Source organism: Coffea arabica, chromosome 10c (genome assembly GCF_036785885.1).
Source record: "Coffea arabica cultivar ET-39 chromosome 10c, Coffea Arabica ET-39 HiFi, whole genome shotgun sequence".
NCBI lineage: Eukaryota > Viridiplantae > Streptophyta > Magnoliopsida > Gentianales > Rubiaceae > Coffea > Coffea arabica.
The window spans coordinates 49,712,593-49,773,540 of NC_092329.1; the positions used below are offsets into that span (position 1 = coordinate 49,712,593).

A 60,948-nucleotide genomic window follows, 5' to 3' on the forward strand; every position below is an offset into this window, starting at 1 on the left:
TCTGGAATTTTGTTGACGATTCTTGGTAGAGTGATGTGGTCTTGTACTGGTAAGGCTTGGGGAAAAAGAAAGCAAAACAAAAACGTACGAAATTGGCTCAAAAAGTCCAGCAGCAAGTTCCGGTACTATGGCCTTGTTCATGGCCATGTACGAAGAGCAAGCCACGCGCGAGTGGCTGAATTTTTATTTTTATTTTTTTTGCAATTCCTTATTTCCATTTTCTTTCTTTTCCTTTCTTTTTCTAATTTTTCTGCAAAACAAATGAATAATTATCAAATGGGATAAAAATGATTTTTTCCCTTAGAAGAATAGAAATAAATAAAAATAAAATAAAAATAATAAAATGACTTATCAAAATTTTGATTTCTACAACTGGCATAATATTGTTCACCATTGGTAAGTTCCACTAAATTGATCGGCAATATTACCAAAGCAAAAAATAAGAGTGAGAACAAATCTTATTGGATTTTTCTACCCATCCCTCTTAAATAATAGCTTAGATAAGTTTTTTTTTGGGCAAGATTGTTCATTAAGTCAGAATTTGCTTTGGATCATAATTTTTGCTATGGCAATATTAATAGCCATTCAATTGGATTAATTAGCCTTAAGAAAAAAGCTTAAAATTTTGTTACCTTATTAAACTTGCATTAGCAAAACTTGTCTTTTGCAAAAAACTTGATAATTACATATAAAAATACAGTAAATCTTGTATACACTGACAAAGTATACACTATCATTGTTGGATGCACGACACATGCAAAATTTGGGTTTCAAATTCAGATTATGTGTTATGTATCAAATGGTAAAAGTGTATACACTGTCAGTATATAAAAGATTAATTCATAAAAAATCTAGTGATTAAGGCACACTTGACACACTTGATGTGTTCACAACTAATAAAAATATTTGTAAGAATTATTTTCCTTCCCTCAATGAAGCTGGAGAGAAAATAATGCACTTCTTTAAAATTGATCAATGGTCAATAACTAGACAATTGGAGAAGTTTGAATATTGTGGAGTTATGAATATTGTTTAGAAGTTTGATTAGTTTATAGATGACACAAATAAGTGTATGCAAATAAGTGTCAATGGCCCAAATACATCAATCCTATTGGCAAATGTTTATCTCAAAGGAGATGTTTGCATAGACTAGTGTGGCTAGGGTATGCTTCTCTTTGAATTCTGGCAAGGTAAAAGATTGAAATGTTAGGCTTTGTTTGGATTGCTTGTTTCTGTCGGAAAATATTGTCGTTTTCCGTGATCACATTTTCCTATCATCTTTTTCCCTCACATATATCAAATCGCTACAGTAATTTTTCCATGAAAAATGACGGAAAATGCAATCCAAACACAACCTTACATTGCACCAAACACGCCAGTCTTGTTGTGTTTAGAGTTGTCTCTAAGATGAAAAGCCATGGGGAAAAAATGGCCTACATGAAGGTATTTGATAAATCAGGAACAACAGGTAGGTGCTCTTCCTTGGCTAATATTTGGCGAGTACAATACTAATAAAAGCTCTAACAAGAGTTAGGATTTCTTGACAAATTATGTTGCTATGGATAACCTTATTAAGTGTTTATAACTTTTTTCTTGTGAACATGAAGACTAGCTAGAACATGTTAATGGAAGTGCTGAATAATTAAAGCATACCAGCCCAAAAGGTGCCTAAAATAATTATACAAACCAAATCCAGAAATCTAATATGATACACAAGTAAACTGTATAAAGGTCAGACGTTAACAGCAAATCACATAATTTACCACAATAATCAAAGATTGAAATTTCCAAAAGCCAGTTGGTGCGCTCAGTTGTATCAAAAGTTTTAAAAAACCTATACAACATTCCACATTCCCAAAAAATCCCTATCCATACATTTGAAATTCAAATATCCCTTTGACTGCAACTCATTTTTATATAGTATAAGGATTTTGAATAATTTTAGCACCGTTATGTTGCCAAAAAGCCAGTCTCAAAAGGGCAATTTTGCAAAAATTTATGGTGCAGTCGGTGGTGGACGAAGAGCCTTAGAGTCGGATTAGGGACTCCTACAATCACAATTTTGATTGTAGTGTGTGATAAATGGTGAAGATGGGTTTGATTTGAAAGTAAACGGATAAGACTAATTGTAGGATTTTTTAAGAAGGGGCAAAATTATTGTGTTTTTACACATTGTTGTGTCACAATCTAATTGCAGAACCCCTCAACCATTAGAGTTCCCGGTACTGAAATCCTTAAACGACAAAGAAATATCATTTGCCATAGAAATATTTTTGATATGTAAATTGCAATTTGGAATAATGTCCAATGTTTGCTAATCATATCCTTTTCATAATTTGGGTTGTGCTGAATTACATCACGGGCCTCCGCGTGACTAGAGCATCCACAGGCACGTGGATGGCTCAAATTAATTGTCGAACTTTTCAACGATTAAATCTGTTTCGGCACACTTTGAACCCTGAAACTATAGATGTAATCTTGTTCTATTCGTAAGTTCCAATTTTAGACACTTTATTATATAAATTAGATATCCATCCCATAAAATTATCAAGATTAATAGAATAGTAAGCAAATGATACTCAAATTAAAGAACTAAAGTGAGATGAATTTCATGCTTTAGGGGATAAAGTATTTAAAATTGAAATTTAAGAACTAAAGTCAAATCAATTTAACACTTTAGAGGGTAAAGTATCCAAGATAAAGCTTAAGGACTAAGGTAGAAGTGCGTCCATAATTTAAGATCCAAAGTGAAATTTAGCCTTTGTTTCATCCCCTCAATGCAATTTTCGATAATTAACCACACCACTGTGTTACGAATCGCCAGCCTTCCCTTTCCCCTCATTCCTACCCTCCATCTTGACGAAAGATTTAGGATCTTCCTAAAAATAAACTAAAATTTCCTAAATTCTCACCAGCACTGGGTAACTGCTGGTAGGCGCCCATTATTTTATGTCTCTTTTAACTAGTGTAGCTCCAACAGGGCATTTGACTTTTTTTTTTTTTTTTGGTTCAATTAGAAATTATGGCCCTGTTTGGCACTCGAGTTTTTTGCCAAGTTTATCTGTTACAAGTTTTTAAAAACCTTTACCTACAGTAATTTCAAAAACTTTTTAAAAATTTTAAACTATACATTTCAAAATATTCAAAAATTTACACACTTCAAAAATTTTTTAAAAAACTTTTACAGTAAACTACAGTAAAGTTTTAAACAAACACCCAAAAAACTCACTTGCCAAACGGGGCCTATATATATTTGCCGGAGAAACGTTAACTGTTGAGACTTCAAAAATATTTGTTCAGTTTAAGTGGAGACCGCAATGGGTCGGATATCCTAACAAATCTCTCTTATCAAATCTTAACCCGTATATCTAAGTATTTTAATAAACTCTATCGGAAAACCCTACGGAATTTACTTCCCATTATCAAATACACTTACTCATGGGTTTGGATTATCCATCGAATACCCTCTACCCATTAAACTAAATAGTTCAAAAAAAAAAAGAAAAATTAACTTTTATTATACTAAAATCAATACATATATCATATTAAATTAACACACAGCTTTGAGTTTTTAAACTTGAATAAAACCATAGAGCTCCCGTGAGAAAACTCCAACATTTAATGAACGGTTAAATTAACATTCTTCTATTTTTAATCATAATTATCTTTATTTATGTTGGGTTAGAGTTATATGTTATTGGGTTATAAAATTAAGAAACATGTTATCGGACTATTGAATTGGAACTTAGGAATACATATGCACATACATACATACATACATATATACATATATACATACATACATAAAAGCATACTTACATATATACATATACATATATATATGTATCAGAGCTCCGTCTGGTATTAGAGCTCTGATACCAGACGGGACGAGAGGTTAGCTGCTTAAACTAAGAAAGTAAATAGAATAAATTAAATAGAAAGCATAAGAGTTAGGAAATGAGTCGCAGTTGGACTGCCACTAGTTAGATTGTTAGTTTAGGCGGTAAAACCGGCCATGAATAGTTAGTGTCGCGCCCCATTTTTGAAAAAGAAAAATAAAAGAATGAGTTTTTAGAAAAATGAATTTTTGATTTTAAAAGAAAATGAAAAACATGGGTCTAAATGGGACTTGGAAATGCGACGATTTGACCCAAAAATATAGTTTAAAAAGGGTTTTTTAAATGAAAAATGGAGTCGCCACTTGGTATTGAGTTGAGGTGTACCAAGTCACCTAAAAATGAATTTTTAAAGAAAAATAGGAAAAAGTAGTAAGAAACCCCTTTTAAACGACTCCTAGTCCACGTAAACCAACAAAAAAGGTTCGGGAGTCACATTTGACGAAGGGGAAGGCAAGGATAAAAATCCAAGGCACCCCTTCGACCTAGCCAAGGCTAGTTGCGGGATTTAGTCAAAGATTTTCTTATTTTAACCTAAATATTTACCACATTTGGATGGACTATATGGACGCAATAACCTAGACCTAGGAGGGTGTCGGGGTTGAAATGTATCTTCGAAGCTTATTTGGTACCACTCACATTAGTTGTGACGCCCAATAAGGACTCTTCAAAGAAATCACGAATAATGCAAGTCATGAGACTCGAAAGAAAGAAAAGGTAAAGGAAAAAAATAATAATATACAAATGTGTATGACCTAAAGGAATGCGTCATAATGGGTGCGGGGAATTTATACTCGTGACTTCAATGTCCCCTTTAACAGAGGGAATACGAGCGTGCTAAGACTTGAAAAAACCAAACTCGTCCATATCCCATACGCAAGGGTTTATCACTAGTCTAATCAAGCAAAATGCACTAATCTACCCCCTAATTTCCTAAATGAGATGCAAATCTAAATGTTATATATACATAGGGATAAGGAATATTTTATTAGGGGAAATATTATTTGAAAATGATAAAGATCCTAAAAAATGGAAAAATATGCATGAAGTGGAATGTAATCATACAAACATGACCTAGCGAGGGAGGCTCCTAAGGGTCTAGCATTGGACTAGCCCATATCTATGAATTCCTACTAGCATTGGACTAGTGGAAACGGAACAATGAACCACAACTAGCGTTGGACTAGTGTGGTGACGGGAAAGGAGGCCACAACTAGCGTTGGACTAGTGTGGTGACGTGCATTCATCATACACATGTATATAAGTAATGTGCAGAATTAAAACAAATAGACACGTGAGCACGTAATTCACATAACACATAAGCATGCATATCTAGATGCCAAAACCTAAGAAAGCGATTAAACGCATAGCACCTAAGCATGCAAAACAAACTAATGAACCTATCACATTTGCTAACTAAAACAAAATGGGAAGGGAGAAAATGGACAAAATTGCTCTCCAAGCCCTATCTATTACAAGCCAAGAGGTGTACACATACCCCATAAAAGAATAAATGAAAGCAAAAGTAAATGAAATAAATGAAAGGAACTAAGGAAAGGCTAGAAAAGCAAAGTAGACATGCAATTTTCACTTAGCACGTTGGATCACATAGGGGAGAGACAAAAAAGATAAAAGAAGTTATATCCCTTGAATTGGGGCTCCAATGGAGTAAAACCACTTATTTACCCTCCAAAATAATAAAAAAGGGTCAAGGCATCTCAAATAATCACATAAATATGAAATTGAACCATTAAAATGCATTCAAATGCCTAAACAATCTATTTGGGCCATAGTAGCATTAGTTAGAAACCAAGGAGTCAAAGTACAATTATTTGAAAGATTTTCATGCCAAACCATGCAAATGCTTCAGGCAAACTACCGAACCAAGCTTTCTTTGTTTCTGCAATATACTGAGTTCCTCAAGTGAAATCCTAATGCAACTAACATCTCAGCCGATCAAACAAAGCCTCGACATTAAACCCAAAGCAAATACAAAATTCAACAAGCCAGTAACTTAATCATGAAGTTATGCAAAATCTGGAAATGCAGACAAAGATTCGGAAACTTCATTATCCTTTGCTGCAAAGGTTACGAAGCATTTTACTTCCTCATAGCTGACTTCTATTTCTACAATTTTCGCAGCTTATTGGCAACCCGAAAAAAACTTAAACAAGGCTTCAACATCCAATGCTTCAAAGTAAGTAATACAACCCGTAACTTCGATATCCAACAAACAAGAAAACTTAGAAAAGAAATCATGCAAATTCTTGAAACCCTTTCACTCAAAAATGATTCAGTAACCTGCTTGTTCGGCCATCTGCACCTTTCTTTATGATTTCTATAACACAAACATTCTAACATGATTAACAAAACATCAACCAACCCACCTAGTTTTGGTAAACAGAATTTTTGAACAAGGAAAATGCAAGTAACCAATGCAGAAATGGAGACGCAGATCATCAACTTTGAACCAGCAAAATAGAAATGGAACTACACATTAGAACAAAGGGAAACTTGGAGCCAAAGAAGCAAATCTTGAAAGTAATTCATGCAAAGCACATTTCTACAATCTGTTCATACAAGGCTACGGTGAGAATTTCTGCAACATAAACCTGCGACTTTCTCTAGTTCCCTATTAATTCGAACATATCACTCACAAACATCAGCTTTTTGAATCAAACCATCGCAAGACACACTCCTAATCATTACTCAAACCAAATATTACCCTGTGGTTGCAAGATCAAATCAGAAAATCTGGTGAGCAGTTGCAGCAAAAATGCAGTGGTTTTCAAAGGGTAGCAGTAGTTTTCAAAATAACAAAACAAAAATGCAGCGAAAATGTTTAACTCTTGTTTGGAATGCCGAACCAGAACATTCAAGAAAACATGCTAAAAATCAGATCCTGAAACAGACAAGATGCCAAACAGGGTGTGAATTAAACACTCGACAGAGAAAGATCACATGCAAAGCTGGAAATTTTTTTTGTACTTCCCACAACACTTTGTCTTTGACTTCGGCATAGGTAGAAAGACGGCCATGAATACTCGCTGAAGACCCAAACTCTAACTCTTAAAGACATCAGGTTCTAAACCAGAGAATGAATATCAAAACAAAGTTAATATTTCAGATTCCAACAAGAAAGCAATCCTCTTCATTGATTTGACATCAATTAGCATTTCCGTTCTTTCCAATTAGCAAAACCAGAGACTTAGTTTCAAATGCAATCATTCCCAGCAAACAACAAAAATTCACCCACGAAACATTCTATCTCCTGAGATTAATTCGGAATGGAACAAAAAAATAGCAAATGTAAAACCAATTTATCAGAATTTCTCAAAGGCAAGGAAATGAAATTTCTAACTTATCCTGTTTCTTCACACGCAAAAAAAAAAAAAAAAAAGATGCGGACGAATTAGCTTTCAATTAGAAAACTCAGTTGGCCATTTCATTGAACAGATCAAGGGCATAAAAATTTCGCTAATCCTTTATTCAATTGAAACTAAAACTGGTCCAAAATTTATCAGCAACCCAAGAAATACATTCCAATCGACTGACAGAGCATGTGTATTCCAACACTTTAAACAAACAGCAGTAAAATCACAATGAACAAAGTCACGGCAGCCGTGCTCTGAGAGCTTCTAAAGCCTATGATTGAAGAAAAAAATGGAGTTCAAAGGAAAAGGGTAAGCTCACAGTGCTTTTTCCTCTGTGAAAATTCGCAGGTGGGGTTGAACAATTTCGGTGGTGACAGATTCCGGTTGCTCTGTTTTTCTTGCCCTTGTTCGTTCTTCATTTCCTCCCCGAACAGGTCCCTCATCTGGGCCAGTGACATTGGTAATTTCTGGAGCCGACCGCAAATTGCAGCTCCTCCGTTCAGCCTTTCCTTTTCCTTGCCCAAAAGCTTTTCCCTCTGATTTTTCTTTTTGCTTGTTTTTCTTCTCTGTTTTTCCCGTGAAGCAAAGAGGCGGTAGGGGTGGATTCTATTGCTACTAGGGTTTTGAGGGTTTGGAGGATGACGGAATCGGGTTTCGATTTGAACTTGAAACCTCCTCTCCTTGCCCCACTCGCTCTCTGTTTTCGCCGAAGCCCTTCCCCTGTTTTCCTTGTTCTCTGTTTTCTTCGCCGTCCGCCGCCCCTTTCCTGCTCTCTCGGCTCTTTTTCCCTTTGTTCAGTTTTTCTTTCCAGCCGCAACTTCATCGACCTTCTCTCATTCCACCAGCCGGCAAAACCCCCCCTTTTTGCTGTTGCTCGATTTTTCTCCCTTTCTCTTTTTCCATCCGCGGCGGCCCCTCCTGTTTTCCCTTACTTTTTGTTCTCCTTTCCCTCAGCTCCCCCTCTCTGTTTTTTCGTCCGATGCCATCTCCACACCCTTCCTAACCGAAGCCCTCCGTTTCTTTTTTCTGTTTTCATTGCCTCAGCCCAAAAACTCTTTCTCATCCGCGGCCTTCTTTTTTCTTTATCTTGGGCCCCCTTTTTCTCAAACCCTTCTTGGTTTCTTCCTTTTTCCCCTTTTTGGCCCTCAAAAATGTGTAACACCTAATTTTTCTTTTTTTTTCTGCAATTTAATATGAAGCCAAAATAAAAATAAAATAAATAACAAAAAACACTAATAAAAAAAACAATAAAATAAATAAATAAATAAATAAAATGAAATTAAAACCCTAAAATTGAAATAATAAAGTTAAAATGAAATTAATTAAACAAATAAAGTTAGAAATTCAAAAATTTGGTGTCTACAGTTTGCCCCTCTTTGTCTGAGTTTTGGAAAAACTTGAGACAAAGAAATAGACACCAAATACTTACCTGCATTATTTGGCTGCGAATGATTCCAACGATTGCCGCTCTTGAAACGAGGACTGGCCTCTTTATCAAAATGTTGAAATGGGATTGACCCAAACAGAAATTTAAACGGGACTGACGCGAACAGAAATTTAAAACGGGACTGATTCGAACAGGAATTTAAACAGGAATTTAAACGGGACTGACCCGAACAGGAATTTAAACGGGACTGACCCGAACAGGAATTTTAAAACGGGACTGATCCGAACAGGAATTTAAAACGGGAACTGACCCGAATAAAATGAAAATCATGGGACTGGCCCGAATAAAATGAAAATCATGGGACTGGCCCGAATGAAAATCATGGGACTGGCCCGAATAAAATGAAAATCATGGGACTGGCCCGAATAAAACGAAAATCATGGGACTGACCCGAACAGAAATTTTAAAACGGGTGAATTGAAGTGAAATGCAGTGTTGGTGGGATTGACCCATGTTTATTGGTGATGCAAATGAAAGAAGTGAAATGAAGTGTTAATGGGACTAACCCATGTTTATTAGTGATGCAAATGAAATGCTCACTAGTGGGATTGACCCAAGGCTTGTGGCAGGGTAAAATAAAATGCGCACTAGTGGGACTGACCCAACGGCTAGTGGCGGTGCAAAATGAAAGGCTCACTAGTGGGACTGACCCATCGGCTAGTGGCGGTGCAAAACAAAATGCTCACTGGCGGAACTAACCACACGCTCCAGTGGCTGTGAAAATGAAATGCTCACTGGCGGGACTAAGCACACGCTCCAGTGGCTGTGAAAATAAAATGCTCACTGGTGGGACTAACCACACGCTCCAGTGGCTGTGAAAATAAAATGCTCTGACAATCGGACAGTGGGATCAAACCCGAGCTTGCCGTGATGAACTTGATTTGATTTTTGATTTTTGATTTTTTGATTTTTGATTGATTTTTTTTTTTGACTTTTGATTTTTGATTTTTTTGATTTTTTGATTTTTGATTGATTTTTTTGACTTTTGATTTTTGATTTTTGATTTTTTTTTTGTTTTTTTTTTGATTGATTTTTTTTTTTTAAGGAGAATCTTTTCAACAAAAATTTGCCCCAGTGTAGGGTCTTTTCCTTCTTTCTTCTTCTTCTCTTTTCAGTATCGGCCTTCCACATCATTGGATGCTTTTCATATGTTCAGCCAAGAATACCTGCACAGGGGGATGACAAAAATGCAACTACTACTCATGAAAAGAGCAGCGTGATTAATTTGAAATTTTCGAACGTATTTACAAAAATTTGCCCCAGTTTGGGCTTATTTTGTGAAATGTCACAAATAAAAGAATTTGCCCCAATTTTGGTCCCTTTAGTTGCAAAAATCTGTTTGGACGACTCTCCATTTATTTGAACAAAATAAGAAACTGTGTGTCCTACCATACAATGTGAAGAAAGTTAAATGTCTTGCTCAAACTCATACAGAAAATTTCATGATGAATTTCTCAAAATAACACCAAATTACAGAAGATTTCTTCCCCACTTTAGCATCAATGTTTAGGATAATGGGTCACCACTCCTTGTTAACTCATCTTTCAGGACCAATGAAGTGGGTGTTATTTCTGCTTTTGAGATGGAAGTGGCTAAAGGGAATGGGAGGTCAAGATTTGTCTTTTCGTGCCCCAATTGTATGTAATTCATTCGATATCACATCTTAATGAAAGCAAAGAATTTGTCACCCTTGTTTCTCAAGAAAACTTAGTCAACATGTAAGCTTTTTAAGCATGCAACGTATGGGTAGAAACGATAGCTAAAACATGAAAACTGGTTATACCCTTAATATCACAAATGATTGATGGATTTCTTATGAGCATAATCCTTTCTTTGGGTTGTCATGAAGGGTAAGTCAGCGATGGACTTTATGAGCTTGTAATGTGGCTTGAAAACGATAGTTGAAAAATAAGACTTTCAAGGCCATTGCACTGAAAATCGCTCTTTTCCCAAAATTGCCCCTATTCTGAACTCAAAAGATTTCAGACTTTGTTTGGATTTTCTCATCATTCACCAGGGACTTCAACGTCGAATTTTTCTGCATTTTCTTTTCTTGCTTTGCTTTCGCTTCTTTTCTTTTCCCTCGAGCTGATGGGTTTTCACATGGTGAGTAGCGTCAAACTCATACTCAAGCAATTCGGAAATACAGCTAAAATTTTCCGGCATCAGAAATTTTCTTGACAGGGCCATTGCAAAGAACAGAAGTCAGGACTTTCGGCTTTTGTAATGGGGTCTGGTGGGGTGTTTAGAAAAGTTAAGGCTTGAAGGCAGATTTCAAGAGTGGTTTAAGTACTCTGAGATCGCATTGTTGTGCCAACCCTATTTTAGGGTTAAATCAAGACTTGCCCCAGAGTTTATGCTCAATTGAGGCTTTTTCTCTTTCATTTTCTTTCTTCTTTTGATTTTTCGGCCTTCTGCCATTCTTTTGAACTTTCACAAAATTTGCCCCAGTTTACTTTTGAACTGAGATTCTCTTTTCTCTTTTCTTTTGATTTTGCGGCATTATCACTTTTCACTTCTTGAAACTTTTTTTTCCACTCAAACTTGCCCCAGTGTGGGGTTTGCGATTCTCAAGGGTTGCCAAACGAAGTATTTTATTCTGAAGGCTCAAAAGGGATAACTAGGGATAGAATGTATGATTGGAAAAGAAGATGGCCTGACTTTTGTTCCGTCCCTTACAATAACTCTGAAAGGAAACTTTCGTTGATGCGGAATTTTTGCATGCATCTGAATCAATTAACCGAGGATGACTTCTGTTCGTCCATATCCGTGAAACATAGAGAATCCACCGGACAACTCTTCTTTCTTTTTCTCTTTCTCTCTTTTTTCAAAATTGAAGCCCAAGTAAAAATCGAATCTCCCCAATCTCCTTCCCCCAATATGGGGTGCGATCATAGGTGCTTTGAAAAGAACCACCAATTTTAGCTCAAACGAGGATGCAAGGGGTAAAACAGTGTTTAGGTTGTAGAAACGATGGCCAAAGCATCATTCTTACACCTCATGACAACCAAAGTAATGAAATGCTCATTGAGAATCCATTTCCTTTTGATTTTTGAAAATTTCCCAATGTAGGGTAGTGATCATTAAGACTCTTATTTGAAACAAAATTATTCTTTTAAAGGCTCAAAAGGGAGAGCAAATGATAAAACCTGTATGGGTAAAGAAACGAACGCTCGAAGTATCATCCCAAATTTCCAAAACAAACAAGAATAATGTGCATTTTTGCTTTCACTGAGATGTGAATTGAATATAATTAGACACAGTGGACATTTTCCAAGCAAAGATTGCCCCAATTTGTAATTTATCAGTCAATGTGACTGATTTTATTTTGAGATTAATAGGAATGGACAAAAATATGAATTGTACAGTGAAGGAGAAAAGGTATCTGACTGGGTCTTTTGGAGTTACCGTTCACCTTTTACTCTGAGCACTCTTGTGTAACTCGGGTCACCAATCAAGTGTACGTAAGGAATTTAGAAAGCCTACACTTGTGAATTTCAGGCTACAGGTTGAAAAAATCTCAATTTGGTCTTATTTTTCAAAATTGATCATGAAATCTCTAATGAGTAAGAATAAAGAATGAAATGTACATATACACAAGACAATAATTGTCCAAAATTTTATTACTGAAAAAGTTTGAAACAAAAATTCCTGTTCAATTACGATACAAATGAGCAGAGAGAAACTTGTAAAGAGCTCCACATATACACTTTTTGTCTCCTTTTCTTTTGGAACAAAATGTATTAACAAATCAAATATACAAAATTTTTCTTTTGAAAAACAATTACAACATCTCTCAGAGGCTTTAGCGTAGAGTTTCCAGATAGATCATTTATGTTTTCATTGTAGGATCTGCCCAAAAATCACACAATACTTACAATTTTGACACTTTATTAGATCGAAAGTGCCATCAGATATAGAAAAATACTTTCCCTTTATTGAAGTATTTTTATGAATGCAGGGAAGGGGGAAAACAAAAGAAAAATATCCTGAATTAGCAAGCAAAATTATAAAATCGGTATGCATGTCCTATGGGGGAACCCTTTTATGCCAAGGGTAGACCTAGCATGAAAATGCAATCCTCTAGGGTAGGCACTATACCATACCTGATGGATCTGATCAACTCATTGAGTGAAAAATAACTTAAAAAAATTTGGTCAATTGGACTGATGAGACACTTTGTCAAAATGAGGTCAACGCCCGAATGGATTGATCACTTTTGATCGATACAAGAATTTGCAAAAACGCATGGGTTTTGACCTTGACGAACTTCCTATCGAAGAGACTGGAACCCGTTTTGACAAAATTTCCTCAGTAAAGCGCGGGTCAAAACCCCAACTGATCAAATGTCTGGATGCAATGGATGATTTTCTCAAAAATCATCTAGGTTTCCCAAGTTGAAATTGACATCGAAACCCTAATTGGTCTAATGGGTTGAATGACATTGACCATTTATTTAAAATCGACCAGATTATCCTAAAAAGGGAAACTAGTCAAATGAATTGAGTGGAATTTAAAATTTACTCAAAATTAACCGAATCATCCTAAAAAGAAATTGGTCAAATGAAATTGAGAATTTTATTCAAAATGGACCGGATCATCCTAAAAAATTGAAATTGGTCAAATGAATTGAATGAAATCGAGAATTTATTCAAAATTGACCAGATCGCCCTAAAAGGGTAAATTGGTCCAATGAATCAGACGAAATTGATGATTTATCGAAAATCGACAAAATTGCCCTAACTAATCAAATGAATTGAATAAAATTGGTGATTTATTCAAAAATCGACTAGATTACCCTAAAATGGATAAACTAGTCAAATGAATTCAAAATTGACTAGGTTGCCCTAAAAATGAACAAATTGATAAAATGGACTGGATGAAATTGAGGAATCAAATGATCCGATGGACTGAATGGCTTGATGCATTAGTCTATGAGCCTTCTAAAATCAAATTTTGGCCTTAGTTTATTTATCGTCTCATCAGTGAGGAAATATTGGTAAATGTTCCAATTAATGTCCTTTTGCAAGGGATTTTTACCAACTTTGATAAAATGGCCAAAAAGTGATTATTAGACGCTCATATTCCAAAAAATCGCTCTTATGAAGACGATCGGATCCTATTTTACCTTGTGCGCTACCCTTTGGATGGTACAAAAATGTAAACGTGCAAGTCTTCTTGGATTAAGTATCCGAGACTCAAGGTGGCTTATTCCTAACCACGGGATTCCCTATGTGGCATTCCCTTCTAAGGTGGATGCATGATGCCAATTTATTAAAGCAACAAAACAAGCAATGCAAATGAAATGTGACCTAAGGAACCCTTTATTTGCCAGGGTAGGCCTAAAATGACATGCCATTATTAATTTACAAATGAAATATACCAAAATTTCTAAACGTGCAATAGCCTATCTATAAGGGTAGGTCCTAAAAGAGGGTCATGTCAGACCTTCTTATTTCCTAACGTTTGTGAATGTAAAAGATAGAAAACAAGGAAACGTCAGTCCAAACACATATTCACATAACACGTTGGACAATAAAATGATAAAAAATAACAAAGATAATCAAGGAAAGAGGGGTAGGATCCCTCCCCTCGTGAATAGTGTTCCTAATGTAGGGTAAGGTCGACTCTACCCTAGGCAATTCTAATATGGATGCATGAGGTTAGGGTTCGCTAATGCATCTAGACTCGATAAACTCAGGTCCCCGAGCCTTCAGACTCATGGCCAAGGGTCATCAATTCCAAGGCCCTTTGTCGGTGGCTCGAGCGATTCCCCAAACACCGCTACGCACACGTCGTGTCACGGCTGCGTGTTTGGGTGAATCTAAAAAATTCTCAACCTTCGACTAAAAGCTAAAGGTTATTAACCCAAAGCTAAAAGCGGAAGATTGAGTGACCCATTGGATCATGCTACGCACCCGTCGTGTCGCGATCACATGTCCAAGTGGGTCGCCTAATCCTACAAGGGAGGAGTGGCGTGACAAGCCACTAAAAGAAAATAAATAAGGGATAAGAGATAAAGCGTATGCACGTATGCTTTGTGTTTCATGAGGAGGGGAAGGATCAAGAACCATCATGAGGCTCTAAGGTTTTTCCCCCACCCAAATGCAATGCAAAACGCGCAACACATAAAACCATTCATTCATCAAAGCAATCATACGCAAATGTGCGGTCGTGAGTTGATACGCGCGAATATGCAAAAATCCTAAAAAAGGAAAAAATGCAACCCTAAAACACCTAAATGTGATATATGAAAAGATTAAAAGAAAAAAAAGGTTGACTAAATCGAATGCTCGGACCCTCACATGTCCCCAGTGGAGTCGCCAACTGTCGCGCCCCATTTTTGAAAAAGAAAAATAAAAGAATGAGTTTTTAGAAAAATGAATTTTTGATTTTAAAAGAAAATGAAAAACATGGGTCTAAATGGGACTTGGAAATGCGACGATTTGACCCAAAAATATAGTTTAAAAAGGGTTTTTAAAATGAAAAATGGAGTCGCCACTTGGTATTGAGTTGAGGTGTACCAAGTCACCTAAAAATGAATTTTTAAAGAAAAATAGGAAAAAGTAGTAAGAAACCCCTTTTAAACGACTCCTAGTCCACGTAAACCAACGAAAAAGGTTCGGGAGTCACATTTGACGAAGGGGAAGGCAAGGATAAAAATCCAAGACACCCCTTCGACCTAGCCAAGGCTAGTTGCGGGATTTAGTCAAAGATTTTCTTATTTTAACCTAAATATTTACCACATTTGGATGGACTATATGGACGCAATAACCTAGACCTAGGAGGGTGTCGGGGTTGAAATGTATCTTCGAAGCTTATTTGGTACCACTCACATTAGTTGTGACGCCCAATAAGGACTCTTCAAAGAAATCACGAATAATGCAAGTCATGAGACTCGAAAGAAAGAAAAGGTAAAGGAAAAAAATAATAATATACAAATGTGTATGACCTAAAGGAATGCGTCATAATGGGTGCGGGGAATTTATACTCGTGACTTCAATGTCCCCTTTAACAGAGGGAATACGAACGTGCTAAAACTTGAAAAAACCAAACTCGTCCATATCCCATACGCAAGGGTTTATCACTAGTCTAATCAAGCAAAATGCACTAATCTACCCCCTAATTTCCTAAATGAGATGCAAATCTAAATGTTATATATACATAGGGATAAGGAATATTTTATTAGGGGAAATATTATTTGAAAATGATAAAGATCCTAAAAAATGGAAAAATATGCATGAAGTGGAATGTAATCATACAAACATGACCTAGCGAGGGAGGCTCCTAAGGGTCTAGCATTGGACTAGCCCATATCTATGAATTCCTACTAGCATTGGACTAGTGGAAACGGAACAATGAACCACAACTAGCGTTGGACTAGTGTGGTGACGGGAAAGGAGGCCACAACTAGCGTTGGACTAGTGTGGTCACGTGCATTCATCATACACATGTATATAAGTAATGTGCAGAATTAAAACAAATAGACACGTGAGCACGTAATTCACATAACACATAAGCATGCATATCTAGATGCCAAAACCTAAGAAAGCGATTAAACGCATAGCACCTAAGCATGCAAAACAAACTAATGAACCTATCACATTTGCTAACTAAAACAAAATGGGAAGGGAGAAAATGGACAAAATTGCTCTCCAAGCCCTATCTATTACAAGCCAAGAGGTGTACACATACCCCATAAAAGAATAAATGAAAGCAAAAGTAAATGAAATAAATGAAAGGAACTAAGGAAAGGCTAGGAAAGCAAAGTAGACATGCAATTTTCACTTAGCACGTTGGATCACATAGGGGAGAGACAAAAAAGATAAAAGAAGTTATATCCCTTGAATTGGGGCTCCAATGGAGTAAAACCACTTATTTACCCTCCAAAATAATAAAAAAGGGTCAAGGCATCTCAAATAATCACATAAATATGAAATTGAACCATTAAAATGCATTCAAATGCCTAAACAATCTATTTGGGCCATAGTAGCATTAGTTAGAAACCAAGGAGTCAAAGTACAATTATTTGAAAGATTTTCATGCCAAACCATGCAAATGCTTCAGGCAAACTACCGAACCAAGCTTTCTTTGTTTCTGCAATATACTGAGTTCCTCAAGTGAAATCCTAATGCAACTAACATCTCAGCCGATCAAACAAAGCCTCGACATTAAACCCAAAGCAAATACAAAATTCAACAAGCCAGTAACTTAATCATGAAGTTATGCAAAATCTGGAAATGCAGACAAAGATTCGGAAACTTCATTATCCTTTGCTGCAAAGGTTACGAAGCATTTTACTTCCTCATAGCTGACTTCTATTTCTACAATTTTCGCAGCTTATTGGCAACCCGAAAAAAACTTAAACAAGGCTTCAACATCCAATGCTTCAAAGTAAGTAATACAACCCGTAACTTCGATATCCAACAAACAAGAAAACTTAGAAAAGAAATCATGCAAATTCTTGAAACCCTTTCACTCAAAAATGATTCAGTAACCTGCTTGTTCGGCCATCTGCACCTTTCTTTATGATTTCTATAACACAAACATTCTAACATGATTAACAAAACATCAACCAACCCACCTAGTTTTGGTAAACAGAATTTTTGAACAAGGAAAATGCAAGTAACCAATGCAGAAATGGAGACGCAGATCATCAACTTTGAACCAGCAAAATAGAAATGGAACTACACATTAGAACAAAGGGAAACTTGGAGCCAAAGAAGCAAATCTTGAAAGTAATTCATGCAAAGCACATTTCTACAATCTGTTCATACAAGGCTACGGTGAGAATTTCTGCAACATAAACCTGCGACTTTCTCTAGTTCCCTATTAATTCGAACATATCACTCACAAACATCAGCTTTTTGAATCAAACCATCGCAAGACACACTCCTAATCATTACTCAAACCAAATATTACCCTGTGGTTGCAAGATCAAATCAGAAAATCTGGTGAGCAGTTGCAGCAAAAATGCAGTGGTTTTCAAAGGGTAGCAGTAGTTTTCAAAATAACAAAACAAAAATGCAGCGAAAATGTTTAACTCTTGTTTGGAATGCCGAACCAGAACATTCAAGAAAACATGCTAAAAATCAGATCCTGAAACAGACAAGATGCCAAACAGGGTGTGAATTAAACACTCGACAGAGAAAGATCACATGCAAAGCTGGAAATTTTTTTTGTACTTCCCACAACACTTTGTCTTTGACTTCGGCATAGGTAGAAAGACGGCCATGAATACTCGCTGAAGACCCAAACTCTAACTCTTAAAGACATCAGGTTCTAAACCAGAGAATGAATATCAAAACAAAGTTAATATTTCAGATTCCAACAAGAAAGCAATCCTCTTCATTGATTTGACATCAATTAGCATTTCCGTTCTTTCCAATTAGCAAAACCAGAGACTTAGTTTCAAATGCAATCATTCCCAGCAAACAACAAAAATTCACCCACGAAACATTCTATCTCCTGAGATTAATTCGGAATGGAACAAAAAAATAGCAAATGTAAAACCAATTTATCAGAATTTCTCAAAGGCAAGGAAATGAAATTTCTAACTTATCCTGTTTCTTCACACGCAAAAAAAAAAAAAAAAAAAGATGCGGACGAATTAGCTTTCAATTAGAAAACTCAGTTGGCCATTTCATTGAACAGATCAAGGGCATAAAAATTTCGCTAATCCTTTATTCAATTGAAACTAAAACTGGTCCAAAATTTATCAGCAACCCAAGAAATACATTCCAATCGACTGACAGAGCATGTGTATTCCAACACTTTAAACAAACAGCAGTAAAATCACAATGAACAAAGTCACGGCAGCCGTGCTCTGAGAGCTTCTAAAGCCTATGATTGAAGAAAAAAAATGGAGTTCAAAGGAAAAGGGTAAGCTCACAGTGCTTTTTCCTCTGTGAAAATTCGCAGGTGGGGTTGAACAATTCCGGTGGTGACAGATTCCGGTTGCTCTGTTTTTCTTGCCCTTGTTCGTTCTTCATTTCCTCCCCGAACAGGTCCCTCATCTGGGCCAGTGACATTGGTAATTTCTGGAGCCGACCGCAAATTGCAGCTCCTCCGTTCAGCCTTTCCTTTTCCTTGCCCAAAAGCTTTTCCCTCTGATTTTTCTTTTTGCTTGTTTTTCTTCTCTGTTTTTCCCGTGAAGCAAAGAGGCGGTAGGGGTGGATTCTATTGCTACTAGGGTTTTGAGGGTTTGGAGGATGACGGAATCGGGTTTCGATTTGAACCTGAAACCTTCTCTCCTTGCCCCACTCGCTCTCTGTTTTCGCCGAAGCCCTTCCCCTGTTTTCCTTGTTCTCTGTTTTCTTCGCCGTCCGCCACCCCTTTCCTGCTCTCTCGGCTCTTTTTCCCTTTGTTCAGTTTTTCTTTCTAGCCGCAACTTCATCGACCTTCTCTCATTCCACCAGCCGGCAAAACCCCCCCTTTTTGCTGTTGCTCGATTTTTCTCCCTTTCTCTTTTTCCATCCGCGGCGGCCCCTCCTGTTTTCCCTTACTTTTTGTTCTCCTTTCCCTCAGCTCCCCCTCTCTGTTTTTTCGTCCGATGCCATCTCCACACCCTTCCTAACCGAAGCCCTCCGTTTCTTTGTTCTGTTTTCATTGCCTCAGCCCAAAAATTCTTTCTCATCCGCGGCCTTCTTTTTCTTTATCTTGGGCCCCCTTTTTCTCAAACCCTTCTTGGTTTCTTCCTTTTTCCCCTTTTTGGCCCTAAAAAATGTGTAACACCTAATTTTTCTTTTTTTTTTCTGCAATTTAATATGAAGCCAAAATAAAAATAAAATAAATAACAAAAAACACTAATAAAAAAACAATAAAATAAATAAATAAATAAATAAAATGAAATTAAAACCCTAAAATTGAAATAATAAAGTTAAAATGAAATTAATTAAACAAATAAAGTTAGAAATTCAAAAATTTGGTGTCTACAGTTAGTATAATAAAAATAAATAAAAGAAGGATAAGAAAATGGATATAGGGCTACTCAACCGACCATTCAATAGAATAGATAGAATATGAGTTTGTAAGAGAACTTACAATGTTTGAAGCTTGCTCAAAGTTTGCTTCCTCGTTTGATTCTAAAAACTAAAAACTAAAACTAAGAACTAGTTTGTAGAGAGAAGGAAGAGAGATTTCTTCAAGTTAGAGAGAGAAGTAGTCTTGAAGAAATGGTGTAAGAATGGTGTTGGGTTTGAGTGATATTTATAGCAAAATTTTCGTGTTACTACAATACCCGCTAGAGTGATTTTTACTGTTTGCAACAGTAGTACTGTTACAGTGTGCGCTATAGTATATCGTTTGTCTTTTTGTTGTCGTGTTTGTATAGTAACTTGTCGGACTGCTACCATAACTTCCGATGCTACAGTAAGAATGATTTTTTTTTGAATTTCTTGTTCCATTTGAGCCAGTTCAAATGTCCTTAGAAGCATTAACAAATCATTGCTGATAATTCTTTCGATGTTTCTTTGATCCATTCCTTGTAATGTTGTGTATTGACTCCTTGTTTTTCAAGCAAACATTTGTTGAGAACCATTCTTTGAATATTTCTTCTCTACATGAAACATTGTTTTTTCAATATTTGTACCGAATAGGTTGAGTTTGCTGCCCCGATATGATTGTATCTGTGTGTATTGTAGTAAGGGATTCTTTTACCAGTATCCCTGTTAAAGTATATGATATCAAAGTTTTTGATTCTGGATTCTTTTCTTTCGTTTTCGATATAATGATATTCCATTCAAAGTCGTGAGAAATTATCATCTCTGAGTTTGATCTGGAAGGATTGAGTAGTAGGATCTTCAGGAATTAGAAATGGATTTTTATCCTCTTCAGTTTCCTGAATCCAGTTTGTTGTTGAAGTCTCGTCAATCGCTTGGAATTGGTTTGAGATTGTTTCATCAGGTATCCTGTTTGATGTAGATTCCGCAGGTATCCAATTTGAGAATGATTTCTCAGGGATCCAATCCCAATTTGATGTTTGGCCTTTATTGGTTTGATTCCAATTTGATGATGTTTGCCCTTCATTAGTTTGATTGTTGGATATTTCTTCAAAAAAAAGTTTGTATTCAATTAGAGTATCCATCGAAGAGATAGTTGTTTGCTTGTTTCCTTCTGGATTGTATGACAATGAGTTTCCTTCGCCTACCATATCTCTGCACAGAGAATTAGTTAATTTAAAGAATATAGCATTAAAAAGTTGGGATATTATCCCTTTACAAGTGATTTGGAAAGGAACTAATCGATTGAGAAAGGATGTTCTTAAAATGATATGGTTAGTCAGATACTTAGTTAAAAAGAAGGCATCTGAGAATTGGCTTTATATATTTGAAAATTTGAATCTAATATTAAGCTTGGGATTATTAATTTTTCTAAGAGCTTCTAAAAATTTGATTGGAATGAAACTTTCAGAAATATAGCTTTGATCTGTTCCTGTATCAAATAGGGATTTAGTTTCGATTACATAATTACCAATAAATTAGTAATCATATTTGGATCGAATATTCTTGAAATAACTGAGAATTGTTATTTAAGTTTACAAGGTTAGTTCTTTTTTGAGAGTTCTAAAAGGCTATTGATTGAATAGGGAATTTGTCAAGAATTTCTGGGAAATCATGGAGTTTTGGTTTACAAAGATTTTGTTTAGGAATTTTGAAACTGTTTTTTTGAATATCAAAGAGAAGGCTTTTGTTTAAAGGATAGGTAAGGTTCAAGGATTCTTTGAACTTGTTTAGATAGGGTTGCCTTTTTTCTGTCTCAAGAATATCTCCGATAATGTTGAGGAGAAGATGTTGGTCATTGGTCAATACATTGACCATAGGAGCTTCTTTTTCATCTTCATCACTGGTGGTTGAGAAAGAGGATATTGAAATATAATCGTCATAATCTTCTTTTTGTTCATATTCATCAGTATCTGATTTGATCTGAAGATTTGACATTTGGGCCTTGATCTGACCTACTAGTTTTAGGATATTGATTTTCTGGTTGGATTTATAAAGTTGGGCTATAGGTTTATGAGTTTTGAAAGTGGATAAGGCTAATTATTTTGTAGGAAAGAAAGGGTTTTCATGATTTTCTAGCTGATTATTGGGTTTTGTATGGTAGCTAGATAGCCCAATCTGTTTGCAAACGAATTCAAGACTTCTTTCTTGAGCCTGATCTTTCATTGGTTTGGGAAACCAGCTTGCTTTCTGATCTTCTGTAGGTTTGGGAAACTAGCTTGTTTATTGGTTTTGTTCACAAGCTATTTCTTCCCAAGGCTTATTCATCTTGGATCTGAGAAGGCCTTTGAAGAAATATCTGTTATGAACCTGGTCTCTGTCTGACCTTGTCAGGAATATATGTTGATATCTTCTGAAATTTGAGAATAGTTTTAATGAATCTTCTTGGGCTATTCCTAAATCATCACTAGCTATCAATGCATCCAGGATAATACTGAATTCCATTGTTTTTGGGAGGATGTTCCTGTCTTGTAGCTTAGATTCATCCTTGTTGATTGCAATGAAGATGTTATGAATAATATTTCTATCTTCTATGATGAGATATTTTTCCCACCATTCTTTGAATTACCCAATAAATCCTGTGACTAGCTATTTGCAACTATGTGTTGTTTCATTAAACATAGCTGTGGTTGTCTTCTGTTGATGTATTGTAAGAAGATTGTATTTGAATATTCCTTCTATGCTCCATTAATATATGTTGTCTGTATTGCAGGAATAAAGAAAGATAATATCAAATGGGTTGTTTGAGGATGGTATAGACTTTGAGTGTTTTCTTGGTTAGGAGCATAATTTTGTAAAAAGAATCTTGGATATAGTTTATTTAGAGTAGAAGACCCTTGGAAGTTTTGTATGGTATTAACCAAGGTGGTTCTTGGGTTTTTAATTTTAGTTTGGGTAATGGACTAAGAAAGGATTGTTCAATCCTAGCTTTTTGGTTTTCTAAAAGGTTGAAAAATAAGTTTGGAAAATAGACATTTGTCAGAGGAGTTTTAGGGATAAACTGGGTAAAGATTTAAATAGATCTTTTCCAGATGTTTGTGGGCAAACTGTGGGAATATTTTTGGGATGGGTATAGGCTGCTTCTTGGTCAATTTTGATTTCGATTTCATGAATGACCAATTTTACTGATGAAGGTTCAGCCTGAATCTCCTGTTTAGTAGCTTGCCATCCTTCATTATTTGTTTGAGCAGAGGGATGGTCAATCCTGTTCTTCGGATGAATGTGTTGGTTTTGTCTAGATATCTCGGATATCACCCTTCTTGGGATGTTGCCTAAATTTGTTTGAGAGGAAGATACTTCTTGTTTTCGAGACCATCTTTCTGGTTTATTGAAGATCCATGTCTCTTCGCTTTGTCCTTGTATTTGTTGGAAAATCATGCTTCTTCTGTATAAGTTTCCACCTTGAGACTTGGGTACTCGATATTAAGTACCTTCAACTTATCAGGCTACAACTGTTTATAGGTTATGAAGGAATATATAGATAATTTAGGAATTTCTTCCTGATTATTATTTGCAAACTTTTCCTTGAGTATTTTCAAGAAATAAGTTTATCATTGGAAGGGGGATTAAATTTTGAAATGATTGAAGAATTAGTGGTGCTTTGAGTTATGGTCTTAGTTGACTGGGTTTCTTGTCTAATAACCATAGGTTTAGTAAGAAGTTGAGAAGGATTTTTTGTAGTATCTTTTTTAATGATTGATTGGAATTTATTCTTAGTAATTCCTGTTTGAAGATTTTTGACAGCTATAGGTTTGACACTAGGTTGAGTTTTGGTTAGGACATTTATTGTGAAATCGCCTATGTCTTTTCTTATATTAAGAAAATTGTTTGTTGGTTGACCATAAATTGGAAGTTTTAAAGTATCAATAGATTCTTGGTTTAGTGTTTCTTCTAGGTTTGATAGATCTTCGGTAGAATCTGGTAGATCTATAAGTTTGTTTTTCAAGAATTTTTGTGGATCTGGTAGGTTTATAGATCCTGATATGGATTCATGGATTGAAAATAATTTTGGTAAATCTGATGAGTTTGATGGATTTATGGACTCTGCTGAGAGTTTATGAGAGGATTCTAGTATGTGGTCTATTTGAGGTAGATCTTTGGATAGATGTATAGGTTTTATAGTTTTTGACAAAGAGAATACAGGTTTTGTCATGGTTTGGACTGAATCTATGAGTTCTGGTGTGGACACCTGAGATGTTTGAGGCTCATACCGTTCAAAGAAATGAATGTGTTGTTTTATTTCTTTCAAAAAGTCATAAAAAGTTTTCTTGTATATTTTTTCAGGTTTCTCCCTGATATTTGTCAAAAAATTGTTTTCTTTTAAACTGGTTGTGGTTTGCAAAGAATTTAGATTTAAGTTTTTTTTGGTCAATCTGAAATTTAGGGCGTTTGTTTTCTAATTTCTTTTGAATAAGGATTGATTGCTCAATCCGAGCAATTCTGGTTTGAAAGTCATCTACTGATTTGTTGTTTAAAAAAGAATTGGGACATCTAAAATTTGTTTCACCAAATGAAGTCATAGGCAAAGACAAGTAAATAAATGATTTTAAATAATTAAATAAATAATTTAAAAATAAACAATCTTATAGTCCTCTTCTTTTTGGCACAGAATCCTTCAGGATCCATGGAGGATAACTACATTTCTGAACCGCTTATAAAAAAGATAGTGAGGACGCTACAAGAATGGATCTAATCTTTTAATCTTTTGAAAAGGATTAATTATGCATGACGACCATATTTCTATCATAATAAAGATAGTGAGGATGCTACAAGAATAGATGTAACCCTTTGAGATAGATTAACTATGCATGGTGACTATATTTCCAAACAAAATTATAATATTAGTAATATGAACCTATGAAACCAGATTTGATCTCTGAACACTTCACCGTCCTGGATCTTGGACCATAGGAACCTCAACATCCCTACAGAACTTACTGCCAAATCCTATAGCCTTACCGCCTGGACCGAAGGTTGGCAATTACAGGCTCCATGTCCATAAAACAGATCTAACTTTCATAGATAGGTACTATCAACATTATAATAAGTTTGAATACATTAGATAGTAATCACGAAATTAACCAGTCTCATCAAATAGATCTAAACTTGTAAATCTACACTAATAACATCATAAATAGGAAAGATGGTAATCACGAAATTAAGCAATCTCATCAGACAGATCTAAACTTGTAAATCTGCACTAGCAATATCATAATAAGCAAAAAAAAAAAAAAAAATAGCCATTATCCCACTTTTCCCTCTGGCTCTGATACCAGACAGGACGAGGGTTAGCCCCTTAAACCAGGAAAGTAAACATATATATATATATATATATATATATATATGTATGTATGTATATAGGGTATTAGATTTTTAGAATTCTCTTACCAATTCTTATCAAGTTTCCTATTGGTAACTCCTCATCAATACCAAAGCCTAATGGATAGTCCGTTAGTTGTTTAATTGAATTAACCATTGGATCGGATACCAACAGGTATAGGATTTTACTCTACCCATTGCCATCCCTAGATTTAAGAGTGAAGACGAAGGCTAGCGCCCAGCTCCAAAGTAGTCAATAATCCGCTTACTAAAAGGCTAATAACACTGGCCTTGTTTGGCAAGCAAGTTTTGGCCAAATTTATCTGTTACAAGTTTTTTAATAACTTTAACTACAGTAATCTCAAAAAATTTCTCAAAATTTTTAAACTATACATTTCAAAATATTCAAAAATTTATGCACTTCAAAAAAAAATTTTACCACTTTTACAGTAAGTTACAGTAAAATTTTAGATAAATATCCAAAAAACTCACTTGCCAAATGGTGCCATGTTAAGAATTCTCCTTTTCTCCTCTCCTCCTCTCTAGAACTCTTTTCTCCTCCTTCTCTCTAGAGTTCTTCCAGTCAAAATATCTTTTATTTCTCCTATGAGAGAGAGAGAGAGAGACCAAATTTGATCTTTTCCTATGGGAAAGGAAGCACTCTCATTAATTTTTAATTTCTCTTATTTGAATAATTCTCTCTTAGGGTTTTCAAATGAGGGATTTTTCTCTCTTAAGATCTCTTAGTGAGAGATTCTTTTCTTTTAAATTATTCTAGTGAGAGTTTTATTCTCTCCTGGATATTTCTTGTGAGAGTTTTTTTAGATTTTATTTTTTTTTGTGAAATTTGAGATTTTATAGATTTAAAATCTAGTTTTTTAGATCTGCAATTTCTCCACTGTTGTTATATCTAAATTTCTCTTTGAACTTGAACAAATTTTAATCAAATCAAATTGCAAAGTTTTTAGTGATTAAGGATGTTTGGTCTTGAAAGGTATAAAAGCAAAAATCAAAATACCAGCCACTAGGGATCAAAATGTGGGACCTTATCCATAGTTTTAACCTATCTTTTGTGACTTAAAATGTTATATAGGTTACGAATTTTTATTTCAGGTAAACACATCTAACCAGCATATGGAATCGCTAACGCTATAAGAGAGTGTTCAATGAAAGACAGATGTGATTATAGTGGAGAAACCTCTACAAATTTCTTTGAATTTTTATAATAAGGCACTAGTTAGTATGCTTAAAATTACACCAAACTTATCACACCTCCATTGCATCCTATATTTAGATATTCTTCCGACTTAACTTCAATTTTACCAAAAAAAAAAAAAGTAAAACCTAAGACCTCTGGACACCGATAACCAAACCCATTTTCTTTATAGTTCACATGTAATTGAAAGGCATATAATTAAATGCTTCTTATAATCCTAAAAGAACAAAATCTAAGTTTGTAGCCCAAAAAAAAAACACGAATTGTTACAGTCACTGCCTTATTTGCTAATGACATCCTTTCCACTTTTTGACTTTGTAAACTGAACAAAAGTACCTTTCCTTGCATTTACATACCGTTCCCTCATTATTGAATTGTACTAATTAAAATGAAATGGGTGGACAAATTTTAACTTCTTACATAAGTAGAAAAGTCAAGGGAAAAAACTCTGCTGGGATTACACAAGTGGAAGAGATTTTTGAACTGCTTTGAGAGAGAGAGATCAAGAAAAACCCAATAATAGTTACCAAAAATGAAAGTAATGAGGAGAAAAGAGCAAAACTGAGCTGGTCTTATGCCCGCTCACGAGCTATTCCTAGATCCAACCAAGGGGCTACTTCTTTGACTGATGAGTTGAGTCTAGACACAGGTTGTTTGACTTCCAAGATTATATTCCCTCTCCCTTGTTGTTATGGAAGCGCTTGAAAGCGCTTTTGTTGTCACGTCTCTTGACCCTTCATAGAGCACTCAATATGTATGGCCAAAAACGTTTGATTTTGATATGATTTGATGGTTAAGATTTTATTAACTCTCACCCTTTGGTGTTATCACGAAAACCCTAGACAAGACTTCTGCAAACTTTCAAGAATTTGAAGTGAAACGTGTTCGGGTGCTTGACCATTCCATATAACGTATCAAAGACAACTAGTTCTGTTTACACTTGTATTGTGTGTTTCCCAAAGCAATGGTGGCTGAAAGAACAAAGTAATCTTTGGAGAAATTACACTTTTGGTTACCAAGTATAATCAGGTCATGACTAGTTTAGCTCCTCAAGTTTTGTGAAAAATAACTTCAGGTTCATAGTTTTAGCTTTGTTGGATTGCAATTTTTCACCTAAATATTTTTATATTTTTCGTAAATATATTTTTAATTACTTTTTTACTTACATATATCAAATTATTAAAAATCCATTTTTTTTTTTACAAAAACTCCAAAAAAAATCCAAAAGGATTCTCAATTTTTATTAATTAATGGTAATTGACTAAATGGCTGAAAATTATACAATTAATTGTACAAAGCCATTGCATTTTATGCATATTACCAGATAAAGTCATGAAAAAGGAAAAACATTACAGTTAAAAAATTTTGCAATTGATAGGATTCATATTTTTCTTGGAGATATTACCTTGATCCCAACCTTCACAAGTTAGCCAATGTAACCAATTGTTGTGGGTTACTCCAAATGGAGAAGTGAAGGAGCTAGATGCTTTTCTGCACAAAACTTAGAGAACAAAATTGAATCGTAGTTAACACAATTGGACCAAACGTGTAAGTATATATATTCACTGTCAATATGAGGACCATAGAGTCATATTTAACACTAGTAGTTAAAAATTTATGAGATGGAGTAAATTTTATGTTGGTGGTGTAAAAAAAGTTATATTAGTAGAAAAATGGTAAATCAGTCTTAAAAACAAATTAAAAGTTGAAAAAAATCTTGCAAATCAAAAGTATTAAAACGGACCTTTTTTTCCTTTTAAAAATAACAAAATGTAGACATCAGTGTCCAGTAAATGAAGAAATTGATTAACACAAAAGTGTTGCATTTACCCAAGTATAGAGACAAAGAAACCAAAAGATAATACGGTGCAACAAGGGCTAAGAAGTGAAACAAACTACGAAAGCTAAATCATGATCATGGAACAGATATGCACAGATGGCTTGGCTTTTTCAAAAGCCCATAAACGAACCATCTTTGCTGAGGCTATCGAAAGTTTCTTGTCTACCAAACCTAGAATGGAAATGCCATTACTTTCTTCCCTTCTCCCTTCTTTTATATCTCTATTCTCTCCTCCTTTGATGCTCCAGGAAAGAGAAGAACTTAAGAAGAAGGTCTTGGTTTCCAAGGTGTGAAATAAATTAAAAAAAAAAAGATGGGGAGAGGTAAGATTGAGATCAAGAGGATTGAGAACACAAACAACAGGCATGTGACTTACTCAAAGAGAAAAACTGGGATCATGAAGAAGGCTAAGGAGATCACAGTTCTTTGTGATGCTAAGGTTTCCCTCATCATCTTCGGTACTTCTGGAAAGATGCATGAATATATAAGTCCTTCAACAAAGTATGTATATCATACACAGCTAGTTTTTTCTTAGGTTTATTGTTTCTTTGAAAATTTTTTTTGAACTTACGATTCTTGGGTTGATAACGAATTTTTTTTTTGGGTTTGATCTTGATCAGTTTGGTTGAAATGTTGGATGCTTACCAGAGGTCTACTGGAAAGAAGCTGTGGGATGCTAAGCATGAGGTAGTTTTGAGTTTGAATTTCTCTTTACCTAGGATGAATATGGTACAACCTTTTGTTTGTGTATTTCTCTGATATCATCTGGTTTGAGGGCTTATCCCTTGGGAAGAAGACATGGGTTTTTGCTAAAAATATGTCAAGTGACTTGAAGCTTAAATTCTATGAACAGATCTACAAATGGCTAGGGCTGCAGTCCTCTCTTTCTCTATCTCTCTCTCTCTCTCTCTCTCAAGTGTATTATCACTTTTTGATGATAAAAATGATTTAACGGAAAAGAAAACTATATGAGATGTTACATCTACTAACAGATCTGGTAATAATATGCTTTTCTCTCTCTTCCCTTTCCTTGCAAATTTTATGTTACTATATTCAGTTCCATTTTCTTAGCACATAAAAATGTCAGGCTTGTATAGTTATTAAGGATTAGATCTATGATAGCTCTCTCTTTTCAACTGGTTCTTTTTTCATATACCAATCATCTGATCCAAAGGGCTGAAAAAGTATATAATTTGGCTCAACAATATGTATCTAGTATATTCATAGTTCTTCACTCTCAGATCTATATTTTTCAGTGCTTATAGTAACTAATGTCGTTTTTTCCCTCAGAATTTAAGCAATGAAATTGATAGAGTTAAGAAAGAGAACGACAGCATGCAGATTGAGCTCAGGTAAAATAGATTTTCTTCTTTTATATTATCGTTATAATTTTGTTATTATTGTTATTTTTGGAGATGGGGTGATTTAATTTAACCTTTTAAGCTTTTTTTTCTGTGTAATGTTTCAGGCACCTAAAGGGGGAAGACATCACATCTTTGAATTACAAAGAGCTCATGGTTTTAGAAGATGCCCTAGAAAATGGGCTTGCAGGTTTACGCAACAAACAGGCATCTCTCTCTCTCTCTCTCTCTCATTTTTGCTCCATAATCTCATTTTTCTTTTCTCTTAATTTCTTCATTTTTTTGTTTTGACAGAGTGAGATCATCAAGATGATCAGGAAAACTGTACGTGCACATATGGAACTTGGACATTTTTGCTTAAAATTTTTCATATGCCTCTTTTTCTTTGTCTTTTATATCGTAAAGTAGTTTAAACAATATTGATATACGTTCATCTCTGTCCGGCGTAGCAACTGGATAATATGCCAGGATGGTAAATATATGTTAGTTAATTACCAAAAATAAATAAATAATAGTTGCTAATGTTTTTATGGTGAAATATACAGGGGGAAATGCTGGAGGAGGAGAATAAGCAGCTTCAATACATATGGGTGAGTTCCTAATTAATATTATTAAAGCACATTTCTGAATCTGACCGACAAAAGGAAAAAAAAATCATTATTGTAGGAAGTTTTTACAAATACATACCTAAGCAGTGAACTAGTATAAAATCATACTTGCATAGGAAAATGTACTTCAAAGACTCCTTTCAAGCAAAGGCTGCTTTTTCAACATGCTTGATCGTTATTTTGCTTCAATATTTTTGTGAAGTTTCACCGTCTTGAGCATAAAAAGTAAGTTGAAGATACTGATCTGCATATTTGTGATTGCCACAATGGTGATATATTTTGGCAATGCTTATCCTCCTAAACTAGGTTGTACATTTGTTGCCGAAGTAGATCATCGTAATCTGATTAAGATGATTAATTATCTGTTCGACCCTCTTGAGCCAATTTTGCATAGGTTCTAAGCTAGTTTTATCCCATGTTGGTGATGACAACAACGTTCCCTTGTAGTTTTTAATTACCTATAATAGTTAGAACCTTCTCTTGAGTGTGGGCAATCTTCTAGGCTATGATGCATAGACATTTTCATGTATGACTTCGTTTGTTATTTACAGCACCAACAAGAGATGGCAAATATGAAGGGTGCTATTGGTGAGAGGGATGATGTTTATCAAAGGGTCAGAGACTACCCATCCCAGATGCCTTTTGCCTTCCGGGTGCAGCCAATGCAGCCAAATCTTCATGAGAGGATTTAGAGCTCTACCAAAAAACAAAAGCATTTTAGCTAAGCTTTGCTGCTTGAAATGCAAGTTCTTAAGATTTCAGAAGTCTCCTTTGAGTAAAAGCTTGTAATAAAGCAAACTTTGATAGTGCTATGAGACTATATGTTGGATAGCTGTATCTATCTATGCATGTGATTTTATGTTGTTCTTTGTTTGTGTTTGTCTTTCTTTTTTTCATTGTTTTTCATCTTTTGAATCTGAATGGCATGTGTGTGGGCACTTTTGACTTGCCTTCTCTAATATTTAAGATCTTCACTTTTGTTTATTGATAGTGTTTCTCTAATATACAAGAACTTCACTTATGTTTAGCCTTTGTCGAATATTTAAGAACTTCACATTTGGCTCTAGTTTTCAAGTGTTTTAGTTCCTATTTTAGTGGAACTGATGTAGGTTTTGTGCATTCCATGCTAGGTTCTCTGGATCAAACTAGCCTTGTAACATCTTGTTCAAACACCTTATTTTGAAGAGCCAGGCACGTTATACGCTAGGAATCAAGTAACCAAACTTCCCTACAAAATTACTTCGTATTTTTGCTAGAATTTTAAAGACATCTAGGAGAGAATTACTCCTCTCCGGTACAAATGGTTCCCTCATGAAGGACCAAGGAAACAACTCAAACAAGAAAGAATGAAAGGAAAATAAAAACAAAAGGCCAAAAAAAAAAAAGTGAATGAGAAGAAATAAAAGAGCAAAATTAGATACATTAAGCAATTCTTGCAAGTTTCTGTTTATAGTCTACGTATACAGTTTCTTGCATGTAATTTTTTGATCTTTATATAACTACATTAGCTAGGATAGAGATAGGAAGCTCTTTTTCTCAATTGCACATCTAACAATGTATAAGATGTTCAAAATAGACATGCATATACATTCACTCGGTATTTTTGTTTATGGGTACTATTAGTCAATATGCTACATTTTGTTTCAAATATGCTAACATTTTTTCTAATCACCTTCAATTCATTGCATTTTAGGACATTCTACTTCTATAGAGTATACTTAATGAAGCATATACAAGATTCACAATTATTTTATAAGCTTGTACTTAAGTGGTTAGGAAACTGTTTCAGTTATCATTATCGTATAGCAATTGAAAGATCTCAATATCATTACTCAAAATTAAATTTGCAGTAAAAAAGTGGAAAGTTTTCACTTTGCCCCTTTAAACCTTAGGTTGGTATAGTTTTCCCTTTAAAGTTAACTTCACTTTAGCAGCCTAACATATTAATTTCTAACAATTTTACTGATAACACTTACTTGATATTCCCTTTTGCTATAAAATATTGATCAGCAGATGATATTACTATGATTTTCACCTAAATTTACAGTTAGATCTGCCATCTAATAATAAGCTCTAAAATGATAAAAATAAAGGATATCATATTTTCCTCTGAGCTCTCTCTCTCTCTCTCTCTCTCTCTCTCTCTCTCTTAAGGTGTGTATGTGTATATGTGCAACACCTAATGGAATTAGGACCAAGTCACAATTGAGAAAATGTTGTACACATTAGTTAGAAACTCATGTACTATTTTCTTAGAGCTAGGTACTAGAAATCGTTTCTCCGTGAAAGTTGGAACAAGTTGGTTTGCCATTTTTTGGAGTTTTGGTATAAAAATATACTGTAATGATTTAATTTATATAAGGTAAAAACATAATTGAAAAATGTGTTCACGAAAAATAAAAAAAAAATTCTTTCAAAAATTGCAATCTAAACAAGGCCTTAGCTTTTAAGTGTACCAAAAAATTGAATCTTTTTATTTTTTAGTGTATGTTCTAAAATTAATATAAAGTTAAACTGTCCAAAAAGTATGATCATTCCAATATTTTCCCTAAATTTTGCATGAATTTTATAGGCAATTCTCTTAAAGAAACTTGAGTTGAGTCAATTATGACATTATTTTATGATGTATTGAAGTCCTAAAATTTATAAGATAAGGAGAGGAGAGAAAAAAAAAATAGAAAAACAAACAGTAGAAATATTTTTTTTTTTCTATGTATCTACTTGTAGTTGCTAAGTCGTGAGGCATAAACCCTAAACCCCATACAAAAATAATAAGAAAAGGACTAACGCTCAAACTCAAACGAGTTGAGAAATCTTTGCTATCAAGCTCGTCTGAGCACATATATTTAATTATGGCAAGCTCGATCTTGACAAATCCTATGCTTTTGATTCACTGGCAAGCAGACGATGTTGGGACCAATAACCGCTAGGCTCCGTCACTTAGATAAGGTCGGGAGAGGAGTCAATGCGGCGGGTTCCATCACTTAGATCTTTTTAATAATTCAATTCAATACTTAAATTTAATGAATTCAAATTTTAATATATTCAGACGCGTTTGATAATCCAAAATTGAATATTTAAATTAATTAAATGACACTGAATTTTTTAGGTAAAATTTACTCTAAAAAAATAAGTGATAAACTATTCACTTATCACTGAATGTGCTATACAATCAAATGTATTTGATTTAATATTTAACAATTCAATAATTTAATAGATTCAGACTTCAGATTTCAGATTTCAGTTTTATCAGATGCACTCTTAGATAAGTTCGGGAGAGGAGACTCCATCATTGGCAAGCTCGGTCCTATTATTATACCCTTTCCATCCCAATTTGATAATTTTGATTTTTTTATGTAATTTAAGAAAAATTAGTTAATTTTATTAGAAGGATAAATCTAATCTACTATTTTTTTTAAAAATACCATTACATTGAAATAGTCTTACCCGAGAAATTTCGAGTCCTACACGACAAAATTTCTTTTTCTGGGCGGATTTTATGATTTAATCTAATAGCCAATTGGATACAAGATGCAATTAAGCGACCAATTGGCACCCTACCGGTCTACCCTACCCTACCCTACATGGAAACCGACATTTTTGCTGTATTTTTTTTGAGATAGTTGTGTAGTAGTCTATTTTCTGTTTTGTCTTTTGTCACATATTTTATAATATTCTTTGATCATACTCCATTCTATTGTATGGTCATCATCAAATTTATGCCACAGATTTTTTGTGCTTGCTAATGAACCTTTTTTTAATCAAAAAAGTTATTTATTTAATCCATTATAATAGGATCCAATATTCGACAAATAGGAGCTGGTGGGTTAAAGTTTAAAAAATTTTGTTACGCGGTGTATGCTCTAAAATGTTTAAGCTTTAAGGAAGTAAAGTTAGCATAAAAGTATGGATTTATTATTATCTTTTTGTTTGTTCATAGAAAACTCTAAACCTTGTGGACTAAATACCTCAAAGATGCCCGGTTCATATCAAACAAAAAATAAATAAATAAATAGAGGGTCTTGGGGTTTACTTTATGTATTTGGTTTTTAGTCTTTCACATTCTTTGTTATTCAACATCTACCCGTTATAAAATCATCGGGTCTTGGTCCAATGGTCAGGAAGAATCTCTTTAAAACTCTCTCTCTCTCGTGCACTAGTAGATCGGGGGTTCATACCCCGCATATTTGTCTAATCTGGTGATTCTTCTCTCAACCCTCGTACAAATCTCCTTAGACTCTCCACTCCATAAAGTGGGAATAGACATAATTTAGATAGTTGCCGTTGCAAAAAAAAAAGAAAACAAAAAAAGCGTATATCTACCCCTTTACAAGCATGTTCTTTTGTAATTTATCCAGTCTATATAAAATGTTTTAGCAAGTTTTTGATGTATTTTTGAATGGGTTATACTAGATTGATAGTACATACATTAATAGATTTGGATGCATATTATTGTGCAAAATCATTATTATATTCTTTAATTACTCTTTTGTATAAGTTTTCAGAATTAATGCAAGAGAATTAAACCGGCTATTATGTGGACCTGTTGGTTTGCTTAGCGAAGTTCAACAAGCTGGAACCCGGTCTAAAGCAGGAAGCTTTTGTTGGCTCATCATTATTTACGGATTGGGCCAAACTAGAATTTTTGGAAATTTGATATTTGTTGAATTTGTGTTTTCAATAATTATACAATTAAAATCAATATATGCTTAATACAATTAAAAAGCTTGTGTAATATGATAAAACTATTGGTAACAATAAGACAATTATTCGCAAATGACTCTTAACAAACATTGATAATTAGAAGAACAACTAAGAAATAGATGTAGCGAGTATAACCCGAAATTAAGGTTAAGCTAAACTTGCCCTTAAATGTTGACCTCAATCACATTGGCTCAACCGCGCCAACTTTAGATAAGAAGTGGTGCTTAACACATATTAATACATTATGCTAATCTCTTCGAAACTCAACACGGTAAAGAAATTAGTCAAGTGACTATGAGCAAATGAAGAAGAGCACTGATTAAATCTAATTATATACTTGTTAATAGGGTATCTTGATTATTAATAAGGTTTATTTGATAAGGGCTCGAAGATACTTGTTATGTAGGAAAGTGTTAGCATTTTAGGAGAGTAAATTACATAAGAAAAAAAAATTTTAAATACAAGAGGGGCAATAGAATATTAACATGCACTATAATTGGGAAACTATGGCCTTGTGTGGATTGCATTTGTTGTGCAAAATTTGTTGGTTTTTGTGGCACAATAAAGACATAGAGTCCATCTACAACATTGAAAATCACTGGCATTCCTATGCAAGTATGGCAATCCCACTAGAAAAATGAAAATCACTAACATTCCTAAGTAAGTATGGAAATTCCTAAAATCAATCTTTTAATTTATTTTGTGGTTGTGGTGGGCCATCGCTTAGTATTGAATTTAGAGTTCACCTATAAAAAAAATTAAAAATTATAAAGAGATGTGTTATCTATTAGTTTATTTATATCACTATAGTAGACGTTGCTAAATATAGGATTTTCCAAATTGATAAATCCATTTACAAAAATGACCAAAAATTACAACATTTCACATAGAAGTCCCTAATCTTATCCCATCATCAAGTGTTCCTCTTAACTTATATCTTATCCATTACGATTTTCTAATTTTCTCTCCATTATGATTTTCAAATTTTCTCCTTAACTATCTCTAGAAAGAAAAAAAGAGAAAGAAAATATTAAGATTCTAGTAAGAGAAAACTACTAAGTGAAAAAAAAAGAAGAAAAACACCTTTTCTTTTTCAAAATTTGAAAAAGCCCCTTTTTCTTTCTCTCTCATCTCCACACTGCTTTATTCTTCCCACCCATTGAGCCTATTTGGCAAATGAGTTTTTAGTCAAGTTTGTTTTCTACCAATTTTTAAACAATTTTAGTTACAGTAACATCAAAAAACTTCTCAAAATTTTTAAATTACAAACTTCAAAATACTCAAAACACACAAAATTTTTTTTCCCTTCTCTCTTTCTTTTTCTTCTTCCCCCACATCAACCTACCACCACCTTCGGCACTGGCGCTGGCACTGTCAGAGGTAAGTTTTTTTTTTCTTTTCTCCCTCTCCCTCTCCTCTTCCCCACCACCTCTCTCTGCCCGCCACCCTTCCCTTTCCCCCCCTGCACAATCTGGCCATGCAGCTAAAATTGGATGCATTGACCTGTGCAGGGGGAAGGGGAAGGGAGAGGAGGGGGAGAGAGGTGACAGAGAAGAGGGGATAAGAGGGGAAAGGGAGAGAGAGAGGAAAAAGCAAAAAAAAAATTTTTTTTTTGTTGCTGCCGACGAGGGGAGGGAGAGGTGACGGGGGAGAGGGAGGGGTGAAAGGAGGAGAGGGGAAAGAGAGGGAGAGAGAAACATACAAAAAAAAAAATATTGTTGTTGTTGCTGCAACTTTCGACAGGGAAAGGAGAGAGAGAATAGAGAAGGGGACGAGAGGAAAGAAAAGAAAGAAAGAAAAAGACAAACAAAGTGAAAAAGAAAAAAAAAACGTAAAAAAGTTTTTCATCTTAAAATTTTTCTTGCCACTTTTAATGATAGTTAAAATAAAATTTTAGACAAATATCTAAAAAACTTATTTGAGCCATTGTTCTTATAGGTACCATCCACCAATCTCCAATCTCACGCTAGAACAGAAGGATGTCTAATCCTATCATTAAATTATTCAAAAAGCACAGACTTCAATAAGAAATGGCATCAAGATACCTAAACTGTTGACCATTGACCTCCCAAATCCCAAAATTACCCCTCTAATCATCCTGTAATCCACTTGCCGCCTGCTCTACCCAAGATGGTCCAATCCGTCTTATCACGCAATTTCATCACTCCAATCATTCCCGTTCTGTTTACTAATCATCAATACTTGCACCCAATCACAAGCTTCCAAATGATGATAAATCATTAACAAATAGAGTAATTAAATATAATTACAAATTTAGCAAATACAATAGTATCATTATAATATTTTGCCAATTTATCATAATAATGTTTGGATAGCTCAATTTTGTCAAATAATATTTTATTTGTATTATAAACACATTTTTCAATCTACATTTTTATATTACCAACCACTATTTTATCTGACATACATCACAATATAAAAAATATTATGATAATTATTTTAAATAATACAATACTCTCAATCCAAACACTCATGACTACACAACAAAAATGCCAAACCCATTTTTATTGATAGGAAACTACCAAATTACTCCTCAATCCCACATCTCCACCAATCACCCTTTTCAAGTATTTGCAGTTTTTTTTTTTTGTTGTTTTTAGAGCCACCAATATGAGAAATATACCATTGAAATTGATTTGGTATTTTAGAGGTCACAATCATAATCAGACAATTCAAAGTTGAGATTCACTGACGTTTGATATAAGTTAATCCCAACCGTAAAACGAATTAATTCACCATCGAAATCAATATGATGTTTTAGATGTCGCAACTATAACCATATTAGACAATTGAAAGTCAAGATTTACTGACGTTTGATATAAGTTAATTCTAGCCGTAAAACGAATTAATTCACCATCGAAATCGATATGATATTTTAGAGGTCGCAATCATAATCGCATTAGACAATTCAAAATTTAGAATCATTGAAGCTTGATATAAACTAATCCGACCCGTAAAACAAATTTCTAAAATTCATCATAAAAAATGTAAATTTCAGAGTACATTTTATTATCACGAATTGTCTTGTACAATCGCGCCTAAAATAGCAAGTGTACAATGTACTCATCATCTTTGTTCTTTTCCTTCTTAATTGTTTTCCCAAAGCATATCTTCCTCAAAATAAAAGACAAAAAGAAGAAAAATAGAAGAAAAGGGATAAAAAAGAAAAACAAAATATCAAAACCGGTTGCCTGACAAAGATATTAGATAGTAGATGGGACTCTTCCAAGAATCGCTGCAAAGGAAGGAAAGGAAGACACCTCCCCTCGTATAATTATAAAACCGTTTGCTGACAGCGCCAAGCGATTCTTTTTTCTCTGTCTTTTCCCTAATTCTAACCACCGCCCTCCTCCCTTGCCCCACCCGAAACCACTGTCCACCACCCCCTTCACAGGCATAAGTAACGATAGCTATATTGATTGAATTATTTATGCCTTTGATTATCAACAGGTTTTTGTTTTCCTTCGTCTCTGTTTCTTCAAAGGTATGATCTCTGTTTTTTTTTCGTCTGTTTATTAAGTACTTGGTTTCGTTGATTTTTTGTTTTCGTTTTTGCTAAAATGTCGGTGTGTGTTTATCTCAATGAATGTAGCTATCTGCATTGGCATTCGAGCTCGGAATTTTAGGGTTTCGTTCTGCTTTCGAGTTAGGGTTTTTGTGCTTCCTCTTTTTGTTTTTTTTGCCCCCTTTTGACTGCTGCTCAACTTTTACGATGAAGATATATCGTTATGGATGTTTCTGGGTATCTGCATTGCTCTGGAATCTCAAAAATTGGTTTTTGGTTTTTGTTTAGTTTGTGGGCTTCTGTCTTTCGCGGTGATTATTTACTTAATTTTGACTGAATTATGTGAAAATAATGTAATTAAGCTGGATTAAGGGTTAATGTAAGAGAGTATTTGATTAAAATATTCATTTAGGTAGGGAGTTTCTGTGTAGAGGTCTATCTATGCATATTTGTATCAGTCTGCGATGTTGAATTTAATTTGTCCTCAGTTTCATTTTAGATACTTTTTTCTTCCTTTTTAGTAAGAGCAGATTGCTTATCTTTAATTTTTTTGGTCGGGGAGGGGGGGCCCTTGTTATGATAATTTTAAGTAGTATGCTTTCCCTGATAAAGGTTCTGCTTGATATTTCTAGTTTTACCACTAATGCTGATAGATTATTAGTTGAGAAAATCAGGCATTTGCAAAAGTTAAAAGAATATGGGTAATTGAGCAATTTTTGAGTCACAATGAGTCGTGAAGTCTCATAAATTGTTGACAATTAAGCCTAGACTTTCCTGGTTACTGTATTAAGTGTACTTAAAGGTGCTATTTCCAGGATTTGGTTACTTTCACACTTCTTCTGTATAAAGTATAGCTTAAGAGGAGTTCCTTCACCCTGTTGGTTTCTCCAGGTCTTATAAGAATATACGATTGAGTATTAGATGTCTTGCCTCAAAAAAGATATCTTTGTGTTTGTTACGGTATAGTTTTGTAAGCTAGTGGGCTTATCTAGAATTGTTGAGTGAATTATACAGTTGCATTAGGCTGAAATTTTGAATTATTCAACCAGCTAAAAAGATATATCATCATTGGGCTCCTCTTTTTCTCATAAATAGGGATTTTTTCTCTGGTACCATTTCCAGGTTGTTGGAATATGTTTATCTGCTGATTGACATGTATTCAAATGATTGCAGACCTTTTGTTTTCTTTAAGAATTACTATTACCTTTTGCTGATACGATTTGTCTTTATTAATTAGATTGAGTTCATTTTAAATGTCTTTTCTATGCTCCTTAACAAATGAGTAATTATTGTTTGCACTCTGCATATAAGTTATGTTTCGCTTCTCTTTCAGATTTCAGTGCCGTGAAGTTCAGTCAACATCATTTTATGGCTCCTAGTGCTTTGTTTGGGACAGGGCTGCATTCTTCCTGTTGAGGCCCTTTTTCCTCCTGTGCCACAGCCTGGTTAGTGGATCAGTATGCTTGCTGGGATGTCAGCAGGAGAAAATGTACATGACTGTGTTGAGGAATCCTCTGCAGTGAACTCAACTTTTAGTCTTGAAGAATTATCCACCCTTCAGCAATCGTGTGGAACCTTTTCTATGCGAGATGATGATTCATCTAAGAGAGTGGATGTAGAAGATCTTTCAGGGGCCGATGAAGTAGTTGCTGCTTTTCAGTCTTTCTGCATTGATAATTCATCTTTGATGAGAGATCAGGAAGCAAAAGATACTGCAAAAGTGGATTATAGTGCAGAATCATCTGTATTGAGGAATGATGAAAGAGAGGATGCTTTGAATGCTAATTTTCCTTTAGATTCATATCCAATAGGGGATGAAAGAAAAGCTATAACTAGAGTTGATGACAATTCTAATACATGTCCAGATATCACATGCTCTTCTCCTTGTCGGAGGAGCAGCCGGAGGAACAGACTAGACCAGGAAAACAAGAAAAAGGGACCAGAAAGAGACTGCAGGAAAACCTCCAGCAAGAGTGCATTTTTAGATGTGAGCTCTGTGCAGCTTACTAGGAGGAGACGAAGTTCTTTGAGCAAACAGGCTCGTGCTACTGTATGGGGTTTACTAGGAAACATGTCAGTACTAGAGCAGAATGGTGCAGTTGATATAAGTCCACAGAAGGCTAAAAAGTCAAGAAGACTTAAAGGAGTTGGAGCCAATGGGAAGCGAGAAAAGAACAAGAAAGCTCGAGACTCTACAAAGCTTAAGGGAAAAAGATTCAACCCAACTGGTCCCATCACTTTGAAGGTTAAATTTGGCAGTAGAGAAGCAGCTTCCTTGGTGAACGCTAGCACTGTAATGGATGATAATAAAGAGCAGGATTCCAGACAAGAATCTTTTCCTGAAGTATCCATAGATGTTCAAGATTTAATGAAGAAAGAGGCTGATGGTAGTATGAGTTTTCAGTCTTGTGATGGAACCTTGGATAAAGCATCAGATATCCATGTTGCAATTGAGGATATAACTGAAAATGCGGGTGGAAATGCTTATGGTGATCTTTGTGAATCTCCCTTTCATGCTGAGGTTGGTAAAGTGGTAGCAACAATTGATAACCGCATCTCAGATTCAGGAACTTCACCTGATTCAGAAGTCATCAATTTAACTCCAGATGCACAAATTAGTGAAAAGGATCCAGATGCCCTTCATCACACTGTGAGCTCAATCAATGCATATCTTGCCTCTGAAAATATGTCTAATTCGAGTTTGCTTTGCAAGGATGCTGATGAAGGAAAGAGGGAAAATGACCCTCAGACCAGCAATTTCAGTGTAAATGTCGAAGCTCCTGGTCCAGAAAACCTTGTTGATGATCAAGAATTCTCTAAGCTTGGACAGAAGGAGAAAGTGGGTGATGTCTTTTATCATAGTGATGCTTCTACGTCAACGACAACTGAAAATGCATATCTTAACACATTCGAAGTGGATGGGTTACCCAAAGAACCTCCTTGTTCGAAGGTGACTGACTTCGCAATCTCTAGTGAGACGAATAAAGTTGAAAGTGCAATACAAGCCAATCTTTCTCCAAGACTTGGTACTGAGATTGGGCCAGTAGAGTCAAGTAAGTCTAAGAAACTGCTTCCTTGCACCAATGGGAAAAAAGTTGCCAGAAGTTCAAGAGCAAGGAAAGAGACCAGGACAAAGAGAGAGAAAACATCTAAAACGAAGGGCAGTCAAGAGAAATCATCTGCAAAGCAAAAAGGCAAGGACAAAGGATTGAAGGGTGACTCTGCTCAGACTCTTCATGAAGTAGAAAATCACTGTGAAACAGGTATAAAGAGCTATAGCTTGGGTTCATTAGTAAAATATTTTAATTGTGATCCCATCTTTTGCAATATCTTTGTTGGATCATACTCCTAAACTAATAAATGATGACTTATATAGTTCCTAGTGCCTATGGTTGCTGCACGTGAAGTCGACTTTATGTAAATTAACCTCATAGCTCTTATAACCACCTTTTTGGGTTTCATGCATTTTCTGGTGTTGAAGAAGCTGGAGAAACTGGCATTGGAAATAAAAGCTTGACAGAAGATACACCCCCTAAAGATATGGCTCCTGTCATGGTTGCACAGGAATGTATACCAATCACTCAGGCTTGGGTATGTTGTGATGGTTGTAACAAGTGGAGGCGCATTCCAGCTGCACTTGCTGATATAATCAGAGAAAATGACTGCAAATGGTAAGTGATGATGCTCTCTATTGCTTCAGCATTACAAATATGCTACAAACCTTGATTGAAAATGCTCCTTGCTTCTCTGAAATGGCTCATCTTGGCGAATGTTGGGGTAATATGGTGAAAGAACAGCAGTTTTCCCCTGGCCTTCATTTGTTTATGAGTGCACACTCAATGTTAAGTGTAATTTTGCAGGTCTTACCTTTTGTTGGTGCGGGTCTAGGCACTTTATGCTTGAATGATTTGTATAACACTAATTTTTTTCCTTTGCTGCTACCATCCTAAACATGATCTGAACGTTCCAACCAGCGTCTGTTGTCCAGCATATCCTGCCATTGCTTTTCGTATCTGGGAACTCGGGGTACTAAATACATCACAAGATAAAAGATGTAGAGAAAAACACGTTATGGATGTTCAGGGACATCTAGGTAGATCCTAAAACATGCATGCATGGGTATAGTAATGCATGTTACGTCACTTTGGGGACCCATATATGCCCCAGGCATTACAAAAAAGGGAAATTGAAGGGCCAAGAATAAGACTTCTCTTTGAATGGTGGATTGACTAGTTTTTTGAGTCACAAAGGTAGCAGTAACTGTATCATTTGGTTAGTTTGTGCTTTCTCTTATATTCAGATAAAATTTTTTTCCAGATTATAAACTATCGGTCTTATTCTAAGCCTTTTAAGATGTTATGTTAGAGAGATCTGTATATCATAAGTGTCAGTTTGGAATATCTTTAAAATGAAAAAACTTGACCTCTCTGTTTCTGGAAACCAAAACATAATTCATTGAAATTCTCATACAACTTTGACTTTTTGCCTAAAACAAGTGACTGGGAATTTCTATGGGATGTGGTCTCCTAAAGTTGATGATTTGATGATATTTTAGCTCCGGTAAGTGATTTTTCTCTAAACCTTTCTTTGGGACGTGAGGTGTCAAAACTCAGTGTCTTACATGAAGAGGCCTCAAGAATCTGTCATCCGCACAACTTACAACAATCCGGTTAGCCTTTCTTATGCTTACATTACAAGCATAATTGGTCATTCTGAATTACTTGCTAGAACAGTTTATCAATAGTCGTTAATCGTTTCCTTGACACATTTAGTAACTTATTACCCAAATGTTATGCAAAAATTCTTCTACATTTTGCTCTATCAGTTGTATAACTTTCATGTGGAAGGAGTTTTAACCTCTCTGTTAACAAGGAGCCACTTTGTTCTTCCAACTAAGTATAGAATATATGCATAAAGTGAGAGTAGTTCAAAGCAGGGAGTACGTCAGACTACACAATTGTATGAGGCAAAGATGCAGTTGAGGCTCGGTGATTTGAACAAGCATCAAGTTTTTTCAAGTTACTAGAATCTAATTCTGCCTAAATTGCAAGTCATTTGTTTGGAGAAGTTGGTTGACAGGCAGTTCAAGCTGAAGTACTGGCCAAAACAGTTTCTGATTGGATTTTTGAATTCATTGCTTTAAGGCACGAGTTTGTTTGCAGATATAGTATTAGCAAGTGTGGTTTGAAAAATTGAAATGATGAGCTTTAATGATCATCAAGTACTTTCTTGGAAAGATGCCCTGATTGTATACTTCTGTTATCTAGTATGCCCCTGCATAAGTGGCAATGCCTTATCTGTAATATAAGTGGCTGTTACCATTTGATGTCCCTCTGAGATTTATATTTTTTCAGCTGGAAGGAAATACGGTAGATTCATGCAAGTAAAAAGCTATGCTAATTAGCACCCAAGGGGGGGTTTATGATAACACGGTCATTCAAAATTTTCGAGAACCTGTATAACCCAATTTTGATTCCATTAAAAAAAGAAAAAAACCCAATTTTGATTTCTAGGTTTCTGTAGGTGGTTTTGATTAAGCTACCTAGCAAAACTGTGTTATTATACAGGAATAGGGGCATGAGCTGCTCATTTACTTGACCAAGTATGTCTGAGGTTTAGTATTGAACATAATTATCATAAGGAGTATGTGGTAAAGAATTTAGGATAATGCTCAGAATAAGTTACTAAAATCATGTGCTACTTATGATACTCTTGGTTTTGATTCATGTTGGTTCCTCTAATAAACTTTTTGCTCAAGTTAAAAGCTTCAACATTTTGTACAGTTAATTCATTAGTTCCTTTATTATTATTATTATTTATGGGAACAAGAAAAGCTAGCAGAACTTTGCTACAGGTTGTGCCTTTTCCTTTTCTTTTTAATTATAATAAGATAGAAATGATAAGAAATAAAGGCACATGGTAAATCAGCAGGATTCATCATGTGCATTGCATATTTCATCTGTTGGATTTGAGCTCAACAATTGATGAAAGTACTATTTTGGACATATCAAAGACTTGAAGTTACATAATGGACAAAAAGTTGGGAGGGGATGAAATACGACTTATATGGGTGAAGCAAGAGTGACTTAAACTTAGGCTGCATTGTCTAATTGCTTTCGAGTAATGGAGAAACGCTGGAAGTTTAATACTTTTCAAATGCTAGAATAATGATCAGCATAAACTTTAGATAAAACATTTGTTGAATTAGCATAACTTTTACCTCTTGGGTAGTAGTGGTTAACATTATGATGTGAACTATTTAATGTGTTTCTCATTTGATTATACGATAAATCTTGTCTTTGATCTACATTAAGGTATTGCAAGGATAATATGGATAAAGATTTTGCTGACTGCTCAATTCCACAAGAGAAGTCCAATGCAGATATCAATGCTGAGTTGCAAATATCTGATGCCTCTTGTGAGGAAGATGCAGATTCTGATGCACGGTTGGATTCCATTAAATCAACACAGAAGCAGCGGAAAGGTATTCAATTACAGTATTGTTGTTATTCTAGCATTGTGTTTTACGTTTTTTTTCCAGTATATAAATACGCTGTGACTTTCTTTCTCTGAACTTGGATTAATCAATTTTATGTTACAGTAACTCAACAGCCTTCATGGACGCACATAAAGTCAAATTCGTTCCTTCATCGCCGGCGCAAAACTCAGGCAATTGATGAGGTAATAGCCTAACTGAACCTTTAATATTATTGTGCTTCTATTTCTTTTTCTGTTCTCTTCCACGCAATATTGTTGGGAGACTGCTTAATTAGGTGATTATCACTTCATGGTTGAACTGAAGAGTATCTAAGTTCCTTGCAGAAATTGAATTGGCCCTTCTAACTAGTTTGTCTCCTTTTTGTTTTTGATTTATTCTTGGCCAGATAATGGTATGCCATTGCAAACCACCTTCAGAAGGCCGAGTGGGTTGTGGAGATGGATGCTTGAACCGGATGCTTAACATTGAGTGCATTCAAGGGACCTGCCCTAGTGGCGAATTCTGTTCAAATCAACAGGTCTTCATAGTTTTTCAATGTTTTTGTTACTACTTTTATGTTTTTTTTTTTGTTTAATCTCATTTTTAACCATTTTTTAATGTAAAATTCCCGTCTGCAGTTCCAGAAACGCAAGTATGCAAAGTTGAAGGCCATTAAATGTGGAAAGAAGGGTTATGGTTTACAATTGCTTGAAGAAGTTTCTGAAGGGCAGTTTCTTATAGAATATGTTGGAGAGGTAATGGTGCCATGTGCTTTGTCGTACAAAACTGGACATTATATGTAACAAGAGCTACTGGAAGATTGCGAGGACAAAAGACGTGATAAGTTATGTTGGTTAACTGAATATGGATATTGGTTGTTATGGGCATGTGAGTCTGGGTCTATTCTAATAAGTGGAATGTTGAACTTCAGATTTAGGACGATTTAGTGTTTGTAGATCTTTTTCTAGCTGCCCTTGTGCATGCTTCCATCTGTTCGACGTTTAGTGAGAAATAAATGAGAGTTGGCAGTGGATTTGTGGAGTGCATTGTCACAAGAGATGACTTACGTTTGACTATAATGCCTAGCAATTTGAGCTTGTGATTCATGGTGGATCTTGTCCTCACTTTTTCCATATTTGTTATCTATCATTAGTGCTTATATTTAAATATTAATCGATATGTTTATGTGCTGTTATATCTCTTCTTGACCGCAGAATGCTTGTCATGATTCTTTCAGGTTCTTGATATGCATGCCTACGAGGCGCGGCAAAGGGAGTATGCTGTTAAGGGTCATAGGCATTTTTACTTCATGACACTGAATGGCAGTGAGGTTTGAAGATTCATATTTCATTTCAATATTCTGAATGTTATGGAAGAAGTAATATAGAAGGTTATGGTTAGGCAGACTGTAGACCTTTCCAGATATGGAGTTTTTGTGCAGTATGTTTCTGTTTGTGGATTATGCTGTATACATGTGACTGATGCAATGCTTAAGAAGCATGGTTGCAAAGTTTGTGATGCAAGTGTGTTCAAAATTAGGATTATTTGTAATCTTTTACCTTTGAGACTTCTGGTTTGACATGATAGTTTATTTTATACAGCTATTTTATCTCAAAAGAAGAAATGTGTGGTGATATTAGCACTCAACTTATTGTTTGACACTTCACCTCCCCTTTAACTTGTACTACTACCCTTAAGTACATAATGGTATGAGTGGAAAATGGTAGTGGGGGGAAAGTTGAACGTCTAGTTTGATCATGAAGGGTAATATTTGCCAGATGCACAATTCACTATTAAGAGTTTCCCTCTATTATATATGCCTAAATTCTTGATAGTTTTAAGAAATATTGGATTAAAAATATCCTCCTCTAATGTAGAAATCGAAAAAGTGAAACATGAATTCTACACAATCACTTTGTTATGAACATATATAATACTTAAGGATTTGTGTAGTTTACTTTTTTTTTTTGGTACAAATTAGTGTAGTTTACTTTATTCCAGCAGAATGTTTGCATTTTTTTTTTTTAATCAAAATAAATGTAGAGTTATAGATCATTCATGTGCCATGTGATGTATGGTTTTTGGAATGTAAAATCCTAGATCATTCACTCATCCATTTGATGTATTTTTAAGAAGTTTTAGGAGAAAAAAGTAAAAATATATTGGCATTGGCATGGATATTTTTTCTTTTTTTTTTTTTTGGAAACGTATATCTTATATGGCGAACATATTATATGGCAAACAACAAACTTTTATAATCATAACAAACTACAATGATTCGGTTGATCCTATTTTGTTTGGTAAATACTTTGAGAATAAAATGTTCTTTTAATATATGAAAAAATAGGATTACAAACATTACAATGACCTTTACCTCAAAAAATTTTTTATGATTTCAGCAGAGTTTTGAGATTTTATTTGTAGTTCTTGATGTTTTACTTATAGAAGAAGATATCTTAACTTGTTCATAGGTTTTACATGTAGGTAGGGGCTCTTTCTACACCATATGTACAAAATAAGTAATGTCTTCATTGTTGAAGATGAAAATTGGAATACTTATATTGGCAATGGATTTGGTGTATTTTAAAGCTCTCTTTTGTCTAACTGGGGTATATTCACGTGTCTTCTCTGCAAATGCAATGAATGCTTAGTTCTTGAAATTACAGGTTGCAGCTTTTCTTTTGGAAAGGTTGTTTACACTTTATTACTGGTTTACTGTAACATGAATAACTGAAGTAGAATTTTCAGTATACAGATGTTAGCAAGTCTCTATTTTTATGCTGCTTATATATAAATAATGGAAATATTGCTGTTTCCTTTCGTTGTTACAATTCCTTATATCTGTATTTCTTGTTGTAATGTTGTATCCTTGCATTTTTTTTCCAGGTAATTGATGCATGTGCAAAAGGAAATTTGGGTCGTTTCATAAATCACAGCTGTGAGCCCAATTGCCGTACAGAAAAAGTGAGTCTAGTCATTGGTTTTGTGCTCTATTTGGCTGAAAATTTCTGGGTGTCCAGCCTTACATGTCTAATGGGTCAATTGGTGGATGCATACCAGAACTGGAAATTTTTTTTTTTTTAATTTCCAGTTCCTTCTTTTGTTTGTAGTCTCAAGTTTTACTTCTTTTGACTTTATTTGAGCTGATACTCCTTGGCAACAAGACTGCGAGAAGGCCTAGATAATGATCCCGCAAGCATGGAAAATATAAAAGACCCAAGAGGAAATGAACCTAAGTTTGGCAGCCAAATTGGCTGGATAGATAATTGTCCGGAGTACTGAGTTGATAAAAAATTGTTTTTCAGTATATATATGATAAAACTAAACATAAATTACTGCCTGGATATTCACTGTTGATGCATTAGGTTTGGTAAAGCTTTCCTTTTACTATGTTTTCATAAATGTGATCATATGTAGATTGCAATCAGACTTCTCTGGCTATGAAAAGACCAATTCTTGCATATATCTTGTAAGATTGATGAGTAAGAAGAGGAAAAATGTCCATAAGCGTTCTGTCATAGTAGCTGAAAGGAACATGTTGTACAAACTATGTCGAAATTGCTATTTGGTAGTCCATTTGTGGTGTCCTGATAGCTATCTCTTTGTGGTGGGTTGTAGACCTTTCAAAGTCATGCTAAAATTTCTTCAACTTTCATTTTGTGTATTCGGAGAAACAAGGAAATGATTATTTGGTGGACTTCAGGATGTTTATCTTGTTATTTTATGAGATCTTTCAAATTCAGTTGTTTCTATTACTTGTAAGAAGAACTGAAGTGACAGTGGGATTGTCTATGAAGTGTTTTATTGGAGTGTAGATACAAAGTTAAGGGAAATCTGTTAATTATCTTCTCTATTGGGTAAATTACATAATGGTAAACTGAGTAAGAGTGAAGTTATTTATGCTCATCTATGGCTTCTCATTCTCATGGATCATTTCCTTTACAAGATTGCTAAAATTTGTATATTAATTTAGTTGGTTTCACGACATTCTTAATCTAAAATTTAGAATTGAAGTATTTATCAGAGATGCTGTTTTTGAAAAAAGTGTTTTTTTTGAGTGTTGAGGACACTGACTTGTGCTTTTGCTCTTGCTTGGGTGGTACAGTGGATGGTAAATGGAGAAGTTTGCATTGGGATCTTTGCTTTAAGGGATATAAAGAAGGTAATCCTTTCCTCGTGCCTTTCTATTGTTAATTGGTGTCATAATGACTTCATTTATCTATTATGCGCATCCTGAAGGACGGCACTGAGCTAGTAAGGCCTTCAGTCTACTTTTTTAACCTAGTTTAAATCAAAATAGACTTAAAGAATGAAAACATGATATGTTATCTCTTGCCTAGTTGGAGGTGCTTTCATTACTAGGATGCTTTTTTGCGAAATTGCTTAGTGTCATTCCATGTTTATAGAGATATCATTGTCCACACTTGTCAAGTGTCCCTGACATGTTTGCTCACTTTTTCACTATATTCTGAAAAAGAAAAGTTGAATTTAATTTTTTGTAATGTTTCATTTCCGGAAAAAATGATTTTGTTCTTTTTAATCAACATTTATAACCAGTAATTGACCTGTAGCTGTTTTTCTTCTGTGATTGTGAATAAATGCAAATGTCATTTTTGGGTGATTCTCATTATTAACAGTGGTTACATGTTTTTGTTGGATTTCCGGTGTTCCAGGGTGAAGAGGTTACATTTGATTACAACTATGTACGGGTTTTTGGTGCTGCAGCAAAAAAATGTGTGTGTGGTTCATCTCAGTGTCGGGGGTATATTGGTGGTGATCCACTGAATGCTGAAATAGTTGTCCAGGATGACTCAGATGATGAATATCCAGAACCTATTATGGCACGTGGAGATGGAATAGCTCTGACGAGCTCTCACACTGAGGAAGAAAAGCAAATTAGAGAGATGTCAAATCAAGCTAAAATTGACATTGATTGCTCATCCACTGCTGCTGGATGCTTAGAGAACACAAAGGAAAATGGAGACACCAAGTTATCTGCATCCACTGCTTTGAGTGTTGCAATATCACTGGAAAAGGAGAGTTCAGTTGGACAGCATTCCCCTGTTCAGCTAGTGGGTACTTCCTCAGAGTCTGGTGGTATAACAGGTGGAAATATCTCTGCAGCTCCTGAAGAGTGCTTTGCAAGAGAAACTAGTGTGGGCAATCCCCTGTGCTCCAATCAAGGTTCTGATGCTAATTCTCTGTCCTTGGCATCTGGTAAAATTGATCCTGTAAAGAAAGTAAAAAATGATGTTGGGGAAGTTGGAGTTGTTCTGTCAAAGTCCCGAGCTCGAATAAAAACTTCAAAAAATTTGTCCTCAGTTAAGAAGAGAAAACCTAAGGCTGAGGCTTTGGATGGTAAAAAACCTATGGAATTTGACACTAAAGTGCATTTACCACCCTTTAGGTCAAAGCAGCTCCTGGAAGATCTATCTAATGGTCGTTTTGAAGCAGGTAAATCATGTTCTTTCTTGTTCTATTAAGAACATTAAGTAACTCCAGTTGTAATATTGTCACCTTTTCTTTGCAGTGCAAGAGAAACTGAATGAGTTGCTGGACAATGATGGTGGGATAAGTAAACGAAAAGTGAGCTATTTGTATGCATTGTTAAGAATCTTAGATTAATCTGCTGTTGGTTAATTTTGATGCTTGGATTATATATAGCTTATTCTTTTGTTCCTGATTCATGCGTTCTCGGTGTAGGTATTGAAGTCCTATAATTTAGTACTTGTAGACCGATGATGTGCTTTCCTTGATTTTTTTTAGCTGACTTTTGCACCTTGTTTTTACCCTGGACCACCATATTAGTAACCATTTGTACTGGTTATGGTGTTTGAATGTCAAAGTACTGTCTACTGGGAAAGTAGAAAAGTTTGAAGATTAACATTTTTACAGGAACTGGGTTGGGAGATTCAAGCACATGTAACATCTCTTTGGGAATGTATTATCATCAAGTCCTTTACTACCCAATTTGTTTGACTGTTAATGCATATCTGACTAATCTGATTGACATCAATTATTGTAATTGACGTTTACTCTTATCATTATCTATCTATCCGGCATCCTTGAGTCATGATAGAAAGATAAATACTAATGCTTCTTGCTTTTCTATAGGATGCATCAAGAGGATACTTGAAGCTGCTACTTTTAACTGCTGCTTCAGGGGATAGTGGCAATGGGGAAGCAATCCAAAGGTCATCCAAGATTCTGCACTGTGTAATCTTTTTGTCTATTCTTTTCTGAGCTTCTTGAACATAACTGATTTTGCATAAATGCCTCTTTCTTGCAGTAATAGAGATCTTTCCATGATTCTTGATGCTCTTCTGAAAACAAAATCGAGGACAGTGTTGGTTGATATCATTAACAAAAATGGTAGTGCTTTTGTTTTTGATTGCGTGCATGAAATTCCTTCTGCATATGTGATACGACTTCATATGTATGCTTATTCCTTACATGGGATATCTGTTTTCTTGTGCCAGTAAGGTTGAGTTTTGCTTTTACCTTTTAGGTTTGCAGATGCTACACAACATTATGAAGCGGTGCAGAAAGCAATTCATCAAGATTCCGATCCTGCGCAAGCTTCTCAAGGTATAAGGAAATTTGAAAATTCTAACATTCTACCTTATTAGTTATCTATCAGTCATTTTGTTGGTAAATAAAACCTTGTGGATCTGGACCATTTAAGCAATTTACTGAACCCTGCTATGATTTTCATTCTTTTCTTAGTTGTGTGCATTTTAATGAATGAATAGAACAAAGTAGTATAAATAAGGAAATCTAGAACTTTTGCAGTACAAGCTTAGGGTGGAATGTCAGAAGATGAGCTGTAGCCATTTTTCACCCCAAGGAATGCTCTGAAGGGGAGTTTACATCACATTCATTCCATAGCAATATTAAGATATTCAGAAGCACAGAAATTATTCTTTTTGTTTTAATTAATCTTTTGTTGCTAGAATGAATATACACTAGTCTTTTATTCAAGATTAAAGCAACACATGCTTCGTATTTTGAAGTGTGTTATGGCTGTGATCTGGAGTAAGAAATAGTGATGCAAGTAGAGTTGGCTGATTATTCTTTGCTGCAGGTACTGGAATATCTGGCTACAAGGGAGATTCTTACCTCTGAACATATAAATGGAGGCCCGCGTTATCCAGGAGTGGAGAGGTAAGGGCCAATGACCAGAATATTTTTATTGAACTCCTGTTACAATATTTTCTTTCCAGTTTTCAACATGGGTCAGTGAATGCATTCATTGTTTCCTGCACACAGAGACATCTATATATGAATGAAGTACTTTATGGTGTTGTATCTAGCTAGTCTTCCCATAAGCTAAAGAGCTAAATGTTTCTGTTCCAAGAAGTAAGCTAATTTATTCAGGGCAGGCCAGCAACTGGGGCAGAACTTGGGCTGTAGGTAATCTAAAGATTAAAAGTGATGGTGGAGGAAAGGAACAAGGATTGAAAATGTCATGCAGCTATTAATGGATGTTGATTTTTGAATAGAAGTTGACTTACACTTCACGAGGAATATAATTTGAATAGATGGAAAGAAATATAATTTTGTCTAAGGTCCATCTTGCATTTATCGCATTGGTGCCTTCTTTGATACTGGCACTTTCAAATTTGAAATCTGTCACTTTGAGGTTAAAATATTGAGCATTTAAATCATTAGCCTGGAATATCAACTGGCATGAATTACAACTCAAAATCTTATTAGTGAAGAGAGCTGCATGTCATTTTACAGTCATCCCCTAGTAACATACTTAGTTGTTCATAAACATTAGCATGTGAGAGCTAATAAATGAATTTCAGTTTGCTAGCTTTAGTTGATAATTTTAGTCCAGATAAAGTAGCTCTTGGACTTCTGCAATAATTGTGGTATGAGATCCTGCTCAGTGCGTAACAGAAATGGAGGAAACAAAATCTTTTGTGTGGGGAAGAGTTAGTCCTACATGTTGCTATGCTCTGCTTTCATAAGTTTAGCATGCAATGGGTGCTTGTTTTGCAATTTTTTCCATGATGTACAAAAGATTTTCTAAATCTGCAATATGTGGAGTCTTGTAACTAGTTTTGCCTTTTCTTTGCATAGTTGTGTTCCCTTTTTTCCCCTTCTCTAGCTAATTATTATGTTTTTTCCTCTTTGCCTCATTGACATATCTGTCTCCTTTTGCAATTTGTTATTGTAACACCTATTTTCTAATCAAAATAATTATAGTAGATAAAAAGTTTCTTTTTGTTCCAACTGTGCAGTTTTAGAGACTCAATATTGTCATTGACCGAGCACACTGACAAACAGGTACCCCCTTCAACCTCCTGTTGAAGCGTTTTTCTTCTTCGTACTTGGGTAATGCTTGTTTATCAATTGTTTTGTGTAGTGATAAAGATTGTCATATGCTATTAGCAGTAGACTGCAAATTAGTTGAAGTGCCTTTGCAAGTTTGATGCTGGACAAGAAAGAAAATAATCGGATAAATGTTTTATACTGTATGATCAAAAGCTACTGGAAAATATTTAGAAAACAAGGCTTTAAGGAGAGGCAGGACTGGAGAAACAGGTCTGCAAATGTTGCATCCTGAGGTTATTGTCCTGGAAGGATGCTTGTTCATTTGAAGATTTCTAGGACTTTTACATCACTGTGTTCAATGCCTTGAAGCCAGAAATCCATATCCAAAGACAGCATGGATGTGTGTTTGCTGGCTATTGCTGGTCTGACGAACCCAGTAACTCTTTGTGCTCTGTCCTAAGTGCCCTCTATCTTGTTCTTTTTCATCTTGGACTAGATATTTTTGTTTGTAAGAGATAGATTCTTGTTTTATTTTCCCAAAATTTAAGAACCTTGCTATACTTTGATAAAAGTAGACCAGGAAAGGTCACAGTGCTTGAAATCTTGTTGTTTGAACTTGAGTAGGAGTACAGCATTCTGTTTTCTTTGAAACTCACACATTTCAAGGTTGTACTATGCTATTAAACAAGTTAGACCCCGAAATTTTACCAGGCATGAGAAGATCATTGGATATTCAAGAAAACCATGGAAACCTTTTTTGCATGCTAGCCTAATGACTTTTATAGGGTTGAAATGCCTTCTACTTCCTTGCTCCAGTCCATTGTGTGGTATCTTCCTCTGAGATACTCAAGTTTAGATATTCATGCTCCAAATTATTGTTGGTGGGGAATTTATCGCATATGCTGAAGGCTTTGTTCTTATCATTATATATTAGGTCCATCAAATTGCACGAAGTTTTCGAGATAGGTGGATTCCTCGGTCATCTAGGAAATTTGGCTGCGTACACAGGGATGATTGCTGGATAGAATTACACTGTAGTTCCACCCGTGATACTATATCAGCATCACATGCCAATTCAAATGATTGTGCTGGAGTACCTTTAGAGACATTTGATGGTGCTGCAAAACCAGTGCTAGCATCAAGTTCTGTTGATGCTCAAGTGCCAGATGTCTCCAGTGGATCACGCAGTACAAGGAAACGTAAAAGCCGATGGGACCAGCCATTCAAAGGAAGCCCAGATTTGGGAGCTGACACTAGCATGGCAGGCGATGGAGCAAACAACATGGAAGAGGATGTTCCTCCAGGATTTTCTTTCCCTCTGAATCGCCCTATGCTTCCATCTGATGCTTATCTAAATGACATTGATCACAAGGAAGGAAGACCTAGTTATGCAAAGCGTTCATATGGAGTAGCAATGGGCCATTCACAACCAAGATTCATTTCACGTTTATCTGTTGCTTATGGAATTCCTATTTCCATTGTGCAACAATTTGGTTCTAGTGAAGCTGAAACATCTGAGAATTGGATAGTTGCTCCCGGCATGCCTTTCCAACCTTTTCCTCCATTGCCTCCATATCCCCGTGACAAGAACAAACATTCAATGAGTCAGGCTAGCCAGAAAGCTGGTCAGGATTCTCATAATCGTGCAACTCACTCGAGTCAAAACCCTCCAAGCACATCCGGAGCAACTGAAACAGGCATGCAAACTGTAACTCAAACGGATTTTCGACGAGTTAGGGGTCCTCATAATTTGTCAAGGACATACTTTAGGCAAGAAAAATGGAATAGTTCAACACCAGGAGGTTCTCAAATTCAGAAGAGAAATGTTTGGGGATCTATGGGTAACAATTCAAGAAATGGAACCTGTCAAGCAAGTCCAAGGAGTATCCACAATGAGTTTAACAGTTCACATTGTTCGGAGGATATTAGCACCGGCATGCAGAGTGGGGTTAAATTCCATCAGCATCCATGGTAACAAAGTAAGGACTAGTTATATAACGGAACTTATGGAATTGCTCGAGTTTCCTTTCATGGTTCGCCCATTGTACTCACAATTCTTTGTCACTCATGTTTTACTTAAGTGGAAAGAATTCTTCAGATATTCAGTTTTAACATTAGACGTTAGGCTACAGTTCTGATTCAATTATACTCTAGCTTGAGTTATCAAATTTTATTGCCTCAAAAGGAGGTAAACATTTTTCAGTCTGTTCTAACTTGAATACATACATTTATTGAATAAGATTTGCTTAACTGGCTGGGTACCTTGCCAGATCCTTCCTTTCTGATCCTCTCTCTCTCTCTCTCTCTCTCTCTCTCTCTCTCTCTCACACACACACACACTGTTGTCTGGTGCTGGGGTTTTTAACTTGACAATCATGAAAAACTGTGTGCTTATACGAGTATGGGTATGATTAGTGATTGAAGGATGACATTTCCGTGTTTGGTTAAGGTTTTGTAGCCATTAACATTCCATTGTGGTTCTTGTAATCTTATTTGCAGTTTGTCAGTAATTCTTTTGCTTTAGGTAGCACGAAACTGCAAGTTGATCATTCATTGTTCCATTGTTCATTCAGCAAGTGAAGAAGAGCATTAATTGTTATTTATCCGCATAGTTCATTAGGCAGGTGACTAATGCATATTTGAGAACTTGTGATGTGTGGTTATGTCGTATTTTCATTTAACTGCATCTGCAACGCAGTTTATGAGCTTTTGATGTCAAGATCCAAGATTACATTATCATCAATTGCTGTTCTTGCATATGCTGATGTGTTTTCATTCTTGTTGAATGCTGCCACAAGTGTTATTGGATTACAGAAACACAGTTTATCTTCCTATACAAAGTGCCTAATTAGAGCAATTTTGGGGTGTCTATAAAAAATGCTGTTACTTCTTTGTTTCTAGTCCATTCTTTGATATCATGTTCACATGATAACCTAGTTCAGGAATTCCCTGTCATCAAGCACCTGGCATAGAAGGAAAAAGAAGGCTGCATCGCATGACTGCATAAAATTCGAACAGCAGAGAAAAACATACATAAATTACCAAGTGTGTTAAATAATTATTGGCGAATGCCTTTAACTTGAAAAGAACAGACAAAAACGGCTGAGAGACCGACGGTTTTATATGGCAGCCTGCAAGTTGTGTTATGGTTTATACAACGGGTTACAGTTTTCTACTAATATCTTTGCAGCATACTTCTAATATGTAGAAAGCACCAGGTTCTCATCAATGTAATTTGTTGCCTCCATCCATTGAAGTATCTTCCAATCACCTTCTTGTAACTAGGTCTCTGCTGCACTATATTCCAATACTCAGCTATATTAGGCCGGCAATTGATGTAACTCTCTCCCAAATTCAATAGCACCAATCGAGCCAGGACAGGGATAAGCATCACATCTGCCAATGTGAACTCTTCGCCCACAAGATAAGATGTCTCCCCTAGCTTAGTTTCCACTTCATCAAGAAGCCTTACCAGGTGTTCCTCACAGCGCCTCAGCACTTCAACATTTCTCAACTTCTCTTCTGTTTCATATGCCTCTCGAAGCTTGCGATGGTATGCACTAGCCAGATCAGGAGATTCAGTCATTCGAGCAATTATTACACGCCTCAGGAATTTGGAAACAAATACGCGATACTTCACAGGAATGTGGAACAGGGTAAAATACTTTGGATCCCATGCTTGGATTTTATTCATCCATTCAATGACCTCTTGGTTGCTGAGTTCGGCATTGTCTCCACGAGAGGAGACCAAGGCAATTCTTTCTATATACCTGTGAATAGATGCAATTAAATTTGTCTGGTTAAGTTAATGCAAAAATCTTCAAAAGTAGATTAAGACAAAAGGAACTCCCAGACTAGATTAGTTATGAGGTAAATCTGAAAGTCTCATGCTCTGATATTTTTCATGTTAGAAAGCACACACTAATCTGGCCAGAATTACCCAAACCTTCTCAGTTTATAAGTGTGTGGTCAAGGTGAATGCAACTAAAAACACTACTAAGTCCACCTAAGGGAACCAAGTTTTCATGGGACAGTGCACCCTGAAATGTGTAACATTACAGAATGCTTCAGGGAAATAGAAGACATACTTGATAATCTCAACGGTGTCAAAGATTATATGTGCACCATTCTGAAAGACAGGAAGGTTAGCACTTGGATTCAGCCGGAAGAAAAAAGAGTCCATGTTCTTGCCTGTGATAGGATTGACACGATGAGATGTGTAATCAACTCCCTTTTCTTCCAAAGCAAGCCTCACCTTCTGGCTATCCAAAGAGTACGGATGATGATATAGCTGCATTATGTGTCATCAACCTGTAATAGGAGGTCGTTGATGTTCAAGTATAATCTGGAAACTTATAAGCCAATTGTCGAGTCTAAGCACACAGAATTCACGTCAAGCTATGACAGTGCCTGGTGGATAAACATAGATTACTCGATTAACCATCCAATAACCTATAGAATGCCAAAAGGATAAACACTATTTCAATCATCCTATTTCATCATCTGGGATGTAATATGATTCCAAAGGATGTCAATGCAATGAAATTCATAAAGAAGCCTAAAAACTTCAATTCAATCATGCATGTGATGAAAATATGGGCATGGATATAAATCAATGCTTGAGACACATATTTCATTCGAAAAAGAAAGAAACACATCTCGTTAACAAAATCTAAAATTATTACATGCATGCAAGCAGCTGATCTTTCATTTTTTACTTTTCCCTTTTCTGGTTGGTTGGATGTGGCGAATGATGGCATGAACAGTACATATTCAGACTTATCTGTTGGAAGGTAATGATGCAACTTTCTTGAGATAACAAACATCACAAAATTTCACATAACCAACTATTAGCTTGATGATTAAACTACAAATATTTTTAAATCTTTAGTCATTCTGATACATGAACCAGAAAAAACTGTCTGTTTCAATATAAATTGTGACATAATCTTGTCCTCACACCCTTTTTACTCTATACCCTACATCTTCATCCATTAAACAGTATGATGAGGAAGGTTTTCGTCTCTCAAAAACGTCTGGCCAAAGCAAGAACTCAGTAAAGGACTTAGTACGTGATATATTATTGAGGCAAAGGAACTAAACTACACAAGCATCAATTCTTTGGCTCTCTGTCTTTTCAGTCAAACCAAACAAAAGGATGTATGACATATACTGAGAATCAGTATACAGAAATGTAATTATGACAAGTGCAACCGAGCAACATGATGGATAATCCTTAGCAAGATCAAACATTAGTTTAGGTTCGCAAAATCAAGAACTCTGCCCATTGAGTCCTACAGAAAAATTCACTTTATGCTTTTGAACAGAACAGCAAAGATTGAGACTATTGCCAGAACCAACACCCTTGAAGAGCAAATTCAAGACTTAACTACAAAATAGAAAAAACATGTATCTGAAACATGATAACTACATAGGAAAACATTTCAGATTAGTAGTGTTGTCTGTTCATTTTTGGCTCTTATTTCACATCTTCTTCACGTAGGTCCCACGCTGCCAAGTTTCTAAACTACTGCAAGCCACAGTATTACACTGTAAGAAACTTTACTGCTGCAATTCTCAAATCTGTAAGTGCCAATCCAAACCCATGAAGGCAATCTAAGAAATTAAAACCGACAAATAAAACTAAAGTCTGGCTTCAAACAAAAAGCATGATATGACTAAAGAAAAAAGTCCAAAAACTGACCACAAAATTCCATAAACTCAATTTTGTTGCTCAAACCATAGAAAACCATAGTAGCATATACACAACAAGGACACAATCAAGATCAATACTTTTGACAATTAGACTATACGCCATGATTCAACTGAGGAAAGTGATAAAAGTTAAACAGAAGAAAAAGAAACAAATAACTCACAATTAAATTATAAAACATGTCCCAAAAAAATCGAAATTCTGAAAAAAAAAAAAAGGAAAGTAAAATTCATGAGCATGGATTACACTTACCAAAAAGGTATTCTTGAATAAGCCCAGTTGAAATTCTTGAAAAAACTTGCAAAAATTCAAAGGGAATTCGAAGCTATGGGCTAGCAAGTGAACCAAGAAAAGTTGGAAAAAGGGGACTATTTTAAGTGGATGGTGATGATGAAGCACAAAGGGGTTTTGCTATGTCAGAGGAAGAATTTGACAGCTTCACAAAAAAACTAGTGGAAAGTGACTGGGTTTGAGGATGCCTTGATTCTGCAGAAAAGTTCGGACTATATAGAAACTGCCTCTTTCTACTCCTCTCGTCAGTCGTCAATAATGTTAGTCAACCAAGTTTTCAGAATATCAAATACAAAATAATTTCCAGGTTAATTATAAAACGCCTAAAAATTATTGCTTTGTCATTTTCGCCCCTCAACATTTAGTTGGATCAAACCATGGCAGTGACATTTCAAATTGTCTCAATGAAGTATACTCCCCCGGTAAAACGCACCCAAAAAGTTTTATTTCAGTACATCCCGTGAAAATTTTACAACTATAGATTTCGATATAATAATTGATTTTCTGCTAAATCGTGTTTTTTTATTTCATTTTTTCTTACATATAACAACACATATTTTTATTCAAATCACTGATTCAATTACAAAGGAAATCTTATCATTCCATTCGATAGAATCCAATTTATTTAATGTTGCGTGATTAGTTTATCAAATTAAAAAAATTTGAAATCTTTAAAAGGCAGATTGATTCAATTGATCACCAAAAGTGAAAGCTGTGATTCTTGATGGGATATTTTGTAATTAACTGAACTCTTTTTTGGAACAGAAAATGGGAAAAAGAATGAAAAATGGAAAAAAAATATTTTTTAATGCTGTCCAATATCTAGTGGACACGTATTGAGAAGTTAAAAGTGGAAGGATCGGCGTTGTGGGTTTTGGTTGTTTAACATTATTTATTAGTGCTTGGGATGGCTGGGGAACCAAAGCCACGGATTCTTCATCCTCGTACAGGGCTGACCGGCCAAGCTTGTATTTTATGTTATGTGGGAAGATTTATATTTGCTCGCATCCAATTAAATAATCTTCAACTAGCTTCCTTTGAACATATTCTTTTGTTTTTCTTGTGAGAAGAGACATGATTTTTTCTTAATGCATATTTTGCTTTCGCCATGTGTGAGTCAGAGAGTTTGTTCTGCTCTTTTCTTGCTTGATTTCCATTTTTCTCAAAAGGACATGGTATACGAAGGAATACCTAAGCAAGAATGGTGCTGTCTGAACAAAGTGCTATATCAATGATGCTTGCCTACTTTTGAACGCATGAACTATGATCTAAAGGGAATTAAGTTAACCTTAATTGCAGAAGGGGAATGATCACCAAATCCTATAAATTTACCGATGTTTGTGTGTGTTTGGGTAGGATCTAATATAGATCCGGATTTTAATATGGACCATAGAAAATTAAATCATACCCATGTTCATGATTTTTTTGTAGGACTTAGGTGTAAATAGGATTAGATTTGAAAAATTAAACTCAAATCCTACCGACTATATTGGGTTTACGTTGGATTTCGATAAGATTAGACCCATTGATATGTCCATTTTTATCTCGTACAAGTACAACGTTGCCGACCACACCGGTCTGGAAAATGGTAATTACAAATTATCCTGAGAGGGCCCGTCATAAATTATGACCGACCAAATTGTTGGCATATTTGGACAGCCGACATTAGTCGTCGAATGCACATGCACAAGGCGGAGGGCCCGGTTTTCACTTCCCATTATTCAAAATTTTTGTGGGATTCTCACTCAATTTGAAAAAATTACAAGAAATTACTTTTTTTTTTATTTTGAAAGATACTAGAAATTATTACGGCAGATGGTCTTTTTGTCTTAGATTTACTAGCTTGCTAGCAGTACTACCTAATATGTACTAAAATGATTTTACTCAAACTT

At 35.2% G+C, this 60,948-nt stretch overlaps 3 protein-coding genes across 5 annotated transcripts; 2 read left to right on the top strand and 1 right to left on the bottom strand.

The window, feature by feature from the left end:
* The first annotated feature begins 28,336 nt into the window (after positions 1 to 28,336).
* LOC113713283 (floral homeotic protein PMADS 2) lies at positions 28,337 to 31,045 on the top strand. Its single transcript, XM_027236968.2, has 7 exons — positions 28,337 to 28,593; positions 28,713 to 28,779; positions 29,383 to 29,444; positions 29,561 to 29,660; positions 29,748 to 29,777; positions 29,999 to 30,043; positions 30,613 to 31,045. Exons 1-7 carry the CDS (start codon positions 28,406 to 28,408, stop codon positions 30,751 to 30,753), a joined length of 633 nt encoding a protein of 210 aa, XP_027092769.1. The 5' UTR covers positions 28,337 to 28,405; the 3' UTR covers positions 30,754 to 31,045.
* Positions 31,046 to 37,924: 6,879 nt separating this feature from the next.
* LOC113714445 (uncharacterized) lies at positions 37,925 to 55,334 on the top strand. 2 transcript variants are annotated; one of them, XM_072069687.1, is made up of 18 exons: positions 37,925 to 38,270; positions 39,625 to 41,554; positions 41,776 to 41,962; positions 44,606 to 44,775; positions 44,893 to 44,972; positions 45,176 to 45,307; positions 45,408 to 45,524; positions 46,007 to 46,099; positions 47,656 to 47,733; positions 48,875 to 48,931; positions 49,443 to 50,223; positions 50,300 to 50,355; positions 50,884 to 50,963; positions 51,059 to 51,141; positions 51,278 to 51,357; positions 51,854 to 51,933; positions 53,019 to 53,064; positions 53,987 to 55,334. In XM_072069687.1, the coding sequence occupies exons 2-18, from the start codon at positions 39,751 to 39,753 to the stop codon at positions 55,025 to 55,027; spliced, it is 4,965 nt and encodes a 1,654-aa protein (XP_071925788.1). In that variant the 5' UTR covers positions 37,925 to 38,270; positions 39,625 to 39,750; the 3' UTR covers positions 55,028 to 55,334. The 2 variants fall into 2 exon arrangements, with proteins under 2 accessions (XP_071925788.1, XP_027094076.1); XM_027238275.2 differs by having other exon boundaries at positions 37,939 to 38,270; positions 41,773 to 41,962.
* A 748-nt stretch (positions 55,335 to 56,082) lies between these two features.
* Positions 56,083 to 59,322, bottom strand: LOC113713209 (glutathione S-transferase TCHQD-like). Of its 2 annotated transcripts, none has more exons than XM_027236872.2 (3): positions 59,018 to 59,322; positions 57,141 to 57,462; positions 56,083 to 56,822 (listed from the first exon to the last, which is right to left on the bottom strand). In XM_027236872.2, the coding sequence occupies exons 2-3, from the start codon at positions 57,347 to 57,349 to the stop codon at positions 56,228 to 56,230; spliced, it is 804 nt and encodes a 267-aa protein (XP_027092673.1). In that variant the 5' UTR covers positions 57,350 to 57,462; positions 59,018 to 59,322; the 3' UTR covers positions 56,083 to 56,227. The 2 variants fall into 2 exon arrangements, with proteins under 2 accessions (XP_027092673.1, XP_027092672.1); XM_027236871.2 differs by having other exon boundaries at positions 57,141 to 57,363; positions 59,018 to 59,320.
* Positions 59,323 to 60,948: the final 1,626 nt, after the last annotated feature.

What these genes read in the sequence shown, in the direction of transcription:
- LOC113713283 (XM_027236968.2), top strand. Translation starts at nt 28,406, where the DNA reads ATGGGGAGAGGTAAGATTGAGATCAAGAGGATTGAGAACACAAACAAC. An exon ending in TGTGGGATGCTAAGCATGAG is followed by an intron (nt 28,780 to 29,382) that starts GTAGTTTTGAGT and finishes TTTTTCCCTCAG; the next exon opens with AATTTAAGCAATGAAATTGA. An exon ending in TCAAGATGATCAGGAAAACT is followed by an intron (nt 29,778 to 29,998) that starts GTACGTGCACAT and finishes TGAAATATACAG; the next exon opens with GGGGAAATGCTGGAGGAGGA.
- LOC113714445 (XM_027238275.2), top strand. Translation starts at nt 39,751, where the DNA reads ATGCTTGCTGGGATGTCAGCAGGAGAAAATGTACATGACTGTGTTGAG. An exon ending in AACACAGAAGCAGCGGAAAG is followed by an intron (nt 44,776 to 44,892) that starts GTATTCAATTAC and finishes TTTATGTTACAG; the next exon opens with TAACTCAACAGCCTTCATGG. An exon ending in GTGGGATAAGTAAACGAAAA is followed by an intron (nt 50,356 to 50,883) that starts GTGAGCTATTTG and finishes GCTTTTCTATAG; the next exon opens with GATGCATCAAGAGGATACTT.
- LOC113713209 (XM_027236872.2), bottom strand. Translation starts at nt 57,349, where the DNA reads ATGCAGCTATATCATCATCCGTACTCTTTGGATAGCCAGAAGGTGAGG. An exon ending in GACACCGTTGAGATTATCAA is followed by an intron (nt 56,823 to 57,140) that starts GTATGTCTTCTA and finishes ATCTATTCACAG; the next exon opens with GTATATAGAAAGAATTGCCT.